At 45.0% G+C, this 72,089-nt stretch overlaps 1 protein-coding gene across 1 annotated transcript; it reads left to right on the top strand.

Annotated features, from left to right (window-relative positions):
- The first annotated feature begins 3,039 nt into the window (after positions 1-3,039).
- lamp1a (lysosomal associated membrane protein 1a) lies at positions 3,040-56,291 on the top strand. Its single transcript, XM_070894138.1, has 9 exons — positions 3,040-3,160; positions 17,888-18,006; positions 29,847-30,060; positions 32,239-32,400; positions 34,002-34,192; positions 39,702-39,824; positions 41,323-41,392; positions 44,313-44,483; positions 54,507-56,291. Exons 1-9 carry the CDS (start codon positions 3,040-3,042, stop codon positions 54,644-54,646), a joined length of 1,311 nt encoding a protein of 436 aa, XP_070750239.1. The 3' UTR covers positions 54,647-56,291.
- The last annotated feature ends 15,798 nt before the right edge of the window (positions 56,292-72,089 follow it).

A 72,089-nucleotide genomic window follows, 5' to 3' on the forward strand; every position in this document is an offset into this window, starting at 1 on the left:
AAGTTAGGAGACCAAAACTGAACACAATACTCCAGGTGTGGCCTCACCAAGGCCCTGTACAACTGTAGTAACACCTCCCTGCCCCTGTACTCAAATCCCCTCGCTATGAAGGCCAACATGCCATTTGCTTTCTTAACCGCCTGCTGTACCTGCATGCCAACCTTAAATGACTGATGTACCATGACACCCAGGTCTCGTTGCACCTCCCCTTTTACCGAATCTGTCACCATTCAAATAATGGTCTGTTCCTCTGTTTTTACCACCAAAGTGGATAACCTCACATTTATCCACATTATACTTCATCTGCCATGCATTTGCCCACTCACCTAACCTATCCAAGTCACTCTGTAGCCTCATAGTATCCGCCTCGCAGCTCACACTGCCACCCAACTTAGTGTCATCCGCAAATTTGGAGATACTACATTTAATCCCCTTGTCCAAATCATTAATGTACAATGTAAACACCTCTTTCCAAATACACTGCTATGACATCCTTAATATTTGATTCCATCATTTTACCTACTACTGATGTCAGGCTGACCGGTCGATAATTCCCTGTTTTCTCTCTCCCTCCTTTTTTTAAAAGTGGGGTTACATTGGCTACCCTCCACTCCATAGGAACTGATCCAGAGTCTATGGAATGGAAGGTTATTTGTGTCTTCCTTCGTGAAGACAGAACCAAAGTATTGGTTCAATTGGTCTGCCATTTCTTTGTTCACCATTATAAATTCACCTGAATCCGACTAATCTTTTTCTCTTCACATATCTATCGAAGCTTTTGCAGTCAGTTTTTATGTTCCCGGCAAGCTTCTTCTCATACTCTATTTTCCCCCTCTTAATTAAACCCTTTGTCCTCCTCTGCTGAATTCTAAATTTCTCCCAGTCCTCAGGTCTGCTGCTTTTTCTGGCCAATTTATATGCCTCTTCCTTGGATTTAACACTATCCTTAATTTCCCTTGTTAGCCACGGTTGAGCCAACTTCCCCATTTTATTTTTACTCCAGACAGGGATGTACAATTGCTGGAGTTCATCCATGTGATCTTTAAATGTTTGCCATTGCCTATCCACCGTCAACCCTTTTAAGTATCATTTGCCAGTCTATTCTAGCCAATTCACGCCTCAAACCATCGAAGTTACCTTTCCTTAAGTTCAGGACCCTAGTTTCTGAATTAACTGTGTCAGTCTCCATCCTAATAAAGAATTCTACCATATTATGGTCACTCTTCCCCAAGGGGTCTCGCACAAGATTGCTAATTAGTCCTTTCTCATTACATATCACCCAGTCCAGGATGGCCAGCACCCTGGTTGGTTCCTTGACATATTGGTCTCGAAAACCATACCTAATACATTCCAAGAAATCCTCCTCCACCAGTTTGGTTAGCCCAATCAATATGCAGATTAAAGTCACCCATGATAACTGCTGTACCTTTATTGCATGCATGCACCCCTAATTTCTTGTTTGATGCTATCCCCAATTTTACTACTACTGTTTGGTGGTCTGTACACAACTCCCACTAGCGTTTTCTGCCCTTTGGTATTCCGTAGCTCCACCCATACTGATTCCACATCATCCAAGCTAATGTCCTTTCTTGCTATTGCATTAATTTCCTCCTTAACCAGCAATGCCACCCCACCTCCTTTTCCTTTCTGTCTATCCTTCCTAAATGTTGAATACCCCTGGATGTTGAGCTCCCAGCCTTGGTCACCCTGGAGCCATGTCTCCGTGATGCCAATTACATCATACCCGTTAACTGCTATCTGCCTTATTCCGAATACTCCTCGTATTGAGGCACAGAGTCTACAGGCTTGTCTTTCTAACACACTTTGCCCCTTTAAAGTTTTGCTGCAATGTGGCCCTTTTTGATTTTTGCCTTAGGTTTCTCTGCCTTCCACTTTTACTTTTCTTCTTTCTATCTTCTACTTTCCTCTATCTCCCTGCATAGGTTCCCATCCCCCTGCCATATTAGTTTAACTCCTCCCCAAGAGCACTAGCAAACACTCCCCCTAGGACATTGCTTCCGGTCCCGCCCAGGTGCAGACCTTCCAGTTTGTACTGGTTCCAATGTCCCAGGAATTTGAATCCCTTTCTACTGAACCACTCCTCCGGCAACGTATTCATCTGAGCTATCCTGCGATTCCTACTCTGACTAGCATGTGGCCTGCAGGCAATCCTGAGATTACTACTTTTGAGGTCCTACTTTTTAATTTAGCTCCTAGCTCCCTAAATTCATCATGTAGGACCTCATTGCTTTTTTTTACCTATATCGTTGGTATCTATATGCACCACGACAACTGGCTGTTCACCCTCCCTTTTCAGAATGCCCTGCACCCGCTCCAAGACATCCTTGACCCTTGCACCAGGGAGGCAACATACCATCCTGGAGTCTCAGTTGAGGCCGCAGAGACGTCTATCTATTCCCCTTACAATTGAATCCCTTATCACTATAGCTCTCCCACTCTTTTTCCTGCCCTCCTGTGCAGCAGAGCCACCCTCGGTGCCATGAGCTTGGCTGCTGCTGTTCTCCCCTGATGAGTCATCCCCCTCAACAGTATCCAAACAGTGGCTACACATTTTGGGACCTCCCGTGGTCGCGAAAGGCACTATATAAATGCAAGTCTTTCTTTTTTTCTTTTAGATTTTGGTCACCTGCCCTAATTTCATCGTTATGTGGCTCGATGTCAAATTTCTTGTCTTATCATACGCTTGTGAAGTGCCTTGAGACGTTTCACTATGTTAAAAAACGCTATAGAAATATAAGTTGTTGTTGTTGTCTTGGGCCAACATTTCTGCTTCAACCAACATCACCGAAAGAGATGTATCCCGGCCACTTATCACAGTGCTGTTTGTGGGATCTTGCTGTGCGCAAATGAGTTGCTGAATTTTGCTCCATTGCACTTCAGAAGTACGTTATCGACTGCAAAGGGAGCCTTTGGGTTGTGACAGGCGCTGTGGAAATGCAACTCTTGGCGTCTGTTTTTTTTCTCTCACTGGATGATTGACAGCCGGCTGGCCCCGCCCCGATGATGCAATCGGGTCACATGAGCGGTGGCTCGAGTTGCAGCTGTTGTCTGACATCCAACCGGCCTCCTCCTCTCTCACTATTCTCCGCCATGATCCGCGCTGTCTCCCGCCGCCTCTTCGGCCCTCTACTCCTGCTCGGTAAGCCGGCGGTGCGTCTGTCGCTGGGCCGCGGGCCTGTCGGCGTGTAACTGTGGCTACCGTGTGTGGTGGGGGTTGACGCGGGCTCGGGCTGAGTCGGGTAGGCCACAGTGCGCGGTTGTGAAGCGGAGAGAAGAGGGGTGGGGGCCGAGCGCTTGTTGACGGCCGGTTCTCTGGGTTTGGGTGAGGATGGGTCGGGGGGAGCTCTCGGCGGGCAGTTGCTGAGGAGGAAGCCCGGCCGCCGCGCAGTGGGGTGGGGGTTGGTCATGTGCGTCGCCGTCACGTGAGGCCTAGAATGATCGAGAACGCGAGCCGCGGGTTTGCTCGCGCTGTGTACAGAACAATGTAAGGAGTCGGCACCTCGAGCCTGCTCCGCCATTCAGTGAGATCATGGCTGATCTTCCACCTCAACTCCACTTTCCTGCACTATCCCCATAACCTCTTGATTCCCTTAATATCCCATTATGCAGGGTGACTTGGACAGGTTAGGTGAGTGGGCAAATGCATGGCAGATGAAGTATAATGTAGATAAATGTGAGGTTATCCACTTTGGTGGCAAAAATAGGAAGGTAGAACATTAGCTGAATGGTGGCAGATTAGATAAAGGGGAGGTGTAACGAGACCTAGGTGTCATGGTTCGTCAGTCATTGAAAGTTGGCATACAGGTACAGCAGGTTGTGAAGAAGGCAAATGGCATGTTGGCCTTCATAGTGAGAGGATTTGAGTATAGGAGCAGGGAGGTCTTACTGCAGTTGTACAGGGCCTTGATGAGGCCTCATCTGGAATATTGTGTTCAGTTTTGGTCTCCTAATCTGAGGAATGACATTCTTGCTATTGAGGGAGTGCAGCGAAGATTCACCAGACCGATTCCTGGGATGGCTGTACTGACATATGAAGGAAGACTGGATTGACTAGGCTTATATTCACTGGAATTTAGAAAGATGAGGGGATCTCATAGAAACATATAAAATTCTGAAGGGATTGGACAGGTTAGATGCAGGAAGAATGTTCCCGATATTGTAAGTCCAAAACCAGGGGTCACACTGTAAGGATAAGGGGTAAGCCATTTAGGACCGAGATGAGGAGAAACTTCTTCACTCAGTTGTGAACCTGTGGAATTCTGTACCACAGAAAGTTGTTGAGGCCAGTTCATTAAATATATTCAAAAGGGAGTTAGATGTGGCCCTTGTGGCTAAGGGGATCAAGGGGTATGGAGAGAAAGCAGGAATGGGGTACTGAAGTTACATGATCAGCCGTGATCATATTGAATGGTTGTGCAGGCTCGAAGGGCCGAATGGCCTACTGCACCTATTTTCTATGTTTCATAGAAGCATAGAAAATAGGTGCAGCAGTACACCGATCGATCCTGCACCACCAATCAATAAGATCATGGCTGATCATTCCCTCAGTACCCCTTTCCTGCTTTCTCTCCATACCCCTTGATCCCCTTAGCCGTAAGGGCCATGTCTAACTCCCTCTTGAATATATCCAATGAACTGGCATCAACAACTCTCTGCGGCAGAGAATTCTACAGGTTAACAACTCTGAGTGAAGAAGCTTCTCCTCATCTCAGTCCTAAATGGCCTACCCATTATCCTAAGACTGTGTCCCCTGGTTCTGGACTTCCCCAACATTGGAAACAATCTACCCGCATCTAACCTGTCCCGTCCCGTCAGAATTTTATGTTTCTATGAGATCCCCTCTCATCCTCCTTAACTCCAATGTATAAAGGCCCAGTTGATCCAGTACTCCTCATATCAGTCCAGCCATGCCGGGAATCAGTCTGGTGAACCTTCGCTGCACTCCCTCAATAGCCAGAATGTCCTCCTTTTCTAGGCAGTCCTCGAACGAGGATGACTTGCTTCCACGAGTTCACAGATATTTCAATGAAGGACCCAATGTTCCAGTCCTGAACTCCAATTGAGGGGGTGGAAGATGCCTGTGTGGATTTTTTTTAACGTGTGGTGACCGTTGCACACCAGCCACCACACGGGCTTGACCGAGCTCGGCCTTTATCCAGTGGCAAGTGTTAACCAGGACGATTGGAGACCTGCTCTGCTGCACGGGCCTAGTGCGCACACATCACAGTTAGCTTATTTAATAATAAAAACAGAAAATGCTCAGCAGGTCAGGCAGCATCTGTGGTGAGAAACAGTTTTTTTTAAATTTCAAAATATACTTTATTCATATAAAAATTTGCACAATACATTCAAAAGCAGTTCAGTACATTTGGATGCGGTCAGCAATTCCATACATTACATTTGGATGCTGACCGCAGTTCCGTTCAATACATTACTTTACATTTCAAGGTACGATTCATACAATCCAGGATACATTGTGGTACTTTCCTCAAGTTACATTTCATGTGTCACCATACGGTACACAGTGAGGGTGCAGTTACATTTCTTTCCAACATGCATTACGCAACAGAACTTGCATTATACATGACACTACATAGAGCACCATCATCTGCAAACACCTATGTATACAAAAGGTTTACCATTGCAGCCCAAAAGGAGTTTTATACTGATTCCATCCCCTGGGTTTACCGTGGCGGAAGGGCTTTAAACTGGCTCTTCCCCACCGTGGCGAGAGAAACAGTATTAATGTTTCAGGTTGATGACCTTCGTGTCAGAACTGGAAAAAGTTAGAGATGTAACAGGTTTTTAAGCAAGTGTGAGGGCAGGGAAAGGGGGGGGAGCGTGGAGGAGAAGGAACAAAATGGAAGGTCTGTGATAGGATGGAAGGCAGAAGAGATTAAGAGACAAAGGGGATGATGCTGCAAGGCAAAAGGAGATGGTAATGGGACAAGTTAAGAAACAAAAGATTAGTCTCGATAGGGTGTAAATGGAGATGGCAGAATCAACAGCTGCCGTGAGAAAGAAAAAAAATAAGGGCAGAGGTTATGGTTTGAAATTGTTAAAATCTATGTTGAGTCCAAAAAGCTGCAAAGTGCCTAATCGAAAGATGAGGTGCTGTTCCTCGAGCGATGAGGTGCTGTTCCTCGAGCATTGAGCTTAACCTCCGTCTTGAACATAAATGAAGGTGAGGCGCAGCACAACAGGCTGGTACCTGAGAAACCTCAGTCCAGCGAGGGAGACTGCATCTTGGGGGAGAGGAGAAAATTGGCAAGCTGTGGGGGGTGGGGGGGTTAAAAAGACCCCACAAGAGGCGAGGGCTCAGGGGCAGCACGGTCCAGCCCACACTCCGATATATGTGCTCACTAGGTCTGTGTAGCAGAGCAGGTCTCCAGTCGTCTTGGTTAATCCTTAAGGCCTAGCTCTGTCAAGCCCGTGTGGTGGCTGGTGTGCAACGGCCACCACACATTTTTTTAAAAATCCACGCACCGACATCTTCCACCCTTCAGGATGTAGTTCGGGATCTGGAATATCATCATCATAGGCAGTCCCTCGGATTCGAGGAAGATTTGCTTCCACTCTTAAAACGAGTCCTTAGGTGGCTGAACAATCCAATACGAGAACCACAGTCCCTGTCACAGTGGGACAGATAGTCGTTAAGGGAAAGAGAGGGTGGGACAGATTTGCCGCACGCTCTTTCCGCTGCCTGCGCTTGATTTTTGCATGCTCTCAGCGATGAGACTCTAGGTGCTCAGCGCCCTCCCGGATGCACTTTGTCCACAGGGTGGTCTTTGGCGGCCTTACGCTAAATATCCGTAACACAAAGGTCCTCCACTAGCCTGTCCTCGCCACATAGCACTACTCCGCAGTCATCAAGATCCTTAATATCCACCTCTGTCTTGAATATACTCAAAAGACTGCGCCTCCCCAATCCTCGGATAGAGAATTCCACAGGTTCACCACCCTCTGAGTGAAGAAGTTCCTCCTCACCCTTAATGGCTGACCCCTTATTCTAAGACTGTGACCCCTGGTTCTAGACTCCCCAACCAGAGGAAACATCCTCCCTGCATCGACCCTGTCAAGCCCTGTAAGAATTTTGTATGTTTCAATCAGATCACCCCTCATTCTTCTAAACTCTAGAGAGCATAGGTCTAGTCTACTCAACCTCTATAAAAAGGGATAATCACCCAACCCCCTTTTTGGGGTGGGTGTGCGGGGGAAGAGAACAGATGTGCTCATGCTTGATTGTGGGGTGACCTTTGCCCCCTAGTGTAATTTTACCCTGGCAAAAACAAAAATGAAAATTGCTGCTGCTGCTTTGATCTGAAATAGAAACAAATAATGCTGGAAACACTCAGCTGGTAAGGCAGCATCTGTAGAGACAGAGTTAACGTTTCAGGTTGACGACCCTTCGTCAGAACTGGAAAAAATTAGAGATGTAATAGGTTTTAAGTGAGTGCAGAGGCAGGAAAAAACAGTCTGTGATCAAGTGGAAACCAGGATTCATTAAATGACAAAAGGGATGATGGTGCGAGGCAAAAGGCGATCGTAATAGGGCAAGTAAAGAACAAAAATGAGTCTAAAAGAGATATAAATGGGAATGACAGAATCAACAGCTGCCATCTGATAAAATATGGGCCGAAGTTATGGTCTGTAATTGTTGAATTCTATGTTGAGAGCAGAAGACTGTAAAGTGTCTGATCGAAAGGCAAGGTGCTGTTACTCGAGCTTGCATTAGGCTTCATTGGAACAGTGCAGGAGGTCAGTGGGAGTGGAGCAGAGAATTAAAGTGACAGGTGTCAAGTTGCGGACTGAGCGGAGGCGTTCTGCAAAGTGGTCACCCAATCTGCATTTGGTCTCCCCAATGTAGAGGAGACCACATTGTGAGCAGCGAATACAGTATACTAAATTGAAACAAGTACAAATAAATCGCTGTTTCACCTGGAAGGAGTGTTTGGGGCCCTGAACGGTGGGAAGGGAAGAAGTAAAAGGGCAGGTGTTGCATCTCCTGCACTTGCATGAAGAAAAAGGAAGACCAATTGGATGTACTGGTGTCGAAGGTGGCATCGTCCGAACAGATGTGACAGATCGGGAAACGAGGAGAATGGAATGGAGTCCTTGCAAGAAATAGGGTGGGAGGGAGTGTATTCAAGGTAACCGTGGGTGAGCTTATAGTGGATATTGGTCGGTAGCCCATCCCCAAAAGTGGAGGAAGGGAAGAGTCAGGTGTGCCATGTGAAAGTGAGGGAAGGGTGGAAATTGGAAGTAAAGTATTGAGTAGGGGAGGTAACCCTCACCCCCCAATGTAATCTGAGCTGGGGTGGGTAACCCTCACCCCCCCCCCCACCCCAGTATAATCTGAGCCGGGGTGGGTAACCCTCACCCCCCCTCCCCAGTGTAATCTGAGCTGGGGTGGGTAACCCCTGGCTTAATCTGAGCCGTGGTAGCAAGGTAACCTTGCCACCTACCTGATGAATCTGCCATAGGATTAATCTTTACCCCCTGCCTGGTGTATTCTGGATCTGGTCAGTGTGGGGCTATCTCTCGACCAATCTTTTTTTTTCTCTCTCTCCCCCTTCATCTTTCTCTTGCTTACTCAAGTGCTCTTTCTCGCTCGCGCTCTTGTCTCTTTCTTCACTCCCCACTTCCACATCCCATCCCTCCATGCTCTTCTACCCCCTCACTCCCTGCCCCTGCTCGTTCTTTCCTCCTCGACCCTTCCTCTTCTCCTGCCGGTTGTCCGTCCCTGCCTCCCTCTCTTTGTGCTCTTTTGTATTTTATGGTAAGTTGATTGTCCTTTTTTTATCTTATGTTTTTGAATTCATTTGCTGCCCACTTTCTCTGCTAAGGGCATTGTGAAAATGGTTATTGGTGTTGCAAAAGCCTATAGTTCTGTAAAATGTAGATTCAAGAAGCTGAGCATTTGTTAACAGATCTTGTCGGGCTTGAGTGTACAATTATTAGTTTAAAGTATGGAAGGTCTTGGCCAAACATGAGAAATTTCTCCATAAGGGACACCAAGCCGCTATTTCACAAGCACAGAAATCACGAGTGGGATATGGTCAGCCTCATGCTTACGTGTGAGGTTTATCTTGATGAGCTAGCTAAACTGTGACTTCTGGACTTAGAATCTTGCAAGTGTGAAATGGTAAATTTAGAAGAATTCTTCGATTATGGCAAGTTATGGAGTTGTATAATATGACAACTTAGTTTGGTGTGAGTGGATAAATCGCATCAGTTAAATGGCCATACAAATTGCATATTTTGATGTGATCCATGCTAAATTAATGGGAGTTTTGATCATACTTGTGACTGTCAGTAACTGAGAGAGTACCGATGAGACTCCAGAAAGGTGAATAAGGCTTTGACAACCACAACTTGTATTTAGATAGCACCCACTAACGTAGAAAATCACCCCTTGGCGCTTTACAGAAGTGAAATCAGACAAAAATGGACTATCTATTATGGTTTTCTCCTGCAATGTTTCTGACTTGGATTCGCAATCACTGTAAATCAATCAATGACAACAGAAGCAGTATTATCTTGTTCCATCAGGCTTGCAGTCTTTGAAATAGAAGCTTCTGTCTTAAGAATTGCCATGTTTTGAATTTTAACCCTATACTGTTCGTTTGCTTTTCCCACAGCATATCTTGTCCCCATTTTCAGCAGTCTTGCACTAATGTCCACCATACGTATATCACTTTCTACTTGTCAGAATCTGCACTGTAATCTCTCCAAAAAAAACTCCCAACTATTTTATACAATTTACAAAAGTTCTAATTGGCATGTACATTGAAAGGAATAATGCAGTGCTTGACACTATTGAGTTGGGGCCACATTCATAACTTATATGCTACCGTAATGCAACATAACTTTTCTTTTAAAATATTTAACCACCTTTATTTAATTTGGTCTGTTAAAGTAAAAATCTCTACCATAAAATCTTCGGCTTGCTACCGTCACTGTTAAATGTTGAAAGGTTTCCTTCATTCTCCAGCACTGCTGATAGAACTGAAACTCAATAGACCTAAAACTAGTGTTCCAGTCATTGTTTCTCACGGAAGTTACTTGTTTCAATCAGAATTCCATCACTATTTTTAAAAATGTAGCACAAAGGGCAGAAATCGTGTCCCGATCAAGCACTGCATGGTACGAGCCGTCAGTTATGTACGCTTGATTTAACTACTTCAGTCAAAGTACTTGAGCCTTTTCAAAAAGTGACACAGTATAGTTGTGTCGATTTATTGTCCTTGGACAGACTGCATTAAGCAGGGTTTATAGAATATCCTGTCTCTGAAGGAGTAATTTTCAGAACTTTTTTCAGAATTCATCCTTCAACTACTTCATCATTGTGCCTCCAGTGGCATCCTTAAGGACCACCATCCAATGTGGACTTGGTGCTTTCTGGAATCGCTATTGTATATTTGGAGAACTTCCGTGTTTAGAAGTGCTTGGGAATAGTCTGCCTATCCTCAATTAAACCTGACTTCATAGAATGATAGAAGGAGGCCATTTGGTCCATATTGCCTGTGCTGGCTCTTTTGAAGAGCTATCTAATTAGACCCACGCCCTTGCTCTTTCCCCATGGCCCTGCACATTTTTCCCTTTCAAGTATCCAATTCCCTTTTGAAAGTTGCTATTGAATCTGTTTCCACCACCCTTTCAGGGAGTGCATTCCAGATCATCACAACTCGCTGCGTAAATATTTTTCCCCTCATGTCGCCTCTGGTTTGTTTGCCAATTACCGTACATCTGTGTCCTCTGGTTACTGATCCAATACCTCGTGAGTATAGTGGTGAGTATCCCCGCCTATCACGCGGGAGACTGGGTTTCAATTTCCCGACGGGGAGGAAGCATTTCCGAATCGTTCTTCACACAGCTCTGCTTTGGAGCAAGTAGGGCTTGCAACCCTTTCTAAAAACAGATACTGATCCTTCTGCTACTGGAAACAGTTTCTCCTGACCCCTTCATGATTTAGGTGTCCTAGTACAAGAAACACAAAGTTAGCGTACAGGTACAGCAAGCAGTTAGGAAGGTAAATGGCCTTTATAGTGAGGGTTGGACTACAAAAGTAAGGAAGTCTTGCTGCAATTGTTCAGTGAGACCATACCTGGAGTACTGTGCACAGTTTTGGTCTCCCTTATCTAAGAAAGGATGTACTTACCTTGGAGTCAGTGCAACAAAAGTTCACTAGATTTCATTCCTAGGATGAGGGTTGTCCTGTGAGGAGAGATTGGGTAGATTGGGCCTACGCTGTCTGGAGATTAGAAGAATGAGGGGTGATCTCATTGAAACATTTAAGATTCTGAGGGGAATTGACAGGACAGATGCTGGCTGGAGAGTCTAGAACTAAGGGGCATAGTCTGATAAGGGGGTGGGCCTTTTAAGACTGAGATGAGTAATTTCTTCACTCAGGGTTGAGAATCTTTGGAATCCTCTGTCCCAAAGAGCTGTGGATGCTGAATCGTTAAGTATATTCGAGGCTGAAACAGCTAGATTTTTGGACTTGAGGAATCTAGGGATATGGGCATGACAGGACAGGAATGTGGAGTTGAGGTCGAAGATCTGTCATATTGAATGGCTGAGCAGGCTTGAGTATGGCCTACTCCTGCTAATTGTTATGTTCTTACGTTCTGCAGCCTCTCAAGGCCTTGACATTTTTCCAAAAGCGCAGAATTGGACATGATACTCTGGCTGCGGCCTAACCAGTGTTTTAAGGTTTAGCATAACTTCCTTGCTTTTGAACTCTATACCTCTAATACTAAAGCCAAGGACCGTTAAACGATAAGAGAATAAGGGGTTATGGGGAGCGGGCGGGGAAGTGGCGCTGAGTCCATGATCAGATCAGCCATGATCTTATTAAATGGCGGAGCAGGCTCAAAGAGCCGTATGGCCTACTCCTGCTCCTATTTCTTATGTTCATATGCTTTTTTAACAGCTTCCCAACTTGTCCTGCCACCAGATTTCTGTACATACATTCTTGCGTCTCTCTGTTCCTGCACCCCTTTAGAATTGTACCATTTTAGCTTGTATTGTCTTTGTATCCTTCATTCCAAAATGTGTTACTTAACACTTCTCTCCGTTAAATTTCATCTGCCCATTTCACCAATCTATGTCCTCCTGACGTCTATTAATATCCTCATTGTTTACTACATTTCTGAGTTTTGCGTCATCTGCAAATTTTGAAATCATGCAAGCAAAATTTTGAAATCATCCAAGAAGTCATGCAAGGAAAGTTAATTCCTTTGATCTCTTGACCTACTTGGGGCACCCTTATTGCGGGTGTATTCGGTGCTTATTTCCGTAGGAAGCTCAGATTGCAGGAATGTGAATTGCAGATTTTCAGAAGTTTCTCGTGAGACAAACTCCTTCCATTAATGCTTTCTAGAATCCCAGGAAAAAGTTATGACTGCAGGATGTTGGAGCTAATTCTCCACTCCTTACAAGCAAGAGAAAAATAGTTCTCAGACATGGTTTAGGTGATAATGTCTGCATAATTGTTGTCATTGTCAGTAACATTGTCCATAGGCATAGTTATCAAGTCATGGATGAGCCAGAGCTTCCTCCAATTAAGCATTGGGAAGATTAAAGCCAGCTTATTCAGCATCTGCCAAAAATTCTACTTGGATGCTAATTCCACTCCCTCTTCCCAGCTGGTTACTCAGGCTGAGTCAAATGGTACAAAACCTGTTTGATCTTGAACAAACTGTGTTTTATCCATCACCAAGACCACTTTTACCTCTAATATTGTTGCAATGTTCATCCATGCTTTTGTTATCTCCAGGTTCTACCTTTCCAGTGCCTTTCTCACTAAAACTGCAGTTCATGCAAAACTCTACTGCCTGCATCCTGCAGTGATCCTTGGCTGTCACTCCCTATCTTCCAACATATAAATTTAAAATCCTCAACCTCAGTTATAAGTCCTGACATGTTCAACCTCATCCAGTGCTCCATTCTAACCTGTGCTCTTCAGTCTACAGATTCTTCTATCTTCCAACATATAAATTTAAAATCCTCAACCTCAGTTATAAGTCCTGACATGTTCAACCTCATCCAGTGCTCCATCCTAACCTGTGCTCTTCAGTCTACAGATTCTGGCCTCCGCTCTACCATTTGCAACACAGTCATCAGCTTTGTTTGACCTACTCTTTGGAACTGTCGCTAAATCCCTCTGCTTTGCTTCTCTTCTGCACCTGTAAAGTCCTCAAACTTTGCAATCTCTTAACCATTTCTCCCTTGTAAACTGCCTTTGGATCTCTGTTAAAGGCACTATACATGTACAAATTGTTCACCTTTTGTAGGGGTGACAGTCTCTGCAAGGAAGTTGCTGTGACTAGCCTTCCATGCAAGTTTTGTTTCAGTCTTTTTCATTTGTATCTTGTTTCTCACCTATATATCTTTTGATTCACATTATTTTTCAAGGTATTACTTGCTGTAGAGTAGTGCTTTGAGGTATTGTCTTCTGTTGAGCATTACTGTCACATTTGGGAATCTTTGGACTTTACACAGGATTTTTTTTTAAGCAAAGAATATTCTCATTTTTATAAAATAAGGCACCGATAGAAAGTAGTTTTACCCAAACACTACACGTGATTCCTTCACTTGTCTGGGTAAATGAAAAAACACTTCAGATCCACTGTGTTGGATAGACAATTGATTATAGGAACAGGAATAGGCCATTCAGCCCCCTGTGCCTGCTCCATCATTCAGTTAGATCATGGCTGATCTGTATCTCAACACCATCTACCCATCATGGCTCCATATTCCTTGATACCCTAGCCTACAAAATCTATCGATCTCTGTCTTGAAGGTTCCAGTGTCCCAGCATCCACAGCCTTTTGGGGAGAGAATTCCAAATTTCTGCTGCCCTTTGTATGGAAAAAGTGCTTCTTGATTTCCCTCCTAAATGGCCTGGCTCTAATTTTAAGATTGTCTCCTCATTCATGATGCTCCCTTCGTAGGAAATAGTTTCTGTGTAACTACCCTATTGAATCCTTTTAACATTTTCAACACCTCGCTCACATCACCTCTCAATCTACTATATTCAAGGAAATACAAGCCACGTTTACACATCCTGCCCTCGTAATTTTACTGTCTAAGCCCCGGTATCATTCCGGTGAATCTGCGCTGTGCCCCCACCAAGGCCAATATATCCTCCTTGAGGTGCAGTGCAGTACTCACGATGGGATCTGACCAAGGCTCGATACTACTAAAGCATAACTTTCTCCCACTTGAGATCGAGGCCAACATTCCATTAGCTTTTTTGATTGCTGTTTCTCTGAAGGTGAGGATAAAAAGGAAAGAGGGACACAGGCAGAGACGGGCTTTTTGAACTGGGCAGACTTGGGGCAGTCAGTTTTGAAGAGAACTGCAAATATTTCAGGGAGGTTTGAAGTCAGAAATTCTGGAGTAGCAAAAAACCTATTTAAGTCATGGAAGACAATTCACTAATGCTCTGTACGCTTGCTTGCTATGAAATAAAGGAGCTTAATACGTATCATGCTTTGCCAAATGTTAACTCTGTTTACCTTCACAGTGGGGCGGACAATAATCAAGGGAATAATGGAGGCATGGGAAAAAGAAACGGCAGTAATCATGGGGGATTTTAATCTACATATCGATTGGTCAAATCAAATCGCACGGGGTAGCCTGGAGGAGGAATTCATAGAATGCATACGGGATTGTTTCTTAGAATAGTATGTTACAGAACCTACAAGGGAGCAAGCTATCTTAGATCTGGTCCTGTGTAATGAGTCAGGAATAATAAACGATCTCCTAGTAAAAGATCCTCTCGGAATGAGTGATCACAGTATGGTTGAATTTGTAATACAGATTGAGGGTGAGGAAGTAGTGTCTCAAACGAGCATACTATGCTTAAACAAAGAGGACTAAAGTGGGATTAGGGCAGAGTTGGCTAAAGTAGACTGGGAACACAGACTAAACGGTGGCACAATTGAGGAACAGTGGAGAACTTTTAAGGAGCTCTTTCATAGTGCTCAACAAAAATATATTCCAGTGAAAAAGAAGGGTGGTAAGAGAAGGGATAATCGGCTGTGGATAACCAAGGAAATAAAGGAGAGGATCAAATTTAAAAAACAATGCGTATAATGTGGCCAAGGTTAGTGGTAAACTAGAAGATTGAGAAAATTTTAAACGACAGCAAAGAATGACTAAGAAAGCAATAAAGAAAGGAAAGATAGATTACGAACGTAAACTTGCGCAAAACATAAAAACAGATAGTAAAAGCTTTTACCGATATATAAAACGGAAGAGAGTGCCTAAAGTAAATGTTGGCCCCTTAGAAGATGAGAAGGGGGATTTAATAATGGGAAATGTGGAAATGGCTGAGACCTTAAACAATTATTTTGCTTCGGTCTTCACAGTGGAAGACACAAAAACCATGCCAAAAATTGCTGGTCACGGGAATGTGGGAAGGGAGGACCTTGAGACAATCACTGTCACTAGAGAGGTAGTGCTGGACAGGCTAATGGGACTCAAGGTAGACAAGTCCCCTGGTCCTGACGAAATGCATCCCAGGGTATTAAAAAAGATGGCGGAAGTTATAACAGATGCATTTGTTATAATCTACCAAAATTCTCTGGACTCTGGGGAGGTACCAGCGGATTGGAAAGCAGCTAATGTAACGCCTCTGTTTTTAAAAAAGGGGGCAGACAAAAGGCAGGTAACTATAGGCCGGTTAGTTTAACATCTGTAGTGGGGAAAATGCTTGAAGCTATTATTAAGGAAGAAATAGTGGGACATCTAGATAGGAATAGTGCAATCAAGCAGACACAACATGGATTCATGAAGGGGAAATCATGTTTAATTAATTTACTGGAATTTTTTGAGGATATAACGAGCATGGTAGATAGAGGTGTACCGATGGATGTGGTGTATTTAGATTTCCAAAAGGCATTCGATAAGGTGCCACACAAAAGGTTACTGCAGAAGATAAAGGTACGCGGAGTCAGAGGAAATGTATTAGCATGGATCGAGAATTGGCTGGCCAACAGAAAGCAGAGAATCGGGATAAATGGATCCTTTTCGGGTTGGAAATCGGTGGTTAGTGGTGTGCCACAGGGATCGGTGCTGGGACCACAACTGTTTACAATATACATAGATGACCTGGAAGAGGGGACAGAGTGTAGTGTAACAAAATTTGCAGATGACACAAAGATTAGTGGGAAAGCGGGTTGTGTAGAGGAGACAGAGAGGCTGCAAAGAGATTTAGATAGGTTAAGCGAATGGGCTAAGGTTTGGCAGATGGAATACAATGTCGGAAAATGTGAGGTCATCCACTTTGGGAGGGAAAAAAAAACAGTAAAAGGGAATATTATTTGAATGGGGAGAAATTACAACATGCTGCGGTGCAGAGGGACCTGAGGGTCCTTGTGCATGAAACTCTTTTTGGGAGTAAACAAAAAACATTAAACCGTGCCCCCCCCGATCTGGGGGAAACACCAAACATTTACAGGCCCTTTTATTTTTTTTTTTGTGGTTTTTTTTGGGCACAAAAACATATTTTTTCTCCAAGTGCCCCCTATAAAAGGGGAGGGGGACACTAAAAGCACCGGCAATTAAAACAAATTAACTTAAAAACATAAAATCAAATTAAAATTTGGTTGCCGGGCGTGATGATGCACTCCAGTCCCTCCGGTGCCCACCTCTCGCGGAAGGCCACGAGCGCACCGGTGGACACCGCGTGCTCCATCTCCAGGGACACCCTGGACCGGATGTATGCACGGAAGAGAGGCAGGCAGTCTGGCTGAACGACCCCCTCGACTGCCCGCTGCCTGGATCGGCTGATGACACCCTTGGCCGTGCCCAGGAGCAGTCCTACGAGGAGGCCCTCAGACCTACCCGCTCCCCAAAAAGTTAGTTTGCAGGTGCAGCAGGTAATCAGGAAGGCGAATGGAATGTTGGCCTTCATTGCGAGAGGGATGGAGTACAAAAGCAGGGAGGTCCTGCTGCAACTGTACAGGGTATTGCTGAGGCCACACCTGGAGTACTGCATGCAGTTTTGGTCACCTTAATTAAGGAAGGATATACTAGCTTTGGAGGGGGTACAGAGACGATTCACTAGGCTGATTCCGGAGATGAGGGGGTTACCTTATGATGATAGATTGAGTAGACTGGGTCTTTACTTGTTGGAGTTCAGAAGGATGAGGGGTGATCTTATAGAAACATTTAAAATCATGAAAGGGATAGACAAGATAGAGGCAGAGAGGTTGTTTCCACTGGTCGGGGAGACTAGAACTAGGGGGCACAGCCTCAAAATATGGGGGGGCCAATTTAAAACCGAGTTGAGAAGGAATTTCTTCTCCCAGAGGTTTGTGAATCTGTGGAATTCTCTGCCCAAGGAAGCAGTTGAGGCTAGCTCATTGAATGTATTCGAATCACAGATTGATAGATTTTTAACCAATAAGGGACTTAAGGGTTATGGGGAGCGGGCGGGTAAGTGGAGCTGAGTCCACGGCTAGATCAGCCATGATCTTTTTGAATGGCAGAGCAGGCTCGAGGGGCTAGATGGCCTACTCCTGTTCCTAATTCTTATGTTCTTATGTTCTTATGTTCTTTGAAGAGATTGAAGAAGCAGTCATATGAAATAAACAAATACCTGATTCAGGTCATAAGGAGATGCAATGTTGCTGGGGTACACTCATTCAAGTGGATAAGAGGGGAGTGAGAGTCACCACCCTTTAAAAATAAATGCTGAGTCTGCTGGAGTGACTGGTGCTACTGAACCGTGGGTATCTATGGCAGACCCGAGTATCTAGCCGTTACCTTCTGTCAAGTGTTTCCAGATGTCACCTTCTGTTGAGTGTTTCAAAATTGTCCATTTTTTTATTACATAATTTTCTTTATGCAGGTTTTGTACAGGTTGCATTAACAAGAAGATTTGAGGTGAAAGCTGGAAATAATACATGTTTGTTGGCTGAATTCTCAGCTAACTTTTCAGTCAGCTATGAAACCATTGATAAAAAGGGGGTAAGTAACATATTTGGTCCTATCGTTTGCTCTCTCTCTCTCTCTCTCTCTCAAGATGGAAGATTTAAAATTAACCCCTACTACTGATCGCCTCCACAAAATATAGCAAAAGCTCACTTAGATGTTGGTAAAAAGAAAATTAATTTGACTTTTGTCAGTTCTGAGGTCAATTGGGAGAGATGTACTTGGTGTTTCAAAAGTAACCTAATGTGCTTTCATCTTCTGTACTGGATAATTTTTAAAATCTAATCAAGTACTGAGTTTACAGTTTAACTAACTGAAATACCCTTTGACTTGCTGAGTTGTTTGTGTTTATCTTTAGGAGAGTACAGCTCTCTCCAGTTATTTAGCACTTCTTGGGAAATATTAATAGGAGGAACAATGGTTGGCAAATAAACTAAATGGCTGTAGGCTACAGAAAGCACCATAAGGGACCTGGGGATATTGGTGGATAGCTCACTGAAGATTAACGGCGCAGTGTGGAGCCGTTGTACAACAATGAATAGCTGGATAAAATAGAGCAATAAATCCTTTTAAGTGGGAATCATAGAAGCAAAGAAGGAGGCCATTTGGCCCATGAACTCTGCCAGCTCTTTCAAAAAGTAATCCAGTTAGTCCCACTCCCCTGCTCTTCCCCATATCCCTGCAATATTTTATCCTTCAGGTATTTATCCAGTACCCTTTTGAAAGCTACAATTGAATCTGTATTCATCAGGCAGTGTATTCCAAATTGTAACCACTCTTCCCGCAAAAAGGTTTGTCCTCATTATGCCTTTGGTTCTTTTACCAATCACCTTAAATCTGTGCCCTCTGGTTATCGACCCTTCTGCCATTGGAAACAGTTTCTCTTTATTTCCTCTATCTAAATCCTTCATTATGTTAAACACCTCTCAAATCTCCTCTTCGCCTTCTCTGCTCTCAAAAAGAGAACAACCTGAGCTGCTTCAGTCTATCCACACAACTGAAGTTCCTCATCCCTGGAACCATTCTAGTAAATCTCTTCCGGACCCCCTCCAAAGCCTTCATGTCCTTCCTAAAGTGTGGTGCCCAGAATTGGACACACTACAGCAGCTGGGGCCGAACTCGTGTTTTATGCAGGTTTAGCATCACTTCCTGGTGTTTGTACTCTATGCCTCTATTTAGAAAGCTCAGGACCCCATATGCTTTATTAACCGCTTTGTTAACTGGTGCTGCCACCTTCTAAGATGAATCTGGACAAGATACTCTGTACAGTCTGGATATTACTTTTCAGCAAGAATATCCAGGCATTGGAGACAGTACAGTTAAAGGGCTAGCAAACTGATAGTTGGTTAAGTAACCTGAGCTATGAGGAGAGGTGGATGAATCCAGGATTGGTTACTGTGGAGAAGAGCAGACTCCGGGGGGGGGGGGGGGGGGGGGGGGAAATGTTATACAAGCTTTTGCGGTGGTTCTTGAATCGATGAACTGAACCCTGAGAATATACTTGAACCAGGGGAGGGGCTCAATCTTAGAAGAGGGAGGGACACAGTTTACATTGAACCTTGAGAAAGAGCAGTGAGTGTGGGAGAATTGGAATGGATATTAGTGACTGAGCAATTGAGTGGTAGTTTATGGGATGCTTCAGGTAAATGGATGCGCAATCTGTTTTGGTCCTATATTTACCTATCTACCACAAAGACCAGTGCTGTTTCCAAGGAGTAGGAATTGGGTATATGTAGCAACCCTCCGTTGTGTGGCTATAATTTCAGTGCAGAGTTTTACTTCTTAAAAGTCTAGAACAGCAGGGACTGAAGTCCTGCCAAGTTTCTGTGCAAGGGGGATTTAAATGCTATACACAAATCTCCTGAAGCCAATATTGCCTAATGACAGGAAAAAGTAAGTGAGCTTATTGGAGGGCAGATGATGATCATAAGTATTCCTATCTAAATGACATGTGCGTAATCTTTTTCTCTCTCTCTCTCTCTCTCTCTCTCTCTCTCTCTCTCTCTCTCTCTCTCACTCGTGCAGTGATCCTGTTTGGTCAAACTACAGGCTTGCAATTCATCATTCAGAACAGTGGCAATTCCTAAATAATGTGCGTTAGCGATTACTCTACAGTAAATGTGCACTTCAACGCTGATGACAATAAGTTATTTACAGTGTGTTCGATGCAAAAAATAATTTCCCCCCCTCCCACGTTAGTGCTTGCTAAGTTTGTAAATAGTCTAAAAGAGCAAAACTGCTTGAAATGTTGAAGACTATTGCTATCTGTGTTAATGACCCAGATTTTGCGGTCAGCAGCGAACAAATGGCAATTGTTCATTACGTTTGCAGCTGCTCACAGACTTGTGGGCTTTTACATTGCGATTTGCTGTTATCAGACAGTCAAAATGGCGTACTCTACAGGGTATTTGGGGCATGTGTGAACAGGATAAGCAACAGTGTGTCTCTTCAACCAATCGGATTAAAGAATCCTTACTGAGGCACACAGTCTAAACCAGGAAGTGTAAGTTAGAATATTTAATTGTGTAAAATAATGTACAGAAAGCCAAATAAAGAGGGAGAAAGAAAGATGGGATTGAGAGATAAGAGACACACAGAAAACATTTTAAATAAAGTAATTTAATTTTTAAAATTTCCAACAATAATTAAAATCTGATGGCATGAGACACCACTTGTAAAAATAAATGTTCAGTGCCAGATAGGTGGTTTGGCAGTAATTAAGATTTTATTGCACCGTTAAAAATTCAGTTACACTTGAATGGACAGCTGTTCGTTGGTTCCGAGTTAGCACCCAGGGAAGTAAGTATCAGTCAATGCATTTAAATTATAAAAACCACAAGAACAAAATAAGACCAACTAGTGAACAAAACAAGACCAACTGGCATATTTAGTGGGTATCTGGTGGGTAAGTACCGCGCCCTTCATGTGTATGAGTGCAGAGTCTATCGGTGAGATACTGTTTGAGTGAAGCTTGTGGAAGAGCAGAGGGAACAATAGCATAGTTGCTATCTTACTGGAATAGTAATCCAGAGGCCTGGACTAATGATCCAGCACATGAGTTCAAATCCCACCATGGCAGCTGGAGAATTTAAATTTGGTTAATTGAATAAATCTGTAACTTTAAAAAGAAAACTAGTATCGGTAATGGTGACCATGAAGCTACAAGATTGTTGTCAAGACCCATCTGGTTCACTAATGTCCTTTAGGGAAGGGAATCTACTGTCCTTACCCTGTCTGGCCTATACGTGACTCCATATGACAACAATGTGGTTGACTCTTAACTACCCTCTGAAATGGCCCAACAAGCCACTCAGTTGTTCAATCTCAACTTGGAACGGGTAATAAATGCTGGCCTTGCCAGCCGCGCCCACATCCCGAGAACGAATTAAAACAGAAAGTCAGACTGCAACTTCTTGAATTCCATGTTTACCTGCGCACGTTTGGGCGCCGGAAGTTGCTGTCCGATTTACCCTTAATGGTGAGCACTGATAGTTATTGCTGTAAAATACAGGCCATTAAATGATTATTTTGCTGTATACAGTGCCATTATCAATACTGGAATTGTTTCAGGGTCTTGTTAAAATGGGCATATTTAGAAGCTGGATGGTGTAGTTCATGAGGTATTCAGCATCTGGTGTTGAGTAGGCTGTGGAAATCATTCGGTGGGCGAGTGCCCAGTCATATTTTCGTTGGGTGGTAAACTTTTGATGTACTCTCATCTCTTTCCTCTGCCCCCTTCTCTTTCCTGCATCCCTCCCAGTGATGTGTAAAAGGCATCCAGGATACAGAGGAAAGACAAATGTTCTACGTTACTGAGCATATTCACTAGTTGGTCTTATTTTGTTCTTGGGGTTTTTATAATTTAAATGGGGGAGGGAGGATGTCCTTTATAATGCAAGTCAGCAACAAACAGCGCTTTGTGTGGCTGCCTGAACCTCCCATTTATAGAGCTTCCTAGAGTTTGCCTTGTATATCCAACCTTCCCTTTCCCATGGATGCCACAACTTCACCTTCCCATTACATGTCAATGACACCTTTGCTTGTTTGACTGCCATAATTAGCTTTTAGCTTGTTCATATTCCAGTCAGCACTCTGGATTGACTGGTACTTCCCTGGGTGTAAACTCAGGACCAACTAATAGCTGTACATTTTATTCCAGTTGCATGATGCGGTTTGACAGCATGTAAAAACTCTGCTCAGTAAAAAGACCTGAAACACTTGTATATGCTGTAAATTCCTCACCATTGCTGGCCGAGATAACAGTTGCTGGAGATGTCTATTTTCGAAGTGCAGTGCATCCACCTGCCAAATTTGGTACTTGATTCTCTGCATATACTTGTCAGGATTGGTTCCCATGTTATTCAAAGAAATGAAGGGATTAATTTGGCACCTTCCTGTCTTGCTGCACTACAGAGGACCACTGCAGAATTGGTTCACCCCTGACCTGCAATGGGGAGGTGGACTTTGAGGAAGGGAGTCATGACAATGTGCAAGAAGACCATTCATTCAATCAGTGAGCCAACATGTTCATTATACTCTACATAATTGGGATTGAAGGTTGTAGCTTTTGATTGTGCACATGGGGTAATTTTCTTCAAAGCTCCAACTTTGCAAGATTTGCCAGGTCTACTTCCCTCTAGACTGCTGCAAGGGGATCTAGGCTGACATGTGAAACAAGCCAAGCTAGACCAAACCTAGTGGTTTACCCAGTTGACCTGCTGTACATTATTCCGATTGCTATTCCAGGTGTTGTCCGGGCATGGGAATGCTGCCACCCAGGATCCTAGTCCTGGACAATCGAATCCCTGTGTTTTCGAAGTGCAATCTAGTCCTGTCATTTGAGGGACCTCAAAAGCTGGATACATTGGTGACCAGGATTTATAGCTTCTGTTGTCCATGGCAGCTGAGGGCTCATCCAGATCGATAGAGGTTTTACTTTGGAATACTTCAGGGCTCCTTGAGCGTCAGAATTACAGCTTGTCTGTAGCACAGAAACAGGCCATTCGGCCCAACTGATCTATGCCGGCATCTATGCTCCACACGAGCTAGCTCCCACCCCACTTCATTTAACCCTATTGGCATATCCTTCTATTCCTTTCTCCCTCGTTTGCTTATCTAGCTTCCCCTTAAATGCATCTCTGCTACTTGTCTCAACTACCTTGTGATAGTGCATTCCAAATTCTTGTCACTCTTTGGGTCAAGTAGTTTCTCCTGAATTTCTTATAGAAAGAGACATTTACAGTGCAGAAGGAGGCCATTTCCGCCCATCGTGTCCGTGCCGGCTGACAGAGCCGCACTGCCTTCGGTCAGCAGCCCTTTTAATTACATGTAAACCTATGAATAATGGCGGAAAGGTAAAGAGCACTCAACCCAACCAGTCCGCCCCACACAACTGCGACACCCCTTACACTGAAACATTCTACACTCCCACACCAACTGGAGGGAAAAACCCAGGCCAATTGGGAAAAATCTGTGTAAATTCCTTTCTGACCCATCCAGGTGACTGAAACTAGTCCAGGGGATCACCCTGGCCATATTTGATTCCCTGCAGTACTTACCATCATATATGCACTGGCCAACAAGAGGTTATCCAGTCTAATCCCAATTACCAGCTCTTGGTCCGTAACCCTGTGGGTGACGGCATTTTAAGTGCACATCAAAGCACCTTTTAAATGTGAGCGTTTCTGCATTCACCACCCTTCCAGGCAGCAAGTTTCAGACCCCCACAATCCTCTGCGTGAAGAAACCCCCCTCAAATCCCCTCAACCTTCCACCAACCATCTTAAAACTATGCCCGTCGTAATTGACCTCTCCAACAGTGGAAATAGGCTCTTGCTATCCACTATAATCAGGCCCCTCAAAATGTTGTACACCTCACTAGGTCTCCTCTCAACCGCCTCTGTTCAAATGAGAACAAACCCAGCCTACCCAATCTAAGATTCTCCATTCCAGGCACCCTCCTCTGCACCCTCTCCAGTGCAATCACGTCCTTCCTAATAATACGGCGACCAGAGCTGCATGCAGTACTCCAGCTGTGGCCGAATCAAAGTATTATACAATTTAAGCATAACCTCCCTGCTCTTGTATTCTGTGCCTCGGCTAATAAAGGCCAGCATTCCATATTCCTTCTTAACCACCTTATCCACCTGACCTACTTTCAGGGATCTGTGGACAAGCACACCAAGGTCCCTTTGTTCATCTACACTATTAAGTGGCCTACTGCTTAATGTGTATACCCTTTCCTTATTAGCCCTCCCAAAGTGCATTACCTCTCACTTCTCTGAATTAAATTCCATTTGCCACTGCTCTGCCCACCTAACTAGTAGATTGATATCCTCCTGCAGTCCATGACTCTCCATTATCAACCACACAGCCAGTTTTAGTGTCGACAGCAAACTTCTTAATCATATTCCCTATATTCAAATCTAAATCATTGATATACACCACAAAAAAGGTATATTGAACAAATTAGTGGTTCTTATATTTATGGCCTCTACTTTTGGTCTTTCCCTCTGGTAACATTTTCTCCATGTCTACCCTAGCAAACCCATTCATTATCTGCCTTCTCTTTTCTAGACACGGACCCCACCCTGTTCAGTGTTTCCTGATGGTTATAACCTTTCAGTGTTAATCTGTTATGTACCTTAACTCTACTTTTCATTTCTAGCTCTCTAGAAATGAACCCCAGTGATTGGGTTGCTCTTTTTAATAGCCTTATTAACCAACGTTGGTACTTTCTGTATCCCCAGAACAGATCTAGCAGCTCAAAACTGGGCATCCATGAGGCGGTGTGGGCCATCAGCAGTAGCAGAATTGTATTCCACCACAATCTGTACCCTCATGGCTTGGCATATCCCTCACTCTGCCATTACCATCAAACCAGGGGACCAACCCTGGTTCAATGAAGAGTGCAGAAAAACATACCAGGAACAGCAACATGCATACCTAAAAATGAGGTTCCAACCTGGGGAAGCTGCAACCCATGACTACATACATGCTAAACAGCGGAAGCAGCATCCTATAGACATAGCTAAGCGATCCCACATCCAACGGATCAGAAAGCTCTGCAGTCCTGCCACATCCAGTCACCAATGGTGGTGGATAATTAAACAACTAACCGGAGGAGGGGGGGGCTCCATGAATATCTTTTAACAATGACAGTTCTGCAGCCACTGATCTCAATCACACCCTTACGACCTTTGATGCCCTAGTCCCTATTAAAAAGATTACACTCTCCCACGCTGGCTGTTTCCCCTTGGTACAGCCCTCATCTTCGTTCCCTCAAGTCAAAAGGGCGCATACATGAACGGATTTAGCCATTCATTGCCAGATCTGGCTCGAATTCATAAAACATTATGGCTTCCTACTCTTGTCTTCAAAAACTGCTCAATATTCCAGGATCATTCTAGATTACCAAAAAAAACCCTGGCTACTACAGTATTCTCTACTGCTAACCATCTCCTTAAACCCCTCTCCTGTCTCCTCCAACAACCACACTCACCAACAAGTGTGAGGAGCTCATGGACTTCTTTGTCTCAAAGATTGAGACCATTATCAGCTGCATCTGCGAGTTCCCTTCCTTCACCGAGCCCACAGGGCCAAACTTCATCTGAGACTCTCACCTGCCCCAGCTTTAAACTTGTATCCTTCTCTAGTTTATCTCTGATCTCCCCTCTTGATTTCTCCAAACTCATCTTGTCCATGAGACCCACTTCCTGCTCCCTTGACCCTATTCCCACTAAACTGCTGAGCACCCACCTTCCTGTTTTGGCTCCCATGTTAGCTGACATTGTTAACAGTTCTCTCTCCTCCGGTACTGTTCCCCTCTCCTTCAAATCTGCCATCATCACCCCTTTCCTCAAAAAGCTACCCTTGACCCCACTTGCTCGCTATCGCCCCATCTCCAACGTCCCTTTCCTATCCAAAGTACTTGAATGTGTTGTCACCTCCCAAATCTGTGACCATCTTTCCATGAATTCAATATCTGAATCCCTTCAATCTGGTTTTCGCCCATGCCACAGTACCGAAACGACTCGTCAAAATCACAAATGACATCCTTTGTGAGTGTGACAAAGGTGAACTATCCCTCCTCGTCCTTCTGGATCTGTCTGCAGCCTTTGACACAGTTGACCACTCCATCCATCCCAAACACCTCTCCACCAACGTCCAGCTAGGTGGGACTGCACTCGCCTGGTTCCATTCTTATCTATCTAATCGTAGCCAGAAAATCTCCTGCAATGGCTTCTCTTCCCACTTCCGCATCGTTACCTCTGGTGTTCTCCAAGGATCTGTCCTTGGCCCCCTCTTATTTCTCGTCTGTATGCTGCCCCTTGGAGATATCATCCGAAAACACGGAGTCAGTTTCCACATGTACGCTGACAACACCCAGCTCTACTTCTCTCGATCCCTGCTTGGTATCTAAATTGTCAGGTTGCTTGACTGACATCCAGTACTGGATGAGCAGTAATTTTCTCCAATTAAATATTGGGAAGACCGAAGCCATTATCTTTGGTCCCTGCCACAAACTGTGTTCCCTAACTACTGACTCCATCCCTCTCCCTAGCATCAATCTGATGGTGAATAAGACTGTTCACAACCTAGGTGTCATATTTGACCTGAAATGAGTTTCCAGCTACATATCCGCGGTATAACTAAAACCGCCTTTTTCCACTTCCGTAACATTGCCTACCTCTGCCCCTGCCTCAGCTCTTCTGCTGCTGAAACCTTTATTCATGCTTTTGTTACCTCTAGACTTGACTACTCCAACTCACTCCTGGCTGGCCGCCCACATTCTACACTAAGTAAACTTGAGGTCATCCAAAACTCAGCAACCTGTGTACTAACTCGCACCAAGTCAAAATCACCCACACCCCTGTGCTTTCTGACCTACATTGGCTCCCAGTTAAACAATGCCTCGATTTCAAAATTCTCATCCTTGTTTACAAACCACTCCATGGCCTTGCCCCTCCCTATTTCTAATTTTTTTTCAGCTTCACAATCCCACAAGATGTCTGCTCCTCAAATTCTGGCCTCTTGAGCATCCCTCGTTATTACTGCTCAACCATTGGTGGACGTGCCTTCAGCTACCTGTGCCCTAAGCTCTGGAACTCCCTCCCTAAACCTCGCCACCTCTCTCCTCCTTTAAGACGCTCCTTAAAACCTACCTCTTTAAACAAGCTTTTTGGTCATCTGCCTTAAATTCTTCTTTTGTGGCTCGGTGTCAAATTTATCTGTTTTGTCTTGTAACACTGTTGTGAAGCACCTTGGGACTTTTTACTACGTTAAAGGCGCTATATAAATAAAAGTTATTATCCCTAATCTCAATGATAGCGGAGCCCAGATTACGAGTGCAAAAGATGAGGCTGAAGCGTTTGCAACCATCTTTAGCCAGAAGTGCTGAGTGGATGATCCACATCTTGTCTTCGAGCATTTCGCAAATTCCTCAGTGGAAAAGTTCAATATTGTAACACTGCTGCAAGCCATTTGGGTAGCATGACTAGGAGCTGACTGGCCACAATCCACCTCAAATATGCCTACTTCCACACTGTCATTAGTCTTGTCACTACAAGTATTTCAGGTTCAGCTTGCAGGGTTCAGTACTTGAATAATGCATCCCTTTTACTTCAGAATTTTCACACTGTCTTTGTGTCATCACTGCTCTTGAACAAGAGCTCCTCATTAAAGGATGGCTCAGCCAGTATTACATAACGTAGTCATGTATTGTTAAGAAAGCTCATTAGAATCAAATCAGGTCATGGCACTGGTAGCTGCCATGTTTTAAACAACTATAGGAAAGTTTTTCTGTTTCAGACTGGTTTGCAGTCCCTCTAGAATCTCTTTGCAAGGGCTCAAGAATTTCTGCAGGACACTAATTTGTCTGATTTGGGGCCACAATCTTTGCTGTACTCATTCACTTTTCATGAGATCCTTTCAGTTGATCTTGCGCACAGTGGTCACCTGATAGGGTGTTAATGTTAGTCAGTAGATTCAGACCAACCTTCTTTACTGGAGGAGATGGTTCCAGAGGTTCCTGCTACAGCCACCATTTCCTTAGCTAACTGGTAATGGATGGATGCATCCCAGCATGGGTGCATGGGTCAGACCAACGAAGCTCGGGGTAGGTAGGTGAACCGCTGATGACTATGGAGTCTGCACCGTCTTTTCACCTTTGAGATTGATAGCTCCCCTATCTGCCCTTGCAAGCCATGGTTTTCAGATATCCTAGGATTGAACAGTGCCTCCCAATTTCACCTCCACAAGGGACACCAACTCTTTCAACTGTCAGACCAGTTTCTACACTAGATTTTTAAATTTCTTGGCTGATTCAGAGGGGACAGTTACAATTCTCCACTTTCCAGTTGGCTAGGCAAGATATGCTAATAGAAACATAGAAAATAGGTGCAGGAGTAGGCCATTCGGCCCTTCTAGCCTGCACCGCCATTCAATGAGTTCATGGCTGAACATTCAACTTCAGTACCCCATTCCTGCTTTCTCGCCATACCCCTTGATTCCCCCTAGTAGTAAGGACCTCATCTAACTCCTATTTGAATATATTTAGTGATTGGCCTCAACAACTTTCTGTGGTAGAGAATTCCACAGGTTCACCACTCTCTGGGTGAAGGAGTTCCTCCGCATCTCGGTCCTAAATGGCTTACCCCTTATCCTTTGACTGTGACCTCTGGTTCTGGACTTCCCCAACATTGGGAACATTCTTCCTGCATCTAACCTGTCTAACCCCGTCAGAATTTTAAATGTTTCTATGAGGTCCCCTCTCATTCTTCTGAACTCCAGTGAATACAAGCCCAGTTGATCCAGTCTTTCTTGATAGGTCAGTCCCGCCATCCCGGGAATCAGTCTGGTGAACCTTCGCTGCACTCCCTCAATAGCAAGAATGTCCTTCCTCAGGTTAGGAGACCAAAACTGTACACAATACTCCAGGTGTGGCCTCACCAATGCCCTGTACAACTGTAGCAACACCTCCCTGCCCCTGTACTCAAATCCCCTTGCTATGAAGGCCAACATGCCATTTGCTTTCTTAACCGCCTGCTGCACCTGCATGCCAACCTTCAATGACTGATGTACCACGACACCCAGGTCTCTTTGCACCTCCCCTTTTCCTAATCTGTCACCATTCAGATAATAGTCTGTCTCTCTGTTTTTACCACCAAAGTGGATAACCTCACATTTATCCACATTATACTTCATCTGCCATGCATTTGCCCACTCACCTAACCTATCCAAGTCGCTCTGCAGCCTCACAGCATCCTCCTCGCAGCTCACACTGCCACCCAACTTAATGCAATTAATCGAAGCTGATCTGCAGTTTGGTTTGGATCCACAAAAGAACTGCATGGAAAATAGGCTAGTAATCCACAAGTAAACTAGAAATGAATAAGTGGGAATGTCCTGAGCGTGATTGTCTCGATGCATGTGTGGTGAAGCAGTGAGTCAGTCAGCCACTGCTCTGCCAGGACATGTTCGCTGCAGCTAAATGAGATCTGTAAATTCACAGGTTGTGTCATGCAGGTCATCTATACATTGAAACATTTTTGCGTAGCACATTAGCTGCGGGATTATCAGTTGTATTGTATGATCAAATGAAGAATGAAGTCTTGAGTAACTTTATTGATGGTTAAAAATGAAATGTAATAAAAGAATTTAAGTTTAAGAATTAAAGTGATAAATTAATGTTCACTGCAAAGCAACCTGTGTGAGTCACTGAAATAGTCCACTCCAGGCTGAACTCATGAAAATGAACGCATTCATACCCAAACAAGTTTGGTATAGAGGATTAAACTATCATTTATACAGAATTATGTGCTGAATGATTTTAACCTTTGGCGAGTTTTCCAGCAGTTATTTTTTCTCTATTTTAGGCTACAGTTTTGTTCTCCCTCCCAGATGATGCAAAAGTAAACCCAAGCAGTAATTGTAATAATATGACTGCACCACTACTGGTGGTCAGTTTTGGGAATGATCATTCTCTCAGCATGAACTTCTCAAACCACGGGGCATCATACAAAATGGAATCACTGACTATTGCTTGCAATGAGAGTGACGGTGGACTTTTTCCTAATGCAAGTTCCCCGGGTAAGTTGTAGTCTGTTTCTTTATATGCTTCAGACATTGCATAATCTAATGCAAATTTCAATGTGCCACTTAATACTAATCAAGTGGAAGAAACTTAAGTTGCACATCAGCCAGACAATCCTGACTCGTTCTTTGCCTGTCAGTCCGCTCCTCAACCTGTATACTTGTCACCAGACCTGCTATTTCCCTGTACTTCCCTTTGTGGTCTCATGCCAGCTTAAATTTAGTTCTGTGGCTCAGTTGGTAGCACCCTTGCCTGAATCAGAAGGTTGTGGGTTCAAGTCTTACTCCAGGAACTTAAGAGCACAAAATCTAGGCTGACCCTCCAGTGCAGTGCTAAGGGAGTGTTGCACTGTCGGAGGTGCCGTCTTTTGAATGAGACGTTAAACTGAGGTCCCGCCTGCTCTCTCAAGTGGATGCAAAAGATCCCATGGCACCATTTTGAAGACCGGGAGTCATCCCAAGTATCCTGGCCAATGTTAATCCCTCAATCAACATAACAAAAACAGATTATCTGGTCATTATCACATTGCTGCTTGTGTGCAAATTGGCCTAATTTCCTACATTACAACAGTGACTACACTCCAAAAATACTTCATTGGCTGTAAAGTGCTTTGAGACGTCCAGTGGTCGTGAAAGATGCTATATAAATCCAATCTCTTTCTCTGAGCTAAATGTGCCTGCAATATATTTGACTATACAACATTTAGCATTGAAAGGTGCCACGAGACAAAATAGGTCAGGAGATTGCCAAACCCAGGTTTCCCATCCTCACCGTTGCCAAATCAAATAGGAACCCCTGCAGTTGTCCCAAAGTCCAGGCTCCTGTGGTGTGGCATACCCCAGCCAAAATCTCTTTCCACCCCGGTGTTGCGAAACACCAGGTAGCCATGTTAAACCTCTGCACATCTGGCCCACTATAGTGATTTTGTATCCAAAGTGGATTCCAAACTGAAATGCAAAGTAAAAAATTAGTGAACTAGAGTCATTGATTAAAATAAGTAACAGGATTTTGTGTCTGACTGAAACATGCATGCAGCACAATACAACAGTAACCACATTCCAAAAAGTGCTTCACTGGCTGTATTGCGCTTTGAGACGTCCGGTGGTCATGAAAATCCAAGTCTTTCTTTATCTTTTGCAGCTGGCTCGGCGTGGACGATACCTAGATATAGGGAGATGGGGAAGGAAGGGTAGTAGTGTTTGAGACAATATTATAAGGCACGGGATTTTAAACAGGTAGTCAAAGTAGAATCTATTTGGATTGAGCTGCGGAATAGCAAGGCATCAGTTACATTACTGGGAGTATATTATAGACTAACAAATGGTGGAAAGAAAAGTAAGGATGGAATTTGTAGACAAATCAGACAAGTGTGTACTGACCATAGATAACTTTGTCTCTTCACAGAAGCGGTAGATGTAGAAATTGTAGAATCACAATAGGATGGTTGTTCAAAGAGTGATGATTTTTAAAAATTACTCAGACTTGAAGTGGATAAATCACTGGGATCTGTTAATATATAATCAAGGATCATGAGGGAAGTGTAGGAAGAAAAAGCAGCTTTGACTAATTCTCCAAAATTCCATTTTGAAGGGAAAATTGTGCTGGAGGGCAGTAAGTATAAAGTCCTCTTCCAAAAAAAAAAAGTGGAGGGTTAAGACTAGAAATTATATTCCAGTTGGCCATAACTTGATAAATTACTAGAGTTTATAATATGGGGTGAAATCACTTAACTGCTTGGAGAAACAGGAGCTGATCAGGGTCTGCCAACACAGATTTCTAAAAGGCTGGCAACTTGTTTGAAGAAATCAGGTTAGATAAAGGAAATGGAGTGGATGTGGTTTACATGGATTTTCACACAACATTGGATAATGTATTTCTGATGCAAGTTGTTCTGTTCGTTGGGGCAAGAGTCTAGAAAAAACTGGACTGTTCTGCTGAAGCAGTGACTATGGTCACCAAGTGGCTCTACAGGCTCGGAAATAGAAAAATGATGTAAATCTTGCTACGGGTACTAAATGACTTGAATCAAGTTCAATAAATTGAAATTTTTTTTTAAGAAAAGAAATAGTTTTTTTTTGTGGGCTGAAAATCTGAGTTTGGTTTGGTAACATTTTCTTGTTCATCAATTCTAAGAATTGTTTGTTTTTAAATTGCTGTTTTGAAAATTCCCCCAGGTTTGCTAGTGAAGACTTCAAGCTCTGTAGAGATCAGTGCAAAAGTGAATACAACGTACAGTTGTATGAGTGACTCGACTGTGCACATGGAGAATGTAAATGTAACTCTGAGCAAAGTCCGAATTGAAGCTTTCCCACCAAATGATGATTTCAGTAAAAACGGTAAACACTTTCAGCTTTCACATACAGTATAGAAGCTTTCAACAAAGGAATGTTTGAAAGTAGTGTCACTTCCTCTACCGTGGGCTAAAGCAGAATCTTGTACAGGTACTGTTGCGAAAAAAAACTATTTGGCTCAGTGGTGACCCGTAGTTCGGTAAGGAAAAACCTGCATTGCAGCCATTGGGACAACGGTAGGTATGAAGACCTGCAAAAAAGGTAAGTTAAAGTTTTTATTAAATTCTTTTTCAGTGATTCAATAGTGAAGTGTCTTGTGAATGTTTTGTGATTTCAAAAATAAGCAGCACAATCCTATATTTAAGTAACTTTCCAGCCATTTAGGAATATCACCAAGTTGGTTAAGACTTGGAAAATCCACAAATCCATTTCTAATTTGACCCCCCTAAACGGAAGAGTGATGAAGGTTATAAAAACCGTGTGAGTGTCACTTAACTCTTGCTTGCCGGAGGCATCAAAGATGAGTGAGGCACTGATGTAGCAATATGCTATATTAAACATCTATATTAATATCAAATAGTTAATTACTGATTACTTTGTGCTTCTGATCTACACTCAAGTAATGTGTATCGCAATATCCAAGCTGTAGCTTGGTTTTGCACAGAAACCATTACATTAAAGATGACCCCGAATTCTCTCAGCATAATCCCACCCATCCATCCATACCCTCAGCCAGCTGGGTTTTACAGCTAACCTTGGTTGGTTATAGGAGCCATTATTGACTCTAGTTCCAAGACATGTTTCCTTGGCAATCGTTTTAAGATATGTTCACAGAATTATATAAAATACGCGAAACGAAACTATTACTAGGTGACAAATTATTTTCAATTGAAGTATTATAGCGGCAGTCCCTCGAAATCGAGGAAGGCTTGCTTCCACTCTAAAAGTGAGTTCTCGGGTGGCTGTACAGTCCAATGCGGGAATTACAGCCTCTTAACGGGTGGGGCAGACAATGGTTGAAGGAAAGGGTGGGTGGGACTGGTTTGCCGCATGCTCCTTCCGCTGTCTGCACTTCGTTTCTGCATGCTCTCGGCGACTCTAGATGCTCAGCGCACTCACTGATGCGCTTCCTCCACTTTGGGCATAGGCCAGGGATTCCCAGGTGCTGGTGGGGATGTTGCACTTTATCAAGGAGGCTTTGAGAGGGTGTCCTTGAAGCGTTTCCTCTGCCCACCTGGGGCTCGCTTGCCGTGTAGGAGTTCCGAGTAGAGCACTTGCTTAAGGAGTCTCGTGTCGGGCATGCGGACGATGTGGCCCACCCATCAGAGCTGGTCGAGCATGGTCAGTGCTTCGATGTTGGCCTGGGCGAGGACACTGACGGTGCGGCTGTCCTCCCAGTGGATTTGCAGGATCTTGCAGAGGGCAGCGTGGTGGTACTTCTCCAGTGCTTTAAGGTATCTGCTGTATATAGTCCATATCTGAGCCATATAGGAGGGCAGGTATCACTATTGCCCTGTAGACCATACGCTTGGTACCAGGTTTGAAGTGTACCATGTACAGCAAAGTGTTATTTATATGGGACTATCCGGTCTTCCATGTTCCATAAAGTCATATATTTACATCCAGAGCAATGTTTTTTTTTAAAGAAACTATATGCCATGCTGATGTGACTCCAACTGTACCTACCACAACACTGGTTCCCACCCTGACTCCAACTACTCCACCACCGTCGATACCTGTTCGAGGAAAATATAATGTCACCATTAACAATGGGACCTGTCTGCTTGCGGAGATGGGACTGCAGCTCAATGTTACATACACTACCCCAGACAATAAGGTAATCAATTTAGCTCTTTACATTTGAAGTGTAATACAGGAGGTATTTGCTTGTTGACTGTTCTATCAAAATGATGTTTTGAAAAGAATCACTTCATGAACCAGAGTGTGAACATAATACGATAAAGCCCCTTGTGTGCCTGTTCCTTAACATTATGGTCAACTGCATCAGTCTACTTTGATGTTTTCGATTGGGGGAAAGAGATGGCAAGGATTAGTTTCTTTAAAATATTTTGAAAGTTATGCTTTATAAATCTCAGAAGATGTGCATATCCTGTACTTTTCCATGGAAGTGCCTTATTATTTCAAATGGCTTGTAAGCATGTGGAATGATTTGGGTCATGTATATTGTTGAGAATTGGTCTCAAAACAACCAGGATATTCATCCCAAAATAATATATGTAGCTCATCCCAGATACGAAGTTGGAGAAGGTTCCATTTACGGATGAGTGCAACTTGGTTGGATAAAATCAATTTGCAGTGCAGATTGATTTAATGTAGAATAGCTTTGAGCAGATGTAGGGGGAAATGTATGTGGAATAAGCCTGTTAAAACAATTTAGGTTTTAGCTACATGACTTTATGGTTCAGGCCTTTTGGTGTATACATTATATGTTGTCTTTTTGGAACTGTTTTGTCAGCTGTACTTGTGTTGAGCTCATCAGTTGATTTGCTGTATAAATACCAACTGTTTTTTATGCTACAAATGTCTGACAGTAGAGCTTGGATTAATGCACTTGATAAAAAAAAATATGAATCACATTTGTCTTCACCTATTGTGTAACTTGGCAGTGCTGTTGAATTAGGATTGCATGCAGCATAAGAATTGTTAACATTCATTTTCGTTGCAAAGCTTTTAAGGTGGCAGCCATGGCTCGTTGGTCACAAGCTTGCCTCTGAGTGAGAAGGTTGTGGGTAAAAGCCTTCACATATTTGAGTACATTATCTAAGCTGTTCAGCAGCGTAGTGCTGCGGGGCATTCAGTGGCAGTATTGGTCAGTGCATGTAACTGGCCATTACGTGGAAGTGTCTATTTCTGCTTATGTTTTATTGGACTGTATAACACATGCAATCTGAAAAAGGTAATTTAATCTCTTGTGGACTTTGTCTTTGTTTTCTAAGTATTGTTTTAATGTATCTTTCTGTGGAAATTAGTTTTTGTCTGTGTAGCTTGGCATTATCTACCTTTCGGAGCAGACAGGAGAATTTGGTGGTTATTCCACATGATTTCCAACTAAAGGGAGATAATCTTATGACCTGCTATCCCACGCTGGTTGTGGAATAGGGTTTGGTTCATGAAGTTTCGGTCTGCCTATGAAAATTGTTTTTTTGCCATGAACTGAAGGCTTAGGAGAGAGCTCTGGCCATAACTATCCCTTTGGGGCTGAAATAGCCCCCCTCACAAAGGCCCGTTAGGCGCTAAAGGGTTTTCGCCCAGACGTGGCCCCCACCCCACCCCGGAATTGCTCCGCTGCGGAAAGTAGTTTGCGCTGTGATTAGCGTACCGGCGCACGCACGCCGATAACATCGCCATGCGCGCTGACCCCTTATTGCCCTGTGAGGTTGGCATGGGGCGATGCCACAGGCAGTTTCTCTGTGCGAGAGGCTGGGGTGCCCCGGATGCCCTTCAAGGCCCCCCCCCCCCCCCCCCCCGGCCCAGTGAGTGTCATTAAAGAGGCTGCAGAGTTCTCAGCGGCCCTCTCTGCCAGCACTGGTGCTGACAGTCGCACCTGGTTACCGCCCCTTACATTTTTCTGCCTCTGAGGCCAATTCAACGCTGGGGCTAGTCCTTCCAGCCCCGGTGCTAAAATATCACTTCATTCGAAGTGACTGCCCCAAACCCAGGGCAATTTCGGCCCCTTTTTGTCCTAAATAGACTCGACCATTTTCACGGAGTTCCTTGCTTATGTTCTGTGTACCCTCACAATGAACCTACGCTCTATGCTCTCTCTCTGACTTTAATGCTCTTTCTATAATGGGTTGTCGAAAACTGTGCACACTACCCTACCCATATGCCATAATTATTGCCTCTTTGGTCTTGTATTTAAAGCCCTTATTTGTAAAACTCAAAATGCCAATAACCATTAACACTCTTAACTTTACCTCCTAAGAGTTTAACCTTAGGATTGCAACTCCAAGCATCGGGATGAGCTCTGTTGCTGAATTTGCCATTGGGCACCATTTGCTCAGCAAAGTGTGATGCACTCCAGGCGGTTGCTGAAGCAGACTGTGACATGTCTTGCAGCTTCTGCCCTTCATTGAAGATCAAGTGCAAGCTGCCAGAGGAGGCAACATTCACTCCTTGGCCACTGGACTGAGATTTATTTGTTTTACCTCACAGATTAGGGTAGCTGTCTGTGGGAGCTGCAGTCCCATCCAAAACTGTCAAGATACGGGCTCTGCTCTGTCATGTTCATAAATGTTTCTCAGATTTATTATTTAAGTCGTAGAAAGCAGTACACTAGAATTTTTTTTTAACGTGGATGCTTTTCTGATCAGACTTCCATTGTGCTTTTGTCTCGAGAGCTTGTGGGCTGAATAAATCTACAATTCTGTTTGGAAGTGGGAGACATGACAGTTAATTGTGCAGAAATCCCCTCTGGCCTGTGTAACAATTGGTGGTTTGTTGAGTCATAATCTTGCATAAAAAGGGTGGCCTGTCCAGATATAGAATTCCAATGGGATTTGTCTCCAGCCTTGTGTGACAAACAACTCTATAGACAGCTACGGGAGTTGTTTTCCTTTCCCATCCACCCATGGTGATAGAAAGACCAGCAGCATCACATTGCTTGCTATCTTAGCTGCTGCCATAGCACCTTCATTTTAAGGCAAATCTCCAATCATTCTTCTGTTCTCAACAGGAAAGGCATTTAGCCAGGTGGGTTCTGGGAAATTGAGGCTACCCATTACAGCTCTTGCTAATGACATCATCTGTAAACGCCCTTCGACCTGAGCTCTTAGAGAAAGCACTATATAAATGCTGACTGTATACTTCAGGTGTGTGGATCAGCCTGAGGGTGCTCTGAAATATAGCCTTGCTAGTGCCTCCAGGATCATGGAGCTCTGCTGCATGTTGTTCAGTTTGGCCTTCGAGATCTCCTCATTGGGGTCCTAAAGGAGAAAGGGTCCTTAGCAGCAGGGGGGTTCGAATAGATTGGCAACAGCAGTAATACGGAGCACAGCCTTTTCTAGCTGCGAGAGATATTTGTGCCACTCTGCTGAGCAACCTTGTGGCTACCACATCTGCCTGCTGCATGAAGTCCTGTCTACATCTCCCTCTTTCCAGTCAGAGAGATGCTTTCGCCTATAGTCACTTCTCAGTGCACATCAACTTGCATGGCGCTCATTCACGCTACCTCAAGAAAACCACTCTGATACATCAATTTTAGTGCAACCATACTGATCCCAAACTGTACTGTGTGCCGACTGTATCTTACCCCATGCTCTTAATTCTAGCCTTGTGCTTCTAGGTACTGCCTGAGTGGCTGGAGTTTGTGAAATGGTTGCTTGGTTTGTACCTCCAGGAGCCTGTTTGGACTGTGATAACCCTCGCCTTATTGTAGCCAAGCCCTGAGATGGACCTGCAGTAAGTGGCATCTCTTGTGCTGCTGGCAGGGCAGACTGGCCCAGGCTGCCTTCTGAAATATGAAGACATGACAGCTGGTGGGAGGGCAGCGATATGCTACACATTGTGTGACTACATTCTTACCTTGACAGTACTTCCAGCTGATCGGTGGGAAAGCAGACACCAGCCAGATTAGCGAAGCCTTGAGAGATGGTTGTGTATAACTGTTTGCCACGCCTGTTGAAGTTAAGAGACAGCCCTCTCCTCTCTGGCGGCAGTCTGAGCATTTACAACAGAAAGTAAGACCGTCCATTAAACCTCTGGTGAGGGGCATCTCCTGCAGAACGAGCTGCATGTGTTCCAGGGTGAGCAGTCGTGCTGCAAGCCCATTTTTTCACAACCACAAATGCAGGAAGTGGGTTCCTCAGATTATCCTGCCATCTTCACATTGCAGTCCATGCTTGGGGTATCGTACATGTCAATCACCATCTACACGATAGACCCACCAAATAACTGTCACACAACCTCAGTTATTAACTGAGCCATGAAGATTAAATTGCAGACAGCTTAAATGTCGGTTGTTTAGATTTGCAATGCCATAGAAATGACCTGGTTTGAGGGACATAAATATTTGTATACGGTGACCTTATGGTTTATCTCTGTTTGCTAGTTATTAACCAACATATCCACCTACATCTATGATCAGATTAATGGTGTGGGCTTTAGATAATTTCCCGGCTCCTCCCCATATCAGCAGTAACTTGCATTTAGATAGCGTATTTATTTTTTTTTTTTAATTTCTTGAGTGCTTCAGAATGGAGATAGAGGAATGGACGCTCAGCCACAGGAAGAAGTTAGGAAGCATGACTAAAAGCCTGGGCCAAAGGATGGGTTTTATGTTTTTAAAGCATGAATAAGGGTGGGGGTAGGGGAGGGTTTTTAGGGAGGGCATTCCAGGGAGTTTGGCTGAAGTGAGACCAGAGTTGGAGATCCTGAGGTGCTGAGTGGATTTAAAGTTAGTTGTGATTGCAGAAGTAGATGAGGCTAAGGAGGGATTGGAAGACGGGGGTGTAGATTTTAAATGAATGTGTTGGCAATCAGGGAGCCAGTTCAGGGTAGTAAGGGCATGTACTGCTACATTTTGGATAAGTGGGTGTTTATGGAGGGTGTTATGGGAGGCAAGTAATTGGATATTGGGATAATTGAGTCTGGAGGTGACAAAAGCACAGAATTTTAGCAGTAGAGGGCTGAGGTAGGAGATGTTGCCGAGGCGGAAGTAAGCAGTATTGTGATGAATAAAGCTCTGCGCTGTGTTTTGGTGCGCTCATTTTATCTGTGCGAGTGGTCTGAGAAGGGGATGGCATCAGCAAAAGATTTGAGTTTGTGGTTGGGGATTGATGATTTGCACCATGGCTTTGGTCTTCTGTTCAGTTAAAGGAAGTTATGACTCATCCAAGGCCTGATGGCAGTCATCAGGTTGAGAACAATGGAGATGTAGAGTGGGATTACATATGGAGGGGAGACGTTGGCAGGGAAGAAAATGGAAGAATTAAAATCTTGGTTACTTTCTGTAAAAACTACCTGCACTATTGCAATAGAATGTGAATCTGGCTCTTGCAGCCCTTGGAGAGAAATAGCATTTATTCCCAGGCTATAGTCTTGTCTTGCGGTTGACAATTTTGGACTTCCAGTTCCTTTGAAATTACACCACGTCTGTTCAAAATGGAGCTCCCCCATGCTGAAACGTTAAAAGGCAAGCCCAGTGGGCAGGGAGGCCTGACTGGCAATACTAAAGATTATTTTAAAGCATCCAAAATAAGTATAACCTCTATATAAAAGGAGATTCCTTTGAACAAATGCCACCCCTGATATTTTCTTTCACTATTGAGCTCTTGTAATGTCATATAGGAAACATTACATTGATATTGACTGCATTTTTCTTGTAGATTGCAGTGAAAGTTTTTAACATCCAGCCCGGCATGACCATTTCGAACGGGAACTGTAGCAGTGATCGTGCATTTCTTCAACTGATTGATCAGTCGACCACGCTGAATTTTCTGTTTGTTGTGGTGAGTTCGGAGTACTCCGTATTAAATATATATAAGTTGTACAAATTCCATAATTGTTTCATTTGGGTGATGTACATTTTTAAAAGAAAGGCCCTTTCCTCCTTTTAGTTTCCTCCCCTCCTTACTCTTGTGAAGATGACAGCTTTGTGTTGAATAAAACTCATTGGTAATGCTGCCTGCTGCTATTGACCTTTTTTCATGCATGAACCTATAATGTAAGTATTGCCAGGTGTTTTCATTTTGGGGACATTGGAGCTGTGAGGCCCTCCCTGACCCCAACTGATTCTAGAGACACACACCGAAATCATTGGCTAGCAATCTGAAATGAAGAATGTTCTACCTGGCAGGGGGTTACTGAGACAGTCCTGCACCCTGGATGAGATTGACTGACTCAGCTCAGACTGGGAGCCCATATGAGACCTTAGTCTGTCTCTGTGTGTTTGTGTCATATATTTGCCCACTGCCCCATTGGATTTTAGATGGAAGTAGTGTGAATAAACTGCTTAGTTACAAAATACAAGTTTTTAATATTGAGATAAATCATCATCATGGGCGGTCCCTCGAATGAGGATGACTTGCTTCCACAAGAGTTCACAGATGTTTCAATGAAGGACCCGATGTTCTAGCCCTGAACTCCAATTGAGGGGGTGGAAAATGTCTGTGCGTGGATTTTTTTAACGTGTGGTGACCAGCTACCATGGGGGCTCGACACAGCAAGGCCGTTATCCAGTGGCAGGGTTGAATTAGGATGACTGGAGACCAACTCTGCTGCACGGACCTAGTGCGCATACACATCGCAGTGTGGGCAGACCCGTGCTGCCCCTGGTCCCTCGGCTCTTCTGGGCCCTGTACCCTCATTCATTGCACCTTCGCCCACGATGTTCCAAGGCCCGGCGCTCCAGCTCTGTTTATAGCCCCGACCTGCGGTGGTGTTCTCACACAGGTCGGGGCGGCCCACGATTAAATAGGGTCACAATAACCAAGCTACCGGTTCCAGTTTTAAGTTGATCAGTTGTGTAGTTGTTGAGTCTTCGATCCTTGTGTATGATCATTGAATTTGGACTCCAAGGCACATCTCACGTGTAAGCAATTTTCTCCAATAACTCTATATTGATGGCAGATTGGGTTAGTCCACCTCAAAAACCTCTTGTGCCGTTAAAACATTTGAATATACAAAGCTTATCGATAATCTTTACCAGAACTGCTGAGCAAAAATAGTATGAACGTTTAGGACCTTGTTAAACCAACTTTCAAGAATCCTCCGTTGGATGAGGAATTGTAACTGACTGTACTGATGCTATTTTTTTAAACTGGCATCCTTACTTGAGGCAATGTTCTGTTATGTAAAGTATTACTGATTTTACTATTGTTTTCTGCAAAGCCTTTTCAGAATAGTGCCCACTGGTTTTGTTTGTAAAGAACTAGCTCTCTATTGCTCAAATGTGGCTGCATAATCATATTCAGCTTGTGATATGAAATCTGGTGTCTTTTTGTTCAGAATACTACTACCAACAAGTTTTATCTGAAGGAACTCAATGTCTCCACAAGCTTGAATTTGTCTACTAAATGTAAGTTTCAACCTTCAGAAAATAGAGTTTGATGCAATTAAAATGGCGGATAGAAATATAGTCATGGAAAACTATTATTCAGATCCACGTGGGTATGCACATTACAGATTTGAAATACTTTTCATCTTCTAGAAAGAGCATCAGCATTGATCCTCCTGTAAATATCTTACCCAATACTAAATTACTACTGGACTTCTGTTTGATGCATCTTAGAGCTGTGACTTCACTCAATTTCAGAAATGGCAATTGAGAACATTCTTTTTAGGGCTTACAACTGGGTCCTGCAGTTTGACTACTGTATCTGGGCTGCTGGGATTTAGCAGCATGGGAGGGGATTCCTTGGTCTGCAGGGGATCTCTGCTTTGGTAAAACTGGAGATTGTCAGATTTGGCTCACTACTTGATTCCTGGTGTCTGTCAGAAGTGAGGGGACTGGGAAGGCATGGGACTGACTACACTATCCTTCCCCTCCCTGTCAGTAATGAAAAGGTTTACAATTTTTAATTCGCGGCAAACTGCAGTTCATAATCAGAGGCTTTATTCACTTTCAAAACTCAACTGATCTTTTTAAAGAGCCCATATTAGGATGAGATGAGACATTGTCTCAGCTTTATGACTTTTGAAGTTTATAGACTTTTTAAAAATAAATTTTAAACTGCAACAGGTACAGTGTCGTCATTGATTTTGCTTGCCTTTTTTAAAAAAAAATGTATACACTCTGCCCAAGTAAAGTTTTTGACATTTGTCCCAGCTTCTCCAAACAATTTTGAATAATCGATATTTAGAAACTGAAGGGGAACAGTGCAGTATTTGGCTAGTTGAATGCTACTGATCCATCCTGGCGACTTGTGCATACTGCAAATGTTCAGACTGTAGGATCTGCCTTCAGTAAGGTTAAGCCCAGGTTTTTGGTTGATAGGGTGTTTAAAAAGGGGGTTAGACACAAGACAATTCAACGGATATTCATGTTGTGAAATGCATAATTTTTGTTTTGTTTAAAGTATTTTTGAGCACTAAGAATTTCAGTTAGAGGATATTGGACTTTTTTTAGATCATTTTACAATGTTCCCATCAAAGTTTGACAATATTAACACATGACTTTCCCATTATAAAATGTTGACCGTGTTTTCCATTATAAAAGTGCGCAGAAAATAATTGAATACATGCTGGAAGTGCGTGCTGTACACGAGACTTTAAATTTATGGCACGTGCTTCCTGCCAACAACTTGTCATGATTTTGTCACCTTTCATGTCAGCATTTATAACGGGGAAACCCTCTGTGTTAAACACAATTAGTATAGATTAGGAGAATTGTTTTGAAGTGATTAAAGATAAAGGGAAGTTAGCAGATATGATGTACAAGCTGAAGGTGTTCAGTAAGGTGCCCCACAAGAGCCTTGTTATAGATATTTGAGCATATGGTATTGGATGAATAGCAATATGGATAAAAGTTGTTTGGCAGCGGGAAATAATTTAGAATTAATGGGTTCTGCTCCGGTTGGAGATGGTTGGAAGTGGTGTACCCCAGGGATTAGTGCAGAGTCCGCTTTTGGGCATAAAGAGCACGGCATTGAAATTCGTTGCTGACCAACTATGGGGAATTGTAATAGACTTTGAGGATATAGACTGGATCATGAATGGGCAGGTGATAGATGCAATTTACTGTGGAGGAGTGAGGTCATATATTTTGAGAGGGGAAATGGGAGCATACCCTCAATGGAAAGATTGTGATGGGTCTGGTTGAAGAGTGTATAGATGGATAAAGCCATTTAAAATGGGTTTTATTAATAGAGATATAGATTTCCAGTGAAAAGAAGTTGTGATAAATGTATATAAACCATTGCTTAAACCACAGTTACAATAGATCCAAGATTTATAATAGGGAATCCCTCTGATTTTGTTAGAGGTTTTCTAAACTATGGAGAATTGTAATAGACTTTGAGGATATAGACTGGATCATGAATGGGCAGGTGATAGATGCAATTTACTGTATAACTGTATAAAGGGTTTTGGTAGTGAATTGGTAAAGAATACCACCTTTGGTTGAGTAATTGGTGCATTGCTCACTAAATTGAAGGCGCTTGAACTGTACAGTAAGATGTATGAGCAGATTTGTCTGCAGGAAGAAATCTTTGTTTTGAATTCAGTTCTTTTTCCTTGTACTAATATTTACACCTTCCCTCCCTCTTGATTTTGGTCTGAATTGAGGCTATACTTCTATTTGCGATTATTTTTAAAACCCTGTTGATTGTAACTTGTCAATTGTGGGAAGCAAACTTGAGGGATGGGATGCAGTAGCCTAGTCGGTGTGGTACTGGGCTGGTAATCCAGAAATTGTGTTCAAATCCCACCTGGGCAATTTGTGAAATTGAATTCAGTAAATCCCTGGTAATGTGCGGACTAGAACCAGAAAAGTAACCATGAAAGCTTCCAGATCAATTTTAAAACCCAACTGGTTCACAAATATTCTTCAGGGCAGCTAGATTGCCATCCTTATTTGGTCTAGCTTACATGTGACTCCAGTATCCCACACTGGTTGACTCAGTGCCCTCAGTGATTAGTAGGGATGGGCAATAAATGCTGTTTTTGCCAGGGACTCCACATCCTGAGAGCAAATCAAAAACAAGGTCCTGTGTGAGGCAGATTGCCTGTCTTCATAGGGCAGGGGTCTTGAACTTCCCCTATTGCGGATGGTCTTACCCCAATTTAAAGGTTGAGATTAAACCATTTACTCCTGGAACATTTCGCTTTTGTTTCAGTTTCTGTTCGCTCCCTAGACATCGCAACAACCTGAGTTTCTGTTCTTCCATTCCCTTTGATTTGCTGTTAATTACTAAATACAATACAAATAGAGGGAGATTTGGCCATACTGCCTGATTGATCACCTCATTGTCACTAATGTTTTATATTTTTACATTTAGCAAAGGAGTTTACGGCCGAAAATACCAACCTGACCTACCTGCAGACAACTTTAGGCAAATCGTATCTCTGCCTTTCCAAACAGATGCTGAAGGTGAACCAAAACTTCTCCATCAATGCATTTGAGCTCCACGTTCAGCCATTCAAAGTAGACAATGCAAAATATGGAACTGGTAGGTTATTGCAATTTTAATGTTAATGCTTTGATAAGTGCATCATGTGAACAGCACGTGTGGTCCGCATTCTGATATCTTTCTCCTTTGCCCCTTGGGTGTGTGTCTGTTCCCTGACGAGGTGGTTAGGTGACTATCTCCTAGACTTCCTACTAACGCTACATTGATGCTGGTTATTTCAGAGCTGTATTTTCTGTCAGGCTTGTACATTCTGGGAATACCTGAGGGGGTTCATGGGTGCACACATGGCTAGCATTAAATTCAGCTGCATTTCGGTTAATTCATGATCAGTGTTTGCACGCACATTCCCTTTATCCTGCCACATCAGTGTAGCATTCCACCAGGTACACTTGATGTTTGTAGGCAGTCTCCCTACCTACACTTTGCTACTGTTGGTGTCACAGTTCAAGCTCACTCCAGCTACCTTTTCTCAGGCCCAATGCAAAAAGCTTCCCCAGGCAACCCCACATTCACTCATAAGTAAAACATGGCATTATGCAAGAAGTAATTTAGGCTAGCGGAACGAACAGTTAGCTGTTTTTACCTTTTGAGGTTAGCACTGTACACTCCAACGCTTCAGCTAGAAGGCAACTAACGCAGGTACAGATATCTCTGACTGTAACCACATAAGAAATAGGAGCAAGCCATCTGGCCCCTTGCGCCTGCTCCGCCATTTAATAAGATCATGGCTGATCTGATCCTGGGCTCAGCTCCACTTCCCTGCCTGCTCTCCATAACCCTTAACTCCCTTATCATTCAGAAATCTATCTATCTCCATATTAAATATATTCAATGACACAGCCTCCACGGCTCTCTGGGGTAGAGAAGTCCAAAGATTCACGACCCCCTGAGAGAAGAAATTCCTACTCATAGAAACATAGAAAATAGGTGCAGGAGTAGGCCATTCGGCCCTTCTAGCCTGCACCGCCATTCAATGAGTTCATGGCTGAACATTCAACTTCAGTACCCCATTCCTGCTTTCTCGCCATACCCCTTGATCCCCCTAGCAGTAAGGACCTCATCTAACTCCTTTTTGAATATATTTAGTGAATTGGCCTCAACAACTTTCTGTGGTAGAGAATTCCACAGGTTCACCACTCTCTGGGTGAAGAAGTTCCTCCGCATCTCGGTCCTAAATGGCTTACCCCTTATCCTTAGACTGTGACCCCTGGTTCTGGACTTCCCCAACATTGGGAACATTCTTCCTGCATCTAACCTGTCTAACCCCGTCAGAATTTTATATGTTTCTATGAGGTCCCCTCTCATTCTTCTGAACTCCAGTGAATACAAGCCCAGTTGATCCAGTCTTTCTTGATAGGTCAGTCCCGCCATCCCGGGAATCAGTCTGGTGAACCTTCGCTGCACTCCCTCAATAGCAAGAATGTCCTTCCTCAGGTTAGGAGACCAAAACTGTACACAATACTCCAGGTGTGGCCTCACCAATGCCCTGTACAACTGTAGCAACACCTCCCTGCCCCTGTACTCAAATCCCCTTGCTATGAAGGCCAACATGCCATTTGCTTTCTTAACCGCCTGCTGCACCTGCATGCCAACCTTCAATGACTGATGTACCACGACACCCAGGTCTCTTTGCACCTCCCCTTTTCCTAATCTGTCACCATTCAGATAATAGTCTGTCTCTCTGTTTTTACCACCAAAGTGGATAACCTCACATTTATCCACATTATACTTCATCTGCCATGCATTTGCCCACTCACCTAACCTATCCAAGTCGCTCTGCAGCCTCACGGCATCCTCCTCGCAGCTCACACTGCCACCCAACTTAGTGTCATCCGCAAATTTGGAGATACTACATTTAATCCCCTCATCTAAATCATTAATGTACAGTGTAAACAGCTGGGGCCCCAGCACAGAACCTTGCGGTACCCCACTAGTCACTGCCTGCCATTCTGAAAAGTCCCCATTTACTCCTACTCTTTGCTTCCTGTCTGACAACCAGTTCTCAATCCATGTCAGTACACTACCCCCAATCCCATGTGCTCTAACTTTGCACATCAATCTCTTGTGTGGGACCTTGTCGAACGCCTTCTGAAAGTCCAAATATACCACATCAACATCAACTGGTTCTCCCTTATCCACTCTACTGGAAACATCCTCAAAAAATTCCAGAAGATTTGTCAAGCATGATTTCCCTTTCACAAATCCATGCTGACTTGGACCTATCATGTCACCTCTTTCCAAATGCACTGCTATGACATCCTTAATAATTGATTCCATCATTTTACCCACTACCGATGTCAGGCTGACCGGTCTATAATTCCCTGTTTTCTCTCTCCCTCCTTTTTTAACTCGTCTCAGTTTTAAATAGGCGACCTCTTATTCTGAAACTATGCCCCCTAGTTATAGATTCCCCCATGACGAGAAACATCCTCTCTGCATCTACCCTGTCAAGCCCACTCAGAATTTTATACTTTTCAATAAGATCACCTCTCAGTCTTCTAAACTCTGAGTATAGGCCAACCTGCTCAACTTTTCTTCATATGACAACCCCTTCATCTCAGGAATCAACCTAGTGAACCTTCTCTGAACTGCCTCCAATGCAAGTATATCCCTCCCTAAATAAGGAGACCAAAATTGTGCGCAGTACACCAGGTGTGGTCTCACCAATGCCCTGTACAGCTGTAGCAGGACTTCCCTACTTTTATACTCCATCCCCCTTGCAATAAAGGCAAACGTTCAATTTGCCTTCCTGATTATTTGCTATACCTGCATGCAAACTTTTTATGTTTTATGTACAAGGACCCCCAGTTCTCTCTCGCAGCATTTTCTAATATCTCACATTTAAATAATTTGCTTTTTTATTTTTCCTACCAAAGCGGATAATCTCTCATTTTCCCACATTATACTCCATCTGCTAAAATGTTTTCCACTAACCTAGCTTGTCTATATCCCTTTGCAGATTCTTTGCGACCTCCTCGCAACTTGTCTACCCACCTATCTTTATCAGCAGCAAACTTGGCTACATTACATTTGGTGCCTTTTATCCAAGTCATTAATATAGATTATAAATAGTTGAGGCCCCAGCTCTGATTCCTGTGGTGCCCCATTAGTTAAAGCTTGCCAACCTGAAAATGACCCATTTATCCCGACACTGTTTTCTGTTAGTTAGCCAATCCTAAATCCAGCAGGCGGAGCAAGCACACAGCTTCACAAGGATTGCAGGTTTCCCCATGGTGCAGAGTGCCATTGATTACACACATGTCGCTTTGCTAACACAAGAAATGTGATGAGAAGACCATTGGTGTGCTGCCTGGACCGCTCTGGAGGAGCCCTGTAGTACCCAGCAGAACAGCCAAAATTTGTGGTGGTCTGCATGCAGCACAACCTCGCAATCATGAGGCACAGCCCTTGCCACCAGCTATATGGCAATGAGGAGTGATGTCATCAGGGTCCAGGTCGGTGATTGGAGCGTGGGCAGATACAGCAAGAGCAACGAGGTCAGGGCAAAGGAGCGATGAGAGACTGGAGGGATGTGATCGGGGCCCAGGGGAGGCTTGAATTCGGGGCCCCGGGGCAGCACAGGCCAGCCCACACTGCGATATGTGTGCGCACTAGGTCCGTGCAGCAGAGCTGGTCTCCAGTCGTCTTGGGTAATCCTTGCCACTGGACCAAGACCTAGCTCTGTCAAGCCCGTGTGGTCGCTGGTGTGTAACGGCCACCACACGTTTAAAAAAAAAAAAAAAAAAAAATCCACGCACAGGCATCTTCCACCCTTCAGGATGTAGTTCGGGTCCTTCATTTGGGGCACCTGTGAACTCATCCTTTTTTGGTGTGGAAGCAAGTCATCCTCGTTTCGAGGGACCGCCGATGATGATGATGATCCATGCTAATATATTACCTCCAACCCAGTGACCTTATCTTGTGCAGTAACTTTTTATGTGGCACCTTATCAAATGCCTTCTGGAAATTCAAATATACCACATCTGCTGGTTCCCCTTTATCAACCCTGCTCGTTACATCCTCAAAGAACGCCAGCAAATTTGTCAAACATGATTTCCCTTTCATAAAACCATGCTGACTCTGCTTGACTGCATTATAATTTTTTTTGAATGTCCTGCTACTGCGTCTTTAATAATGGACTCCAGTATTTTCCTAATGACTGATGTTAGGCTAACTGGTCTGTAGTTTCCTGCTTTCTGTCTCCTTCCTTTTTTAAATAGGGGCATTACATTTGCGCTTTTCAAATCTGCGACCTTTCCAGAATCCAGAGAATTTTGGTAGATTACAACCAATGCATTCTCTGTCTCTGCAGCCACTTAGGATGTAGGCCATCAGATCCAGGAGACTTGTCCACCTTTAGTCCCATTAGTTTGCCTAGCACTTTTTCTCTAGTGATAGTGATTGTTTTAAGTTTCCTCCTCCAAATAGCCCCTTGATTATCAATTATCGAGTTGCTTTTAGTGTCTTCTACTGTGAAGACCGATACAAAATATTTGTTCAAAGTCTCCGCCATTTCCTTGTTCCCCAGTGTTAATTCCCCAGTCTCATCCTCTAAGGGACCAACATTTACTTTAGCTACTTGCATCCTTTTTATAAACATGTATGTTTTTATATTTCTTGCTAGTTTACTCTCCTAAGTTATCTTCTCGCTCTATCATTTTTTTAGTTGTCCTTTGCTGGTTTCTAAAAATTTCCCAATCCTCTGGCCTTCCACTAATCTTTGCAACATTGTATGCCTTTGTTTTCAATTTGATACCATTCTTTGGGCCCAAGTTTCCACATGATTTGCGCCTGATTTTTAGGAGCAACTGGTGGAGAACGGACTATCTTAGAAATCGCAATTCTCCACATTTTTTTTTTCTGCAGTTCTAGTCAGGTAGAACAGTTCTACTTTGGAACAGAATTTTTTCTTCAAAAGAGGGCGTATCCGGCCACTGACGCCTGATTTGAAAGTTTCCACAGTGAAAACATACTCCAAACTAAAGTAGAATGGAGCAAGTGAAGATTTTTGTAGAACTGAAAAAACCTGTTCTACACATTAAAAAAAATCATGCACAGGTTATAAATTAGGCGTCCAGAACGAGGTGGGGGGGGGGGGGGTGGGAAGTCATTAAATTCTATAATAAATCCTTATTTATACTTATACAAATATTATACAAATAAATCCAACCTGAATAAACATTTATAAGCAAAGAAAAGATTAAATAAACCATCTTCCTACCTGTGTGAAAGTGCTTCAGGCAGGCCTTTCGGGACCGAAGGCTGAACGGGCCGGCCCGAGACTTCGGGCAGGGCCCGTCCCCAGCACCAGATTTACAGGTAGGTAGCGTTGGGTTGGGTCGGGGGGGTCGGGAGGGGAGGGGAGGCAGAGAGAGAGAGAGAGAGAGAGAGAGAGAGAGAGAAAAAGGGGGGGAGGGAGGGAGAGAGAAAAAGGGGGGGAGGGAGGGAGAGAGAGAGAAAAAGGGGGGGAGGGAGAGAGAAAAAGGGGAGGAGGGAGGGAGAGAGAGAGAGAAAAAGGGGGGGAGGGAGAGAGAGAGAAAAAGGGGGGGAGGGAGAGAGAGAGAGAGAGAGAGAGAGAGAGAGAGAAAAAGGGAGGGAGAGAGAGAGAAAAAGGGAGGGAGGGAGAGAGAGAGAGAGAGAGAGAGAGAAAAAGGGAGGGAGAGAGAGAGAGAAAAAGGGAGGGAGGGAGAGAGAGAGAGAGAGAGAGAGAGGAAGGGGGGGGAACGGGGAGAGAGGGAGGGAGGGGGTGGAACAGGGAGAGAGGGATGGGGGGGGGGGAAGGTCAGGTCGGATCCAGTCGGGGGGGCGGGAGCGCGGGTCGGGTCCTGTCGGGGGGGCGGGAGCGCGGGTCGGGTCCTGTCGGGGGGGCGGGGAGCACGGGTCGGGTCCAGTCGCGGGGAGCGGGAACTGGAGTGCGGGTCGGGTCCAGTCGGGGGGGGCGGGGAGCGGGAACAGGAGCGCGGGTTGGATCGGGTCCAGTCGGGGGAAGGGGGGGGGGGGGACGGGAACAGGAGCGCAGGTCGGGTCCAGTCGGGGGGGTGGGGAGCGGGAACAGGAGCGCGGGTTGGGTCGGGTCCAGTCGGGGGGCAGGGAGCGGGAACGGGCGCGCGGGTCGGGTCCAGTCGGGGGGGGGGGGTGTCGGGTCTGGTCTGGAGGCATTGGGGGGGGGCGGGGAGCGGGTGTCTGGTCTGGTCCGGTCCGGAGGCAGGCGGGGAGCGGGTGTCGGGTCTGGTCGGGGGCGGGGAAGCAGGAGCTGGCCGTGGGAGGAGCCTTATTCACGCAGCCCCAGTGAGGCCATTCGGCCAGGGCTAGGGGCTGCGTGCTTCGGGCCCCTCCCACACAGTTCGGTGCCTGGAGCTACTGCACTTGCGTGCCCACTGTAGCGTGCATGTGCAGAGGTCACGGCACTGTTTTCAGCGCAGGGACCTGGCTCCGCCCCCCTACAGCTCGTGCTGCGCTACGCCGAGGGCCAGAGGACCTGCAGGTAGGTGGAGAATACGGAGGATTTTTTTAGGCGCACTTTGTGGCGCGAGAAACGGGCGTCCAGGTCGGGACTGCGCCGTTCTAGGCGCGTGTGGAAACTTGGGCCCTTTACTTCCTTAGTTAGCCACAGATGGTTCATCCTTCTCTTAGTCTTTCTTTCTCACTGAATATATCTTTGCTGAGAGTTACGAAAAATCTCCTTACATTTTTGCCACTGCTCATCTACTGTTTTACCTTTTAATCTATTTTCCCAATCCACTTTAGCTAACTCTGCCTTCATACCTTTGTAATTGCCTGCATTTAAATTCAGGACACTAATTTGAGACCTAGCTTCCTCGCCCTCAAACTGAATTTGAAATTCTACCATGCTGTGATCATTCTTCCCAAGAGGATCCTTCACTACGAGATCATTAATTAATCCAGACTCATTACACATTATCAGATCTAAAATAGTCTGCTCCCTGGTTGGTTCCACAACATATTGTTCCAAGAAACCATCCCGCATACACTCTATGAACTCTTGCTCAAGGCTACCTTTGCCAATTTGATTTGTCCAATCAATATGAAGATTAAAATCCCCCATGTTTATTGCCGTACCTTTCTTACAAGACACTATTATTTCTTGGTTTATACTCTGTCCTACAGTGTGGCTACTCTTAGGGGGCCTGTAGACTACACCCACCAGTGACTTCTTTCCCTTATTATTTCTTAACTCTACCCAAACTGATTCTGCATCTTGATCTTCTGAACCAATATAATTTCTCACTACTGCACTGATCTCATCCTAATTTATTCAGTGAAATTAAATAGAAGCAAGAATAGCAGATTTAAGCTTTACTCAAATTACAGTCCCTGTCTCAAAATAAGCACCTATAAACTGGCGAGCTTTAGGTTGTGTTCCTTCGCTGGGATCTATGGTGCAGTACACTCCTCACTCCCTTCAGGGGAAATCTGTGAACCGATTCAGAAGTGGAAGATCCAACCCCCTTGACTTTGAGTAAGTCAGTTCACAAGTAACTCTCGAAACCCCTGTGATGCGTTGTGTGGGAAATGCCTCGGATGAGGCTTTACATTAAAGCTCTTGCTTAAAACCATGGGGATTTGAGATAAAACCTGGGAATGGGTTAGAAATTACAGGACTGGAAGCAGCAGCTAGTTGTTGAGCTATGTGGGAGTGGAGGGAGAGGGGGGTTGGTGCTCAATGGGGTCTCTTACATTAGTGTTGGATGTATTAAATGTCATCCATGACTGTTCTCACCAACATAGGTAAGAACACAGAACAGTAATGAATGAAATTTAACAAACGAGTGTAAAATACTGCATTCAGAAAGAAAAAATAGATGTCCTAACTCCATGAATAGCTGAGGGTGAGTTATTGTACTCAACACTTTATGTACAACACAGTGGAGTGACAAACCAGAAGACAAATTTGACTGCTGAACCAAGTCATCGCACAGCACTTCAGTATATAACCAAACAATGGGGTACATTATTGTCCAGTGCTGTAATTTACCAGATTATGTCCAGTTCTGGTTACCAAGCATGAGGAAGATATTGAAACATTTTAGGTGCTACAGAGAACAGCCATGGGACTGTACCCTAACATCATGGAAAGAGTGAAAAAACTTTATAAAGTGAGCTTGCTCTGCCCCTCTGCCAATCCTCCCACTGAATTGCTCTGATATACTGATTGGTGTGTGTTGGAACCATAGATTAAGATAAATAATTACTTATCTTGTAGGGGTGCCACTCTTTTGATGTGCACCCTCCACATATGGCAGTCCTTCCTGGCCATCTCTGAATCCCTATAGGAACACGGGGTGTGCTTTCTTGGTGGTGGGGTTGGGGGTATTGCCAGTTGGTCAGTTTCAGTTTAGCGTCTGATCAGATTGAACAGGCACGATAGTGTCTTTAGAGGACATTGGAGTAGGTGACTACCTGTGTACAGTGTCATGTGCACTGGTTCCGGGGAAACTAAATCAGGTTGGGTTTTAAGTTCAAGTAGCTGCAAGATTCCATTACATTATTCGAAGAGCAGCTGGGTACTGCTAGTGTCCTGGTCAATATTTATTCCTCTACCAACATTACTAAAACCAGTTATCTGGTCATTTATCACATTGCTGTTTGTGGGATCTTGCTGTGTGAAAATTGGCTGCTGTGTTTGCCTATACTACAACAGTAACCAAAAATGCTTCATTGGCTGTGAAGCTTTGTTGTGAATGGTGCTGTATAAATGCATATTTTTCTTTCTGATCTGGGATAGGTGCATATTATCAAAGAATGAATGACCTTATGAGGATGTTTCCCCTGGCTGGAGAGTCTAGAACTAGGGGTCATATTCTCGGGGTCGGACATTTAGCACTGAAATGAGGAAAAATGTCTTCACTCAGATGTTCAATCTTTGGATTCTCTACCCCAGAGAGCTGTGGAGGCTCCGTCATCAAGATGGAGATGAATAGATTTTTGGACATTAAGGGAATCGAGGGATATGGGGATAGGGCGAAAAAATGAAGTTGATAAACATACGAACATAAGAAATAGGAACAGGAGTAGGCCATACGGCCCCTCGAGCCTGCTCCACCCTTCAATAAGATCATGGCTGATCCGATCATGGACTCAGCTCCACCTCCCTGCCTGCTCCCCATAACCCCTTATCCCCTTATCGTTCAACAAACTCTCTATTTCTGTCTTAAATTTATTCAATGTCCCAGCTTCCACAGCTCTCTGAGGCAGCGAATTCCACAGATTCTACAATCCTCAGAGAAGAAATTTCTCCTCATTTCTGTTTTAAATGGGCAGCCCCTTATTCTAAGATCATGCCCTCTAGTTCTAGTCTCCCCCATCAGCGGAAACCTCCTCTTTGCCTCCACCTTGTCGAGGCCCCTCAATCTAATACGTTTCAATTCGATCACCTCTCATTCTTCTGAATTCCAATGCGTAGAGGCCCAACCTACTCAACCTTTCCTCATGAGTCAACCCCCTCATCCCCGGAATCAACCTGGTGAACCTTCTCTGAACTGCCTCCAAAGCAAGTATATCCCTTTTGTAAATATAGAAACCAAAACAGCCTTACATAGCTGTAGCAAGACTTCCCTGCTTTTGTACTCCATCCCCTTTGCAATAAAGGCCAAGATACCATTGCCTTCCTGATCACCTGTACCTGCATACTATTCTTTTGTGTTTCATGCACAAGTACTGCCAGGTCCCGCTGTACTGCAGCACTTTGCAATCTTTCTCCATTTAAATAATAATTGATGTCGACGATCAGCCATGATCTTATGAAATGCGGAGCAGGCTCGAGGGGCCCTATGGCTTACTCCTGCTCGTATTTCTTATATTCTGGCATTGAAGCTATCTTAGTAGCAGAGGTGTTCAATTGTACTGTAAGAGATCCATTATTGACCTCGATTAGCTTGGTCTGTAGAAGTGAAAGGTGCATTTACGATGAAACTGAATGCTTGTGTTTTAAATATCTTTAGTAAAGATACTTAGCCATTTAAAGTATGCATTCTGGATTGTTGGGGTTCTGAAGCTAGCTTTAAGCAATGAGTTTTTAAATCTTCATTTTCTTTTGAACAGCTGAAGAATGCCAAATGGATAAAGATGACATGTTGATTCCAATCATAGTTGGTGCAGCTCTTGCTGGCCTTGTGCTGATTGTGTTGATTGCTTATCTGATTGGAAGGAAGAGAAGCCACGCTGGATATCAAACCATCTAACCTCACATAGATTTAGCTATTCCACCTCTGTAACTAATTCTGTTTCAAAGAAATGCACACACATTCTCTCTGGAATCTTGGGGATGGACCTGCGTTAAAGGGAGTTTAAGAGAAAAAAGTTTACTGACAAACGGAATCCTCTGCCCGACAACTTGCTTCTAACATTCTATGTTTTTAACCGTATATGGTGAAATATCTTCCCCCCCCCCCCCCCCCCTCCCCCAACCTAGGTCTTGAAATGGGGTTTATCATTGCAAATGTGTAACTATGGGGGTCAGTGTCCCATGGCAAACTGAAACCCAAACCCACCCTGATTAGAGACTGCAATGTTGCCAGGAGGGTTTATACACTTAATTCAGGTTGTGAGGGAGTGGCGTCTGTGCGCCGACTTTCCACATTTGTTTCTACAGCCGGTTCCTTTATCCTGAGCGGATGTGCAATGGGTAAGATAAAGAGGCCGGGCTTGTTTACATTGTGGAGTGCAGCTAACCAAGGGAGACCAGTTTTTTGGCAGCGGCTATGCTACTTTAGTGTAAGAACACCTTTAGGAAAAGGACTGTTTGTGAGTAAATTAATAACATTTCACATTTCCCTGTCTAACCAAGAGTGTTAAATCTTGCTTTACAAAACTGTAATGGTGTGTTGTGCTAAAGTGATTCTTTTGGCTAATTAGACTTGACTTTTCCATAGAGGTGTGTGTATGTATACATAAACACACAAACACGTGTGCCTGTAAATTAGGCTACTTGCAAATTATGCTCCCATTCCCTCCTTTTAAAAAAAATTATAAATAATTTACAATGGCTGGGGCGTTGCTAGATTTTAATTTGGATTGAGTATTCTTTAATCATTGGAATGAGACCTTTAGGAATGGGCTTGTCATCTGCTCCTTGGCACTTTTCCAAAAAGAACTACTTTGAAGTGCAGATTATGATGCAGTGTTTGACCTTTCAGAATATAAAAGCACAATGCCTTGCTTGCCTTTTCCTGCTGTTACCATTCATGCAGTGATTGTTTTATACCCATACTAAGTGTGTTAGGTGTAAGCGGCTTTTTCTTTATAAATTGGTGTTAATCCCGCAACAACTTCGGTAATTACAGATAAATAAAACCAGCTAAATGCTGATCAAATCCAGGGTTCAAACCAATTCAAGTGGTAAGCACCTCCATGCACGCGTTGTGTGAACTTTGAACTGTAAACTCGAAGAAGAATGTTGGTGGATTAAAGGTTACCCTAGCGCATTTAACACACTGTTCTCATCAATGCTCTCAACATATGCATAATTTAAGCTTGGTTTAACTTAATGGCCACATGTTTTAAATCTGGTTTATGGTATTTAAAACTTTATTCCTGGGTTATATTTTTAAGCTGTTGATCTAAGCTTTTGGGTGATCTCTATTGGGTGCTCTGCAAATGGTTAGGAGCTGGCACTCTGTACTTTGTGTTCTCTCTCCAGTTTTTTTAATCAATTAAACAGTGTGCATTTTTTGTGACTGCACTTTTTTCAGGCATGTTTTACCGTATAAAGAAAATTCAGCCTGCCAATCGTGCTTAAGAGCTTGTTTGGGATTGTTGACTGAAGACTTGGCACATAAGGTGTATGCATTGCCTATAACCGTGCTAATAAAGGATTTGTTTCTCAAAGGGCTATGTGCTGGTTTCCCTTCTTCTGTTAAAGGCATTTGGCCAGCTCTCAATTATATAACAAAGGGAATCTTAACTGTCGCACAATCGTTTACCAAGTGTTGAGCATTTGTTATGGAGAAACTCCGTTTCTAATTGCATCTGGGTAGCAAGTCGTTCTGTTTCCTTCCTTCTTCCTCCTTCCCAATGCATTCTTGACAGTGTAACTGCATCAAGTCTGAAGTTTTGCTTGTATGATTTCCTGCAGCATTTTTGGGCCTTTTTTTATTTTATAAGAATTGTTTTCATCAGCATTGCAAGTTGTTTGGTTTTTACATGACTTGCTTGATTTGACCTGTTTGCACTCTGTTCCATTCCTTTTTTGTACTTTGCTTTTTTTGGGGCTTTTTTTGTTTCTGTAATCTAGGTTGATGTTGGAGATGAAAATTTTCCTGACTTGTACTTGTGCACCAATAAAATTATTTCTATTCTGCCTGCCAAACATGTTTTTAGGTTTGCATTAAATACATAATTTGGTTAGCCACTGACACAGAATTCTTTCATATTTTATGTGACCAAGCTTGTGGTCATTTGTCCCAATATCTCCTTGTGGCTTGGTGTCAAATCATGTTTGATAACGCTGCTGTGAAGTGCCTTGAGACCTATTGCTACGTCAACGGTGCTATATAAAATGCAAGTTCATGTTGTATAATCTCACTCTGCATTCTGATAAATTTGCCACTTCACATGGACAATTTCACCAAGCGTAGCAAATTTCCACACTGGAATCGTCTTATCCTGCTATTTCCTTTTCCTGTTCCCTAACTTCCTGCTCCCCAGTTCTCTATCCTCTTGCATAAATTGTAAGTTTGTGATGGGTCTAGATAATCAGTGGCTTGCAGTGGTGAGACAGATAATACAAGTTATGAAAGGAAAATTTAGATCAGTTAAATTACGAGCATATTGCAGGAGCAACGAGTGATTGTGGAGCGATATGTTTGGGGCCCAGAAGAGGCGAAGGCCCAGGGGCAGCATGGGTCAGCCCACACTGCAATATGTGTGCACACTAGATCTGTGCAGCAGAGTTGGTTACCAATTGTCTTGGTTAATCCTTGCCACTAGACCAAGGACCTAGCTGTGTCAAGCCTGTGTCGTGGCTGGTGTGCAACGGCCACCGCACCTTTTTTAAAAAAAAAAAAATCCACACACAGGCATCTTCCACCCTTCAACATGTTGTTCGGGACCTGGAATATTAGGTCCTTCAAAGACCTGTAAACTCATCCCTTTTTGGTGTGGAAGCAAGTCATCCTCGTTTCGAGGGACCGCCTATGATATTGGAATGGGTGAATTGTTACAAGCAAAGGACTTGGCTTTAGTAGCAGCCCAATTTGGAGCAATAGCCAAAGCTATTTCTTCAGTGGAAAGTTAACAGCAGATAGATTCAATTTTGTTCAACAAATTTGAACGGAGCACTAGAGAGACATCTGGTAAATTTAGTTAGATGAGCTGATTTTAACTATGCGCTGGAAGTTAGATACTTGAAGGAAGTTGTGGATCTGATGGCTGCAAAGCTTCACTGCCTCAAACAGTCACTGTTTCTCTATTGCACCTCCTATAAGCCTGGGGCTGCATTTGTCTAGGCAATATGGTGGATGCACATCAGTGCAAAAGTGACAGTATAACTCAAAAGTCATCAGTATAACTGATGTATTAAAGCCTGGGAGTGCATGACAGCTTCAAACTGGTTATTGAAAAGCTCAGTTTTTTTTAAACTCATATTTTGATGTCTGAAGAACATTTTACTGGAGGTAGTTCCATCTTTATCACCATGGCAGAGTGGCAGGTGCTGTGTAGCCAAGCTGCTTTGTCTAATCCATTAGTCCTTTGCAATGCTACTCTTGCCAGAGATGTTTAGTGTCACTGACCACCTGCAAGTTGATGGAGTGGAAACCCTTGCATAGTACTTGCAGCAAGGAGAAACGGCCCATTTGACCCAACAACTCCACACATGGTTCCTCCCATCCTTGTTCATCTCACCCCATCAATATGTCATTCTATTCCTTTCTCCTTCACATGGTTATGTAGCTACCCCTCAATCGCCCGTGGGTTGCCTGAATGGACAAATGGGTCAGAGCAGCAACATCTAAAAAAAAAAGAACATTGAAATGTGTATGCGGCAGTGAAGGAGTGAGTTTAGACCTCATTCTGAAAGCACCCAGCCTGCTTTCCATTTAGTGTGTATTATATGGATCAGCTGGATGGACAGTGCCTGCCTGGAGCATTGAAAAAAATGTCTGGCTGCATAGGATTTCTGCTTTTAATGAAGGTCTTTCATCAGGCTGGGGCCATTCGAGGGAGCAGCATGCGGCAGCGCAGTCTCGGCCTGCAAGACCATCAGCAGGCCGAGACCATTTGAGGGAGCAACATGTGATGGCGTGCCACTTCAGGCAGTAGTGTGTGCTGCTGCGGGAGGGCGACAGCTGATTGCAGCATAGGCAGATACAGTAGGAGTGGCGAGGTCGGGATAAAGGAGTGGCAAAAGTTTGTAGAGGGATGTGATCAGGGCCCAGGAGAAGTGAGGGCCCAAGGGCAGCATAGGCCAGCTCACACTGATGTGTGCAGCAGAGCTGGTCTCCAGTCGTCCTGGTTAATCCTCACCACTGGGCCAAGACCTAGCTCTGTCAAGCCTGTGTGGTGGCTGGGGTGCAATGGCCACCACATGTTTAAAAAAAAATCCACGCACAGGCATCTTCAAGATGTAGTTTGGGATCGGAATATCATTGAAACACCTGTGAACTCATCTGTTTTTGGCGTGGAAGCAAGTCATCCTCGTTTTGAGGGACTGCCTATGATGCACCTTTCACTCACTCTCCAACCTAGTACAGTGGTCTGCTGCACTAAGCAGCCAGGGACTCAATGAGAGGACTCCCCTCCTGGCCCCCACATGCGCATTCCATGCCAACTGGACTCAACCCACTGGCTGGAATTTTGTTTCCAAATCGAGAATATACTGATTGCTTTTTACCTCATGCATAGTTTAATGGAAACATTGCTGACATTTTGTCGGCTGTGGGTTAGCTTTGGACCATTTCCCATACCTTGGGAGCCTCTTCTCAATAAGAGCAGACATTGATGACGAGATTCAATACCGCCTCCAGTGCAGCCTTCGGCTGCCTAAGGAAAAGAGTGTTCGAAGAACAGGCCCACAAATCTACCACCAAGCTCATGGTCTACAGGGCCGGCTCAGAGACATGGACCATGTACAGTAGACACCTCAAATCGGTGGAGAAATACCACCAACGATGTCTCCGCAAGATCCTACAAATACCCTGGGAGGACAGACGCACCAAATTAGCGTCCTCGACCAGGCCAATATCCCCAACGTTGAAGTATTGACCACACTTGATCAACTCTGCTGGGCAGGCCATGTTGTTTACATGCCAGACATGAGACTCCCATAGCAAGCGCTCTACTCGGAACTCCTTCACGGCAAACAAGCCAAAGGTGGGCAGATGAAATGTTACAAGGACATCCTCAAAGCCTCCCTGATAAAGTGCAACATCCCCACTGACACCTGGGAGTTCCTGGCCAAAGAACGCCCTAAGTGGAGGAAGTGCAGCCGGGAGGGCGCTGAGCACCTCAAGCCTCATTGCCAAGAGCATGCAGAAATCCAGCGCAGGCAGTGGAAAGAGCATGGGGCAAACCAGTCCCACCACCCCTTCCCTCATCGACTATCTGTCCCACCTGTGACAGGGACTGTAGCTCTCGTATTCGACTGTTCAGCCACCTAAGGACTCATGTTAAGAGTGGAAGCAAGTCTTCCTCGATTCCGAGAGACTGCCTATGATGATGATGCTCCTTGTTTCTGTAACCTGGTGGGTTCCATTGGTGAAGCAGACACTTTTGTACCTGTCCACTTTGCAGCTGAGCTGGTTTGCCTCATGCTTTGTCTTTGAAATGCTTCAGTTTCCTGAGAATATAGTACAGAATTACATAGAATGTACAGCACAGAAACAAGCCATTTGTTCAACTGGTTTATGCTGGTGTTTATGCTCAACACAGCTGCCTCCCACCCTCTTCATCTAACCCCATCAACATGACCTATTTCTCCCTCGTGTTTATCTAGATTCCCCTTAAACACATCTATACTATTCGCCTCAACTACTCCTCATGGTCGTGAGTTCCCATTCTAATCATTCTCTAAGTAAAGAAGTTTTTCCTGAATTCCCTATTGGATACATTGACTAAATATATTGATGACCCCAATTTGTGACTCCTGCAAGTGAAAAAATCTTCTCGACGTAAACCCTATTACCCTTTCATAACTTTGAAGATCTCTATCAGGTCACCCTTTAAACTGGAGAAAAGAGCCTTAGCCTGTTCAATCTTTCCTGATGGATATAAGCACAGTTCTGTTATCATTCCAGCAAATCCTTTTTAATAATCATCATAGGCAGTCCCTCGGAATAGAGGAAGACTTGCTTCCAGTCTTAAAATGAGTCCTTAGCTGGCCGAACAGTCCAATATGAGAGCCACAGTCCCTGTCACAGGTGGGACAGATAGTCGTTGAGGGAAAGGGTGGGTGGGACTGGTTTGCTGCACGCTCTTTCCGCTGCCTGCACTTGATTTCTGCATGTTCTCGGCGATGAGACTCGAGGTGCTCAGCGCCCTCCCGGATGCACTTCCTCCACTTAGGGCGGTCTTTGGCCAGGAACTCCCAGGTGTCAGTGGGGATGTTGCACTTTATCAGGGAGGCTTTGAGGGTGTCCTTGTAACGTTTCCTCTGCCCACCTTTGGCTCGTTTGCCATGAAGGAATTCCGAGTAGAGCGATTGCTTTGGGAGTCTTGTGTCTGGCATGTGAACAATGTGACCTGCCTGGCGGAGCTGATCAAGTGTGGTCAGTGCTTCAATGCTGGGGATGTTGGCTTGGTCAACGACAGTAACGGTGCGTCTGTCCTCCCAGGGGATTTGTAGGATCTTAATAATATGGAGACCAGAACAGTCCACCATACTACAAGTGTGCTCTAACCAAGGTCGATATAAGTTTAACCTTGCAAGATGTAGAATTACAAGACGTGGAAGTACTAGCTGGAGTAATTCTGGTGAATCTGCACTGCACCCCTCCAAGGTCAATATAACCTTCCTGAGGTGCAGCGACCAGAACTCTCTGCAATCTCGGGGGCGGAAATTGGCTTGTGTGCCTGCCGTTGTGCGGGAGGCCCTAAAAGAGAGCCAATGATTCAGGGGCATGCCCCGTCCACTCCATGCACCGACCTGGTATTGCAATATTTCCAGGAACAGTGCAACTTCGCCTCTCGGCCTTTTAGCCTAAGATCAAACACATTGGCGCAAAGTGATCTTTGGCGTTAGAGTTGATCTGGAACGAAATTGGATAAAAATAAATAAAAAATAAAAATTTTTAAAAAGCCAATGATTTTTCTCCGGGCGCGGCGAGAACAGTGCCCCCACTGTGGAATTGGGCAGGGGTTTCGCTGAGGCACTAAGAGGTAGTGCCTCACTCCTGCTAGAAGTTCCCTGCTTGGTTGTGCATGGCGACAATAACGTTGCCGGGCACAGTGCCCCATTACCTTCCCAGTAGGGAAGTTAGTCCGCGCCCCTCTCTTACCACCTGGCGATGACAACGATGCCTTCAGATGTTCAGTTGGAATCGGCTGAAGGAGCGCTATTAAAAGGCACCATCTTGAAAAACAATTTTTGTTGGCCATTACTCTTTGCAGGACTGTTCTGCCTCCTAACTATTCCTTTGTATCAATGAGAACAGGTTTGAAATCACAACATTTATATTTTTTCATGGGGGTTATGTTGGTACTCTACCTACTGCTCCGATGTCACCATCAGAGGCTACTTAGACGAAGACAAAGGCGGAGCCAAATGCAGAGAGAACAACGGAGAAGGACATGGAGAAGCACAGGGAACAAGGCAGCAAAATGTGGCCAGAGGGAGAGGCCCAATGGGGATGGCAACAGGAGGCTTTACCCTTCTCGGCTATTCTGGCAGCGAAGAGTGACATCATCAAGGTCCAGGTCAGTGATTGGAGCGTGGGCAGATACAGCAGGAGCGGTGAGATCAGGGCAAAGGAGCGGCGAGAGACTGGAGGGATATGATCGGGGCCCAGGGAAGACACGAGTTCGGGGCCAGCGGCAGTACGGGCCAGTCCACACTGCAATATGTGTGCGCACTAGGTCTGTGCAGCAGAGCTGGTCTCCAGTCGTCTTGGGTAATCCTTGCCACTGGACCAAGACATAGCTCTGTCAAGCCCGTGTGGTGGCTATGATGATAATGATGATTCTGGCAGCAGTTCTACATCAGTTTCACTGAGGAACAGTGTATTTGAAGGCTGCGCTTCAGCAAGGACGTGGTCACAGAGCTCTGCCACCTTCTGCCTGCAACCAGACCTCGAGCCTCAGAGCAGGGTGAGGACAGCTCTCTAAGTGGCAGTCAAGGTCAGCATCGCGCTCAATTTCTACAGCAATGGATCTTTCCAGGGAGTGACAGGAGACATCTCCAATATCTCCAGTTTGGCATCCATTGCTCCATCCGAAAGGTTACTGATGCTCTGTACAGAGGGAGGAGGAAATACATTTCCCTCACCATGACCAGAGAGAAGCAGCATGAGGGTGGCATGTGGCTTTGTCAGGATAGCGGGCTTCCCCATGGTGCAGGGCGCCATTGACTGCACCCACGTCACTTTGCGAGCACCGCATCATAATCCTGAGGTATTCTGTAACCGCAAAGGCTGCCACTCACTGAATGTGCAGTTGGTGTGTGACCACACACGCTGAATCCTCACCGTCAATGCCTGCTATCCTGGCAGCAGCCACAATGCCTTCATCCTGCGCCAGACCGCTGTGCCAGCTCTTTTCCAGCCCCCACATCAAGCTCACGGTTTGCTTCTCGGAGGCAAGGACTATGCGCTCTCCACCTGACTCATGACTCCCCTCCGCAACCCCAACACTCCTGCCCAGCACTCATACAATGAGAACCATGCTGCCACTAGGAACATCATTGAGCAGACCATCGGATTGCTGAAGTAACGATTCCGCTGCCTTGACCGCTCGGGAGGAGCCCTCCAGTACTCGCCTGAGTGGGTATCCCTATTGGTCATCGCCTGCTGCATGTTGCACAACCTTGCCATCATGCGGGCACAGCCATTGCCACCAGGAGGACAAGTAGCAGGAGCAGCCACACCAGCGACGGAGGAGATAGTGAGTTAATCGCGATTCTGCAAGGGCAGTCCACGACCATCTCATCAGACTTCGGCTCCAGTGATTTCCACCCCAGTTCCCGGTTCCTATGGACGTCTCCATCACCACATCAATTTTCCTTCCAATACCAAAGCCTCAAAACTGAAATGAGAGACAACAGCAAAGATGAACCATTCCAATCAAAATGTATATAACACCAATAAATGCTTTCATAATGTATTTAATAACCACCCTTGTACATTTCCTTATATCCCCACTTTGCTTTACCTATTCTAGACTTCCTTCGCAGTGTGTCCCCTGTGGCTGCAGCACGGCTGGTGGAAGGCTGCTGAGTGTCAGGGCTAGAGACTACAGATGGCTTTGCAGGATGCCCTCGATCAGCTCTGGGCCTGGAAAACCCGGCTGTAAACTGTACCATCTCAAGCTGGGCGGCGGCAGTTTGGGCTGGCTGGGTGATAGGCAGCAACAAGTGCAATGGCAGAGTGTTAGTGGTGGGATCAAGAATGCTGTCACCCTGAGAGAGGACAGCAGGTTCCTGCTCCACTGACCCAGTACCACTCCCCTGGGGCAGCACCTCAGCATCCCCACCAATCCGCTGGAGCACAGTTTGGTGGGCTGCTGCGACACCGTGAGATCCCCAGTGGACTCCCCAGTGGTAATGGCAGCAGTCAGAACTTGTGTTGCATCAAGCTAAGACTGCATGAGAGCAGGCCGAGACTCGATGCCAGCAGTCACTGACTGCATGACAGCGCCAAGACGTTGCGTTGCATCAAGCTGAGACTGCATGAGAGCAGTCTGGGCTTCCATGCCACAAACCATTGTATGCATTACAGCACTAACAGGTTGAGTTGCTTCCACCTGTGTCACAATGGAAGCTGCCACGTTGCCCATGACATACATCATGAGGCCTTGATCCGCATGGTCTCTCTGGCAGTTCACCATTGTCTGCAGACTGGTAATGATGGGCTCCATGATGTGTGCAGAGCTCTGTGCAATGCTGGAGGCAGACTCCTCCACGCTCCTTACCACTGCCGACAGGCTCTCAGGCACCCTGCGGGCTGGTGAGTCGCAGCACTCGCTCCTCAAGGTCACTCAGCGGCCACAGGTCAGGTTCCCCTCCTCCAGTCCCCTGCTGCTCCCGGCTTTTACGTGCCATCTTGCCCTGCAAAAAAAAAGGAACTCGTGTAAGAGTCCAGCTATGTATGTGGAAGATATGCCTGCCTTGGTTGAATGGCTGTGAATGTAGGCCAGGTGTGAGATGAGGATGTGAGTGTGAGTATCTGCAGATGCTTGGTGAGTGAGTGGTGGAGAAGTGGTGGTTTGCGCAGTGTGCACAGACAGAGGTTCAGAGGCCGGTATGGATGAGGTGTGGAAGCTTGCACTCACCTTCAACACCCGACATTGGTTGTTGAATTATTTCCTGCACTGGGTGAGGCCTCTCTGCACCACTGTGCTGACAGGGCCCTGAATACCTGCGGGGTCGCCAGCCTCCTTCCCGACGCAGGAAACAGCGACCCCCTCCTTGTCTCCAGTGTCCCCACCAACGTCTCCAGCGCCACATCGTTAAAACGGGTGGCTCTCTCCCTTAAAGGGGGATTTGCAGTAGCCATTTCACAATCTTCCTCGGATGCCCAGATCACTGACTCAAGTGCAGCAATGCTGAAAATGAGCAGCAGCAGGACGAAATGACCTCCCCTTTAGGAGCCGGAAAGAGCAGGATTCAAGGATTGAAGGTTGATTACTGAATGGAACTCAGCTGAAATTGGGTAAGTGGCTGTGAATAGCGCCTAGCTGAGGCCATTAGCACCTCATTTACCGACCCATTCAGTCCTGGGGTGAAAACGCCGAATTGCACACAATTTGGAAAGGCAGCTCGCCGAGTGCTAAATTTTCTAAAAGTGAAAAAGTTGCCACCCCAAACAGAGTTCTACCGAATTTCACGCTCCTCTGGCATCTAACCAGAGCTCTGGACAGCTTTACCATAACTTCTAGCCCTCTGGAGATAAAGGCCAACGTTCCATTAGCATTTTAAATTCTTTTTTGTACCTTTTTTTGGCCACTAGCTTTTCATGAACTCATTGAGTGATGAGCTGTTCCCCCAAAACAGGGCCATTTGTACGTCTCCTGTGGTTTTCTAAATTTAAACAACATCTCCAGTGAGCAGAGCAAGTAGACCGTCTGACCCCGAGCGTACCTGGGGATCGGGCCAAATGGAAACTAACAGGGCAGGACCCAGTGAAGCGGACTGCATGGTTTGGTTGAGATGTTGCATCCCGTTTTTAGTATATGATCTGCGTCTTGCGTTCAGTGATCAAAACTTTCAACTGGCAAGTTTAATTATTTTTATCTGCAAGGTCCTATAGTCACTGCAGCTTGTAAAGCCTCCAAGCCCAAGTCATATTGATTTGAAACATCACCATGTGTAAATAGTCTAGGCAGAATAGTTTTTATTGAAGTCAGAAATCCATTAACACAGACACATCCTACTCTCTTCAATCGAAATACAAAAGGTTTACATTCTTCTAGTATCCAATGCCTTCCTACAGTTATATTTGGTTTTAATCCCCACCCCCCCCCCCGCCCCCCCATGTTATTAATCCATTACAGCAAACATTACAACATAATAAATGTGCAAGAGTTGATATCAACACTAAGTTAAGTCTATCGCGCTACATCATTGCTCTCCTGGCACATTGAATGACCTTGCATTACATCATGCGGCAAACTATCACTATTTGGTCTCAGTAATTCAATTACATTAATAAAAAGCAGAAAAAGCTGGAAATCTCAGCGGGTCAGGCAGCATCTGTAGAGAGAAACAGAGCCAACATTTCAGGTCGATGACCCTTCGTCAGAAATGGCAAAAGTTTGTGATGTACCAGATTCTTAAGGAAGTGTATAAGGCACTGAAAGGGGGAGGGGGGGAAAGGACGAAAGGGAAGGTCTGTGGTAGGGTGGAAGGCAGGAGAGATTTGAGAGACAAAGGTAATCATGGGCCAAATTGAGATGGTAATAGCACAAGTTAAGAAACAAAAGATGAGTCTAGATCGGGTGATATTGCGCGAAATTTCCTCCCCTCCCCTTTCATAGAAACATATAAAATAGGTGCAGGAGTAGGCCATTCGGCCCTTTGAGCCTGCACCACCATTCAATATGATCATGGTTGATCATTCAACTTCAGTACCCCATAGGTGCCCCCTTACATTTCCTTAAGAATCTGTTACATCTTGAACTTTTTCCAGTTCTGACGAAGGGTCACAGACCTGAAACGTTAACTCTGTTTCTCTCCACAGATGCTGCCTGACCCGCTGAGGTTTCCAGTATTTTCTGTTTTAATTTCCGATTCCAGCATCCGCAGTATTTTGCTTTTGAATTCGATGATCCTGATTACTACAGTCCTTCACTTCTACCACCAACTGTAGCCCTGCAAGGTCAGAGATCATCAGTGTCTGCTGGAGGGCGGAACCTCACTGGATATAAGTGGGAGGGCCGTGGGGAGAGGGTGATGGTTGACCACGGGGCTACGACACTAGCCAGAATGCGGAACCCCTGCCCTCTACAGAAATCAATACAGATAAGGAAGGTCATTGGGCCCAACTTCAATCATCCACATTGCATGCAATCCTGTTGGCAGCACAGCCTTTCCAATCGCCACCCAATGAAGTTCTTAGGGTGAAACTATTGTGAGCAATAGTACTTTAGTCCTGTGTGTAAATAATTCTTTCTCAGTTCTTAAAAAAAAACTTGTTTATTTATCCACTCTAAATCCAGATTGAGACTTTTAATTAAGTCATTGTTGTTCCATTTTAAGCAGAGACTAAAAATTAAATTCTATTGAAATATTACCAGGCTATTTATCTGCAACGGTTTTTTGTACAACAGGATTGTTTTTGAAATACTTGAGTGATAATCTAAGTAATTGTTCCTTGATAAAACTATCGGAGACTGACAACGCACAGACCTTCGATTTGCTCCCATTGTAGCGTAGATGGGCGTGCCCTGGATAGGCTGCAAATTAGGCAGGGACCGAGATATGCCAGGGGATTCTGGGATGGCGAGTTCAGGGCGAAAGAGCGGTGAGAGATTGCAGAGCAACATGATCGGGGTCCAGGAAAGGCGTGGGTTCGGGGCCCAGAAGAGGCAAGCGCCAGCCCACACTGCGATATGTGTGCGTACTAGGTCCGTGCAGCAGAGCAGATCTCCAGTCGTCCTGGGTAATCCTTGCCACTGGACCAAGACCTAGCTCTGTCAAGCCCGTGTGATGGCTGGTGTGCAACGGTCACCACACGTTAAAAAAATCCACGCACAGACATCTTCCACCCTTCAACATGTAGTTCGGGACCTGGAATATTAGGTCCTTCATTGAAACACCTTTTGACGTGGAAGCAAGTCATCCTCGATTCAAGGGACTGCCTATGATGATGATGTTGGGGGCAGAGCCTATTCCTGCCCCAAACAAGGTCGTTGATGTAAGGTGGGGGTGGGGAGGTGAGCGGGAGACCCCCTACACAGGAGTTCCCAATTTCCTGGCCGCCCAATTTCCTGGCCGCCACAGGATCCTGATGTGTGTAGGGTCAGCAGTAGCACCATTAAAGGCTGAATAGCTGCACCCACTTCCAGTGCCTATTGGTGGAAGTAGGGCCCATTGGCATGGCAGGGGAGGGGGGTGGGGGGTATCCAGGCTGGGATTGTGGCCTTGACCCTTAAAGAGAAAGTGCCATGTATTTCTTGAATAAACACATTTCAATGTGGCTCTCCGCGCCCCCCCACCCCCATCACAAATGGGGGTCCACAGGGGAGGTGGGGTGAAAGTTGTTCCCAGGGAAAGCTCGGCACCCCCTCCAGGCTTTCTACTCTATGGAGCAAGTGGGTGCCTGGCATTGCCGTGGAAATGAAGGACCCTCCCTGAGCTCGCGGGCCCTGGAGGTGGCAGTGCTGGAGGTGGGCTTACACCAATATGCATTTCTCCTGCCAACGCCCCCACCGTCCGCAAAGATTTTCAGGCCCTTAGTGTTTTAAGATAAAATATATTTTTGATTTGATATCATTTTTAGAGCAAAGTTGAGTAAAATCTCATCCCCATCTCTCGACTCAGAGCACCACACCCGTCCGTGTCCCCAATAACCACACCCGTCCGTGTCCCCAATAACCACACCCGTCCGTGTCCCCAATAACCACTCCCGTCCGTGTCCCCAATAACCACACCTCTCCCGTCCGTGTCCCCAATAACCACTCCCGTCCGTGTCTCCAATAACCACACCTGTCCGTGTCCCCAATAACCACTCCGGTCCATGTTCCCAATAACCACTCCCGTCCATGTCTCCAATAACCACACCCGTCCGTGTCCCCAATAACCACACCCGTCCGTGTCCCCAATAACCACACTCGTCCGTGTCCCCAATAACCACACCCGTCTGTGTCCCCAATAACCACACCCATCGTGTCCCCAATAACCACACCCGTCCGTGTCCCCAATAACCACTCCCGTCCGTGTCCCCAATAACCACACCTCTCCTGTCCGTGTCCCCAATAACCACTCCCGTCCGTGTCTCCAATAACCACACCTCTTCGTGTCCCCAATAACCACTCCCGTCCGTGTTCCCAATAACCACACCCGTCTGTGTCCCCAATAACCACACCCATCGTGTCCCCAATAACCACACCCGTCCGTGTCCCCAATAACCACACCCGTCCGTGTCCCCACTAACCACACCCATCCGTGTCCCCAATAACTACGCCCGTCAGTGTCCCCAATAACCACACCCGTTCGTGTTCCCAATAACCACACCCTCCATGTCCCCAATAACCACACCTGTCCGTGTCCCCAATAACCACACCCGTCCGTGTTCCCGATAACCACACCCGTCCGTGTCCCCAATAACCACACCTGTCCATGTCCCCAATAACCACACCCGTCCATGTTCCCAATAACCACATCCGTCCATTGCTCCCAATAACCACACCCGTCCGTGTCCCCAATAACTACACCCGTCCATGTTCCCAATAACTACATCCATCCGTTGCTCCCAATAACCACACCCGTCCGTGTCCCCAATAACCACACCTGTCCGTGTCCCCAATAACCACACCCGTCCGTGTCCCCAATAACCACTCCCGGAATGTGACTGTCTGTGTCGTGAGTCTAAAGGTGAAACGTTACCCCAATATATCGAGAGCTGCTATGGATTCCAGGTTACAGATTGTCAACACAGTGGTTGACGGGTAATAATTTTCCAATTTCTTCTTGAACCTGCACCAGCTGACCTCTCGTGGCATTGCTCACAGACATAAATAGAATTTGTCACTCTCCCTGTAACCATCTTTTCACTTCTTCAAATCCCTCTCACCACAACTTTCCTCAATGGTTCACCTGATTGTGGAAACTACTTAATCAAGGTTTCTGCCAATCCTCTGCCAAAATTCCGGCAGACAATCGTGAAATTATGGGTCTTTCTGCTTGTCTTTCACTCTTCCTTTCTCTCTGTGTATCTCACACTCTCTCTCTGCCTCTCTCACACTTTCTCTCTCACTACCTCACACACTTTCTCTCTCTGCCTCTCTCTCTGCCTCTCACACACTTTTTCTCTCTCTGCCTCTCACACACTTTCTCTGCCTCTCACACACTCTCTCTCTCTGTCTCACACACTTTCTCTCCCTGTCTCTCACACTCTCTCTCTCTCTGTCTCTCACACACTTTCTCTCTGTCTCTCACACTCACTCTCTCTCTCTCTGTCTCTCACACTCTCTCTTTCTGTCTCTCACACTCTCTCTCTGTCTCTCACTCTCTCTCTCACACCCTCTCTCTCTGTCTCTCACACTCTCTCGCTCTGCCTCTCACACACTTTCTCTCTCTGCCTCTCACACACTCTTTCTGCCTCACACACTTTCTCTCCCTGTCTCTCACACTCTCTCTCTCTGTCTCTCACACACTTTCTCTCTCTGTCTCTCACACTCTCTCTCTCTCTCTCTGTCTCTCACACTCTCTCTCTCTCTGTCTCTCACACACTCTCTCTCTGTCTCACATACTTTCTCTCTCTGTCTCTCACACTCTCTCTTTCTGTCTCTCACACACTTTCTCTCTGTCTCTCACACACTCTCTTCCTGTCTCTCACACTCTCTCTATCTGTCTCTCACACTCTCTCTCTCTTTGTCTCTCACACTCTCTCTCTCTGTCTCTCACACTCTCTCTTTCTGTCTCTCACACTCTCTCTTTCTGTCTCTCACACACTTTCTCTCTGTCTCTCACACTCTCTCTCTCTGTCTCTCACACTCTCTCTCTCTGTCTCTCACACTCTCTCTCTCTGTCTCTCACACTCTCTCTTTCTGTCTCTCACACTCTCTCTTTCTGTCTCTCACACTCTCTCTTTCTGTCTCACACACTTTCTCTCTGTCTCTCACACTCTCTCTCACTCTGTCTCTTACACTCTCTCTCTCTCTCTCTCTCTCACACACTCTCTCTCTCTCTGTCTCTCACACTCTCTCGCTCAGCCTCCCACACACTCTCTCTCTGGGCCATGCAACAAGAAGAGAGCCAAGGTGTAGCTTTGGGAGTTGAGAGCCTGGGCCAGTCAATTGACCCCAAGCCACATCTGCTTTTTGGGGGAGAGAGTTCCAGATTTCCCGTGCCCTTTGTGTGAAGACGTGCTCCTGACATCACCCTGAATGGCCTCGCTCTGATTTTAAGGTTATACTCCCTTGTTCTGGACTCGCCCCACCAGAGGAATTAAACACCTCAATTATATCGACCTTTAAGCATCTTTGCCCAAAGGAATACAAGCCTACATTTGGGAGGGAACTGGGCTGTGCTCAAGCTCAAACTGGAATGGGAAAGAAGTGCAGCAGGATTAAAAGGTGAAGCAGGGTCAGAGGCAAAGGGTCGAAGCCAGGGAAGGAGGGACACTCCCTTGATACTGGGGCGAGGGATTGTTGCTGGTACCTGTGAGTAGGACACAGCAGGGCGTTGGTGCATGTAATGTATGCACCTGTGATTATGCTCACGGGTTGGGAGAGCTGTTGAGTTGGGAGTGACTTAGCCAGTCACATGATGTTCACAAGATTCAATAAAACCCCAGCCAGTTGGGTTCGGGCGATTCATGATGAGGCAGATGGTTGTGAGCCTGGTGCATGGACTGATAATGTGGAGTGTGATTGTTAAACATTTGCGAATCAACCACTTAGTTCTTAATAGCAACGTGTTGCTATGAATTCTTAAACAAAGAACCCATGAAGTAACTCCATTACAGTGCACGAGGTAGGAGAGAGCTGACAGCCTCAGTCAGTGTCAGGAGGTCTGATGCTCTGATTTGCTGATTACTGACTCTGGTGCTTCTTCACTTTAGCGTTTAGAAGTCAGCTGGTCAGTCAGGCCCCACGGGATGCTGAGCTGGGCTCACACTGCTGGTCTACCGTGTCTGGAAAGCAGTGACAGGATCGGTCCAAATCTTCTAGAATATTTTGAGGATGTAACTAGTAGAGTGGACAAGGGAGAACCAGTGGATGTGGTGTATTTGGACTTTCAAAATGCTTTCAACAAGGTCCCATACAAGAGATTGGTGTGCAAAATTAAAGCACATGGTATTGAGGGTAATGTAT

This window comes from Pristiophorus japonicus, chromosome 11 (genome assembly GCF_044704955.1).
Source record: "Pristiophorus japonicus isolate sPriJap1 chromosome 11, sPriJap1.hap1, whole genome shotgun sequence".
Taxonomy (NCBI): Eukaryota; Metazoa; Chordata; class Chondrichthyes; family Pristiophoridae; genus Pristiophorus; species Pristiophorus japonicus.

Coding starts and splice junctions, on each gene's coding strand:
- lamp1a (XM_070894138.1), top strand. CDS start 3,040: ATGAGCGGTGGCTCGAGTTGCAGCTGTTGTCTGACATCCAACCGGCCT. Junction 32,401..34,001: donor TGATGATTTCAGTAAAAACG/GTAAACACTTTC, acceptor TTTTTTTTAAAG/AAACTATATGCCATGCTGAT. Junction 34,193..39,701: donor ACACTACCCCAGACAATAAG/GTAATCAATTTA, acceptor TTTTTCTTGTAG/ATTGCAGTGAAAGTTTTTAA.